Raw genomic sequence first — 72,089 nt, 5'->3', positions numbered from 1 at the left:
ACACCCCGCCCCGCCGGGTAGGAGAGAATCCCGCCCCAGGTGACTGCTTAACGTGATAATGACCCTCTCCGGGAGAGAACACCAGAAGTGATCACCTTCCTGGACGCAGAAAAGGCCTTCGACAGAGTCGAGTGGAAGTACCTCATCGAGGTACTAGAACAATTTGGGCTGGGGCTTGGGCTTGGGTGAAACACTTGTACAACACTCCATGGCGTGCGTACAAGCCAACATCACCAGCTCTGAATAATTCCAGCTGCATGGGGTACAAGGCAGGGATGCCTACTGTGGCAATCAAGCCATTGGCGATTGCCCTCAGATCGGCGAAAAACTGGAAGAGAATCGAAACAAAAAGCAGAGAGTCTCAGTCTATGCTGATTACCTGCTCCTCTACATCTTGGACCCTCAAAGCAGCGTTGAAGGGACCGTGAAGCTCTTGGAAGATTTGGAGCCTTCTCGGGCTATAAGCTCAACCTAAGCAAGAGTGGAGTCTTCCCTGTGAAGCTGATAGGGGGAGGGGCAGAGCTGGCAGGACTACCATTCTAGCAAGCCCAGTGCAAATTTCACTATCTGGGGATGCAGATTGCCCATAATTGAACACGGATCCACAAGTGGAACCTGGCCAGTCTGGCAGAGGAAGTCAAAAAGGACCTACAGAGATGGGACACACTTCCACTCTCCCTAGCGGGGAGGATGCAAACGATCAAGGTGAATGTGCTGCCCAGGTTCCTCTTCCTTTTCATATCCATACCGGTCTACATCACCAAGGCCATCTTTACCTTGATCAACAAAATGATTATGGTGTTCATGTGGGCAAGAAGAGCCCAAGGATCCCTAAAATAGTTCTGCAAAGAAAAACAAACATGGGGGCTCTCCAAAATCTACAGTACTACCACTTGCTAGCCACTGCCGAAAGAGTGAGGGGATGGATGAAAGAACCGGCAATGAAATGGGTGAGGATGGAGGTGAGCTCTTGTACAGGGACGACCCTCCGAGCCCTCGCCTCAGCAGCACCCGCATCCCGGCAACCACATCACTCAACAAGCCACACTCTGAACCTGGAATCCAATGAGGCAGCGCTTCGGCCAAACTAAAATGGCCACCATGGGACCCCATCTGCAGCAACCACAGGTTCGCACTAGCCATGCTAGACGCCATATTTAAGAGGCGGAGAGAGGACGAAGGGATGCAGACGTTTGGTGCGGGTGGCACTGTGGTTGGTACTGCTATCTCACAGCGCCAGGGACCCGGGTTCAATTCCATCCTTGGGAAACTGTTGTGTGGAGTTTGCACGCACCCCCTGTGTCTGCGTGGGATTCCTGCGGGTGCTCTGGTTTCCTCCCACAGTCCAAAGATGTGCAGGTGAGGTGGATTGGACATGATAAATTGCCCATCCTTAAGTGTCCCAAAGCTTAGTTCGGGTTACGGGGAGTGGGTGAGGGGCATGGGCCTAGGTGGGGTGCACTTTCAGAGGGTTGGTGCAGACCCGATGAGCTAAGTGGCTTTCTTCTGCACTGTCGGGATTCTATTCTATTCAAATCAAAGGAAAGATTGGAGAAATTGGATGTGTTCTCCTTGTAGCAGAGAAGATTAAGTGACGACCTTATTGAGGTGTTCAAAATTCTGAATACTTTTGACAGGATAAAGAACGATATTCTGTTTCCACAAGTTGGTATGTTAGTGACTAGGGACTCACAATTTCAAGATGGTCAGCAAGAGAGCTAGGAGTGAGATGAAGAGGAACCTCATAACTCAGAGAGTTGTTGGGGTTTGGAATGTGCTGCCTGGGAGAGTGGTAGAGGTTGATTCCATGGGAGGTTTCAAAAGAGAGCTGGATATATATTATAAAGGGACTAATTTAGAGGGCTACAGAGATAGGGCTGGAGAATAGGATGAGCTGAGTAGCTCTTTCGGGAGCTGGTGCAGACGCAATGGGCCGAATGGCCTTCACCTGTTCTGTAAATATACCTCGAATAAGTACCCTGCTGTGCGACTAACCACAATGTTTATAAGCACCTAACTGCAATCGATAGCTCCTGACCACCTCAAAAGCAGTAAAGTGCTCTCACGTCCTGTTTTTTTCTGCAGAAAGCATGGCAAGGGGTAGTGAACTGCCCCTGGATGCCCACGCGCAGCACAAGCACAAATCGGAGGTGATTCATCTCCTCCAGGAGAACACAGTCTCCCAAATGGAGAATTCAAGCCTATATTTCATATTTGTGGCAGTATTGTTATTAAAAATCCTATTTTCAAATACATATAGGCAGTATGTCTACTAAACCTATAATTAAGGAGTCAGAAAACATGTGGTAATGATTGGTTGTAACCATTTACTTGTTGACAGAAAAATGGCTAATGTGATATTGTTTGATTGCTGGAGATTCCCTGGAGAGTAGATAATTTATGAGGGATTGTATTTAGTCCTAGCTAAGCAGCTGATCGGACATCTTAGTATGATACAGATGATGTAATAATGGAATAAGCCAGGTCTGTGTGCAGTTTTGCCAAATGCTGTTAAGTTGAGCAGAAGGGTCTGACAAGTTAGAAGGATTTTCAGTTTGTTCCTGGAAAGGGACTCTCCAAAGATCTGCATAGATAAGAAAGCAATCTGTTTTAATAACTTTATCTATATGTGACATTTGAACTGTATTTATTGCTTACTTCGGATGCATGGCAGTTGTCGATAGTAAGTTGACGTTTTTCATTTTATTTAACAGCTGTTTAATTGACAATTGTAAAGCCATTTCTTTGATGTTAATGTGGTTAATTCTGTGTTTAAGTTAACATTTGTTTGAGCACAAAAGAAACCTATTGGTCAGAGTCATCACCCCTGGGGTGAGGTATCCTTTCCTCAGTTTTACAAATTGAGAACTTGCTTGGAGTTCTCGTCCAGTATTCTAACACAAGTTGGGTTTTGGTCCAAAGCCCAACAGTAGCCCTCATGGTAAAAGATGACATAAGAACAATCGTAAGGATGGACCTTAGTTCCAAACATCAGAAAATAGAATCAGCATGTTGGAGATTGGAAACAATAAACATCAGAAAATGCTGGTGGGGGTAAGTTATAGATGCCCAAAAAATGGTCATACCATTGGATTGAGCACAAAGCAACAAATCACTGGAGCGTGTATCAATCGCAATGTAATAACTATGGGGGAGTTTAATAGTCATATGGAAGTTTGTTTTGTATATTGCTTTCACAACTGCATTCACGAAGAATACATTGTACAACCAAATAGGGATAATGATATTTTAGATCTATTGTTGTGCAATGAGGCAGTGTTAATTAACCATCGATCCCCTGAGAAAAAGTGATTGTAATACAATTGAATTCCACATTACATTTGAAAGTGAAATCCTCAAGTTCAAAGCAAGAATCTTGTATTGTGGGCGTCATGGTGGTAAGTGGTTAGCACGGCTGCCTCACGGAGCCAAGGACGTGGGTTTGATCATGGCCCCGGGTCACTATCTGCGTGGAGTTTGCACGTTCTCCTCATGTCTGCGTGTGTCTCGCCCCCACAACCCAAAGATGTGCAGGGTGGGTGGATTGGCCATGCTAAATTTCCCATTAATTGGAATTTTTTTTTAAAAAAGGAATCTTAAACTCTATTTTATAGGTCTTACATAGGTCTGAGGGGAGAGCTGGTTAAAGCTAATTGGGTAAAGAAACTAAAAGATAAAGCAGTAAATCATTAGTGGAAAAACATTTAAAAACATATTCTGTTAAAAAACAGTCAATGAGAAATATACATCTGTGGCTTACTGGTAAATGAAGCATAGTATTGGATTAAAAAATGGCCACATGTATGCTTTAAAGAGTCCTAAGGATTGGAAGCATTGACCAAACTAGCAAATAAAAATTATACAGTTGATAAAAAGGGCATTGACTCCATCTTTGCAAGGGCTCCTCGGTGACATACTTGATCAAATGCTGCCTTGATGTCAAGGGCAGTCACTCTACCCTCACATTGGAGCTCTTTTGTCCATGTTTGAACCAAGGCTGTAATGAGTTTAGGAGCTGCATGACCCTGACTGAACCCAAATTGAGAAGCGAGCATGATATTGCTAGGTAAGTGCCGCTTGATAGCACTTTTGATGACCCCTTCCATTACTTCACTGATGATTGAGATTGGTAGGGCGGCAATTGGCAGGATTGGATTTGTCCTGCTTTTTGTGTCAGGTCAAACTGGGCCATGCTCCACATGGCTGGGTAGATACCAATGTTGTAGCTATACAGGAACAGCTTGGCTAGGGGACAGCACATTTTGGAGCTCATGTCTTCAGAACTGTTGGCAAAATATTGTCGGGGTCCATAGCCTTTGTCATATCCAGTGCATTCAGCCATTTCTTGATATCACTTGGGTGTATCGAATTAGCTGAAGACTGACATCTCTGATGCTGGAGAAGACCAAGATGGATCATCCACTCGTCACTTCTGGCTGAAGATTATCTCAAATTCTTCAACCTTGCCCTTTGCACTGATGTGCTGAGCCCCTTTATCATTGAGAACGTGGATATTTGTGGAGTCTCCCGCCACAATGAATTGTTTAATTGTCCACCACCATTCACCACTGGATGTGGGTTTGTGGATCGGTTGTGGGATTGCTTAACTCTGTCTATCACTTGCGGCTTATAGAACATAGAACAGTACAGCACAGTACAGGCCCTTCAGCCCATGATGTTGTGCCGACCGTTTATCCCAATCGAAGATCAACCTAACCTACACCACTTCAATTTACTGCTGCCCATGTGCCTGTCTAAGAGTTGCTTAAATGTCCCTAATGACTCTGACTCCACCGCCTCTGCTGGCAGTGCCTTCCACATACCCACCATTCTCTGTGTAAAGAACCTACCTCTGACATCTCCCCTATACCTTCCTGCAATCACCTTAAAATTATGTCCCCTCATGACAGCCATTTCCACCCTGGGGAAAAGTGTCTGGCTATCCATTCTATTCATGCCTCTCACCACCTTGTACACCTCTATCACGTCACCTCTCTGCCTTCTTCGCTCCAGTGAGACAAACCCTAGCTCCCTCAACCTTTCTTCATAAGGCATGCCCTCCAGTCCAGGCAGCATCCTGGTAAGTCTCCTCTGTACATTCTCCAAAGCATCCACATCCTTCCTGTAATGTGGCGATCAGAACTGGACACAATATTCCAAGTGTGGTCCAACTAGAGTTTTATAAAGCTGCAGCAAAACCTTGCGGCTCTTAAACTCAATCCTCTGTTAATGAAAGCCAACACAGCATACGCTTTTTAACAACCCTATCAACCTCAGTGGCACTTTGAGGGATCTATGTACGTGGACCCAAAGATCCCGCTGTTCCTCCACACTTCCAAGAATCCTGCCTTTAACCCTGTATTCAGCATTCAAATTCGACCTTCCAAAATTAATCACTTCACATTTATCAAGGTTGAACTCCATCTGCCACTTCTCAGCCCAGCTCTGCATCCTATCAATGTCCTGCTGTAACCTGCAACAACCCTCAACACTATCTGCCAGCTCCACGAACCTTCATGTCATCGGCAAACTTACTAACCCACCCTTCCACTTCCTCATCCAAGTCATTTATAAAAAACACAAAGAGCAGAGGTCCCAGAACAGAGCCCTGAGGGACATCACTGGTCACCGACCTCCAGGCGGAATACTTTCTATCCACTACCACTCGCTGTCTTCTTTCGGCCAGCCAATTCTGTATCCAGACAGCCAAATTTCCCTGTATCCCATGCCCCCTAACTTTCTGAATGAGCCTCCCATGGGGAACCTTATCAAATGCCTTACTGAAATCCATATACACCATGTCCACTGCCCGACCTTCATCAATGTGTCTCGTCACATCCTCAAAGAATTCAAAGAAGCTTTTGAGGCATGACCTGCCCCTCACAAAGCCATGCTGACTATCTTTAATCAAACTATGTTTTTCTAAATAATCATAAATCCTATCTCTCAGAATCCTTTCCAATATTTTGCTCACCACAGTCATAAGAATGTTGGGTCTGTAATTCCCAGGGAGTTCCCTATTCCCTTTCATGAATAGGGGAACAACATTCGCCTCCCTCCAATCATCCAATACTACTCCAGTGGAGAATGAGGACACAAAGATCATCGCCAACGTGCAGCAACCTCCTCCCTCGCTTCCTGTAGTAACCTTGGGTATATCCCGTCAGGCCCAGGGGACCTATCTAGCCTGATGCTTTCCAAAATTTCCAGCACATCCTCCTTCTTAATATCAACATGTTCGAGTCTATTAACCTGGTTCACACTGTTCTCATGGCCAGCAAAATCCCTCTCTCTTGTGAATACTGAAGCAAAGTATTCATTTAGGGCCTCCCCCATCTCTTCAGACTCTAGGCACAAGTTCCATCCACTATCTCTGATCGGCCCTACTCTCACTCTGATCATCCTCTTATTTCTCACACCAGTGTAGAACGCCTTGAGGTTTTCCCGAATCCTTCCTGCCAGGGCTTATTCATGCCCCCTTCGAGCTCTCCTCAGTCCATTTTTGAGTTCCTTCCTGGCTACCTTGTAACCCTCTAGAGCCGAGTCAGATCCTTGCTTCCTTAACCTTACGTAAGCTTCCTTCTTCGTCTTGACTAGAAGCTCCACCTCTAGTGTCATCCAAGGCTCCTTCACTGTACCATTCCTTCCTCATCTCAGTAGGACAAAACTATTAAGCACTCGCAGCAAGTGCAAGTTTGGCAAGTAGTCCTGTGTTGTAGCCTCACCAGATTGACACCTAATTTTTTGCTCTGCCTGGTGCTGCTCCTGACGTGCTCTCCTGCACTTTTCATTTAACCAGGATTTATCTCCTGCCATGGTGCTAATTGTAGAGTTGGGGATTTGCCAGGCCATGAGGTTACAGATTTGAGGCTATGAATACTAATGTTTTAATATTGGATTAAGTACTTGAAGAGATTTGAATGTATTGACTAAGCTTTTATCAATGAGAGTTTTTTATTGCACTGATATTTGTTGCAGGTACTTGGAACAATATTTAATGTAATCTCTGCATAGCTCTTGAGGTCTGCCCATGGTAAATACTGGATGAGTGGAGAGGAGGATGTAAGGGTGGTGAGTGGGAGTCATGGTTTGATGTGAGTTGGTATTAAGTTGACATAGTGACTTATTTCTCACACCAGTGTAGAACGCCATTGGGATAGGTAGAGGGGCATAGATTGGAATGGGTGGGCCATGGATGCGGGGAGAAGGACATGAGGAGCATTTGGGTGATGATGGGTTATGAGGAGTGAGGACTAGAGGGCTGAGTTTTGTTTTACTATATTTATTACAACTATGGCAAAGTCCAAGGGCACCTAAATGGGTCAGGCCAAACCGACGAGGTGCTCTCAACACACGAGAGCACCTAGCCCTTCTCAATTCTTGGTTTTGATAGAGCCGACTCCAGTTAGCAGCCACTTCCTCAATATTAAACTCCAGTCATTTGTGGTACTTTCTGCTGAATCAGCTTTGGACTCAGGAATTTTTCCAATTCTGCTCTACCGACTAACAGACAAAAACAATTAGACCTTCGTCCACCTTTGTGGGTGGCACGGTAGCACAGTGGTTAGCACTGTTCCTTCACAGCTCCAGGCTCTTAAGTTCGATTGGCGGCTTGGGTCACTGTCTGTGCGGAGTCTGCACGTTCCCCCCGGGTCTGAGTGGGTTTCTTCCGGATGCTCCGGTTTCCACCCACAGTCCAGGTTAGGTGGATTGGCCGTGCTGAAATTCCCCTTCGTGTCCACAAAGGACGCAAAATCTTGTGTGAGTCAGGAAACGAGATACTCCGAAGTGAGACCTTTTCACACCATTTTCCCCGCCCCTCGCTCGTTATGTAATGAAGTTCCCACCCACAAAGGGCAGGGTCTCATTTGCATGGAATTTTATAAGATTATTAACAGGCTTCCCCATCATGTGATACGCCCCTCACTAAATGTCCAAACCTCACTGATGTTATGTTTTGCACAGCTTCAGAAGAATGGGATTCAGCTGAGGGGCTCCCGCCGGGGGCTTCACGTTATGTATAGTCCCCGGGTGGGGGGGAGAGAGGGACATACCTGGACAGAGCACTGCTTACCTCTCAGGAGCCCCGGGGGGCTCTCCCATTATGTTTCGTGGGAGCGAGGGGAAAGGGGTAATGCCTTTGAATGGGAGAACTTGCCAGTGAAAGGGGACTTGCCAGTGAAGGGAAGAGTGCCCTTATGCTGCCGCTGTTGTGTGTGGGAGCAAGGGGGGGGGGGATGGAGGAGCTCCTGATACCTTCATGTTGAGGTGCGGGGGGATAGCCCCGATGCCTGTGGGCAGGAGCTCCTCCGTGTCTGTGAGGGGGGGGGGGGGGGTGGCTGATTGATTAGGGCACCCTTTAAAGATAGCGTTCCGAACTCTGTGGAGCTGGCCTTGCCGGCTCTAACAGGCCCCACCCCATTAGAGCGACCGCGTAAACCATGCCACCAAATTTATTTTTATTTATTTATTCAATAAATTTAGAGTACCCAACTTCAGTTTTTCCAATTAAGGGGTAATTTAGCGTGGCCAATCCACCTACGCTGCACATCTTTGGTTTGTGGGTGCGAAACCCACGCAAACACGGGGAGAATGTGTGTAAACTCCACACGGACAGTAACCCAGAGCCGGGATCGAACCTGGGACCTCAGCGCTGTGAAGCAGCAATGCTAACCACTGCACCACCGTGCTGCCCTCCAGATTTATTTTTCTGTGCATGGCCGAAGACTGGTCTGAAAACTCAACTGTGCACCTGGAGAGATACAGACCGGTTTGCAATCAGAGCCTGACACTGACAAATTATGGGGAAATTCTACTCCATGGTCTGATCAGGCCGATATTATCTCATTGCATTCTGGCTCTGTTATCTGTAACACAATTAGTTTCAGCCAGTTCAATTTGTCAGCAATTTGTGACTGGGCCGATAAATTTACTTTGGTTCGGACGTGTTTTAATTAATGAAGGCAAAAACAGGGGGCGGGATTCACTGATCCTGAGGCTAAGTGCTGACGCCGTCGTAAATGCTGTTGCATTTCACGACAATGTCAACAGGCCCTCAGGAGCAGCGATTCCGAACCCCTCAGTAGGCCAGCATGGCAATGCAGTGACCCACACCGCTCCAGCTGCCGATGCCGGTATCAAATGGGTGGCACGGATCTGCGCATGCGTACTGCGACAGGCGGCAATGCGCGCATGCGGGGTGGCTTCCTTCTCTGCACTGGCCCTGACGCAACATGGCGTAGGGCTACAGGGGCTGGCACAGAGCAAAAGAGGCCCCTAGCCCGAGAGGCCGGCCCGCCGATCGGTAGGCCCCGGTTAGCGGGCCAGGCCACAGGGGCGCCCCCCCCCCCCGGAATCGGAAACATCCCCCCCCCCCCCCCCCCCCTCCGCCAGGCCGCCCCTGTTGGATGCATGCCGAGGTCCCGCCCGGTAACACCACACGTGGATGTCGCCGGCGGGACTTTTTTTTTTACGGCTGCTCGGCCCATCCCGGGCGGATTATCGCTCTCCAGAGAATCGACGGACCGGCACGGAGCATCGTCGCGCAATTCCCTCCCGGCCCAGCAATACACCGGCCTGGCGTGGGCTGAGAGAATCCCGCCCCCCCCCCATCCTTGGATCATACATTTTAGGAAGTTTCTTAAAGAATACTGAACAATTCGAGACAATGCCAAGATTTTCCGCTCTGATAGTATCGGGTTTGTTCAGCGATGGGAGCGGAAAATATCATGAGAACTGCAAAGTCAAGTTTTATGCCGTGACGCGAGGTGCGATTTCCTCTCCCCCCCCCCCATTAGTGAAGAGGTACATTTCCCAAGATCAAACATCGGGAATATCATTTGAATATATCAGCATATAATTATCATGCCCCTAGACCGGAATTATCTCTCCGCCCCCAACCGTCAGAAAATCCATCCACGTTGGCATGACAGCGGAATGGCATTAATCACCACTGGTCGCTTAAGGCAAGCAGACCTGCCAGGGGAGCTTAGGTGTGTGCAGTTTTCAAGGGGGAGAGACTCATCCCCGGGCACCACACAGGTGATGTCCAGGGGCAATGCCAGGGAGCAGTGCCCAGGCAGTGCAAGGGGGGCAGTTCCCAGATAGTGCTGGGTGCAGTGGCTCGGCAGTGCCGGGGGGGGGGGGGGGGGGGGGGTGCAGATTCCAGCATGAATTCATTTGCTGTCTCTGCATTGTAGCAGCCTTTTGAAATGGCGCCCCCAATCATCGGCTGACTAAGGTACCGGCATGTGTTGTGGGACTCGCCCCTTGAAGTCTTTTTTCAAAGTCCGGGACTATACGGTGGAGAAAGCCGTCAATTTTGTCGACGACTTCAACATCCCTTTTCCCACCTGACGTTGGCCTTGGCCGCTTTCTGGGAAAATCTCACCCAATGACCTTTCAAACTTCTTCCGGGTGATCAGCTTGTTAAAACGTAACACTCACAAGAATTTGCCGCAAGCACAAACCCACCAGTGGAGATGAACACGTAGGGGCAGCAGGGTAGCATGGTGGTTAGCATAAATGCTTCACAGCTCCAGGGTCCCAGGTTCCAGGTTCCAGGTTCGATTCCCGGCTGGGTCACTGTCTGTGTGGAGTCTGCACGTCCTCCCCCTGTGTGCGTGGGTTTCCTCCGGGTGCTCCGGTTTCCTCCCACAGTCCAAAGATGTGCGGGTTAGGTGGATTGGCCATGCTAAATTGCCCGTAGTGTCCTAATAAAAAGTAAGGTTAAGGGGGGGGTTGTTGGGTTACGGGTATAGGGTGGATACGTGGGTTTGAGTAGGGTGATCATGGCTCGGCACAACATTGAGGGCCGAAGGGCCTGTTCTGTGCTATACTGTTCTATGTACCACGTGGCTCTTGCCTCAGGAGTCATCAGTACTTGGGTAGCAATGAAACTTTCTGGAACCTCAGCTTTAAATGAAAATCCATACTGACTAGCATGACTCTTAATTCAGTAATAATAACTCAATCAAGATAATCTATTTTGTGACTCATTACTTACTACCTGTTATAATCCGCATGCGATTTACGGGGTGGGAGCGATCACTATCCTCATGAGTCTTACCAAATACAAGCTCCTCCCAATAAGGGGGTGGTGAGCCAAGATTGGTCATGGTTAAGATCCATATAAAGTCTGCCAAGGATGGAATAGACAAGACAGGTTCGGCTGTATTCTGATGTATATTGTAAATATCTTTATGTTACAATAAACCAAGATAGCTTTGGTACAAATTTGGTTTTGCCTTCTTTGTGGTCCACAAAACTAGCTTAATATAGTAATTTTATTGATACATATTGGGGCAGCACGGTAGCACAGTTGCTTCACAGCTGCAGGGTCCCAGGTTCGATTCCGGCTTGAGTCACTGCCTGTACGTGACAGCGGAATCTGCAAGTTCTCCCCATGTCTGCGTGGATTTCCTCCCAGTGCTCTGGTTTCCTCCCACAGTCCAAAAATGTGCAGGTTAGATGGATTGGCCATGATAAATTGCCCTTAGTGTCCAAAAAGGTTAGGAGGGGTTATTGGGTTATGGGTATAGGGTGGAGGTGTAGGGTTAAGCGGGATGCTCTTTACAAGAGCCAGTGCAGACTTGATAGACTGAATGGCCTCCTTCTGCACTGTAAATTCTATGATTCTATGATATGCTCAATACTTGAGGCAATATTACATATTTAGCCATGTGTTAGTGTCAAAATGTCTTCCTTGACATTGTTAGTTATTATAGTGCCGACAACATTAGAATGATCAAGCTAAACTGAAATCTAAGTGCCCCGGCTTATACACAGGGCAACATAGTTTTACAAAAGATAGATCATGATTGACAAATTCATTTGAGTTTTTTGCGGACATAACTCACAGGGAAGATAAAGGAGAGTCAGTGGATGTAATATACCTGGATTTCCAAAAGGCATTTGATAAGGTGCTGCACAAAAGGTGAGCAAAGAAGCTAAGGACTTTTGGATTTTGGAGTAATTTATTGGCATGGATAGAAAATTGGCTGAAGGGCAGAGGGCAGAGGCTAGGATAAACAGGGCATTTTGAAGTTGACAGGTTATAACTTGTGGAGTATGGCAAGGATAATTGCTGCTGCTGTTAATTACAATCTATATTAATGGTTTGGACAAAGAGACAAAAAGTATTCAAATTTGTTGATGTTGTAAAGCTAGGCGGGAAGTAAGCTAGGTGGGAAGTAAGCTATCAGGGGACAATAAGAATCTTCAAAGAGATATGGAGAGATTAAGTGAGTGGGCAACAAGGTGACAGAGGTTAAATGTGGGGGAAATTTGGGTTTATTCACTTGAGTAATAAGGATAGAAAAACAGAAAATGTTTAAAAATGATGTGTGGAATTTCTGAATATTAATGTTATTGTATTTGCACAATGAGCACAGAACGTACAGCATGCAACTTGGAAATCAAATGAAACATCAGACTTTATTGAAAGGCAATTGGAATACAAGAATAAGAAATCCTTGTTCCAATTGTATATAACTTTGGTGAGACCTGACCTGAAGTACTGTTTGCGGTTCTGATATCTGGGATGACAGGTTTGTCGTAGAATGAGAGGCTGCATAAAATTGAGCCTTCACATTGACACATTCATTGTAAATAGAAGCAGGAGGAGGCCATTCAGCCCTTTGTTCCTGCTCCGCCATTCATTACGATCATGGCTGATGATCAAGTTCAATACCCTTTTCCTGCCTTTCCCCCATATTCCTTGATCCTTTTAGCCCCAAGAGCTGTATCTAACTCCTTGAAATTAGACAACGGTTTGGCCTCAACTACTTTCTGTGATAGTGAATTCAATAGATTCACCACTTGCTGGGTGAAGAAATTTCTCCTCATCTCAATCCTAAATGGTTTAGCCCTTATCCTCAAGCTATGACCCCCAGTACAGGACTCCCCCAACATCGGAACATTACTCTCCGGAGATTAGAAGAATCTCACTGAAACAAGCAAGATTTTGGAGGGGCCTGACTGGGTAAACACTGCGAGGCATTTCGCTCGGCTGAGGAATCTGGAACACAGTGGCACCGTATCAGGGAAAGGTGTTGATCATTTAAGGCTACGATGAGGAGAAAATTACTCGCTCAGTGTTGTGAAACTTTACATTTCTCAGTTCCGGAGGGTTCAGGATGCTCCATTACAGAGTATATCAAGGTTGAAAAAGACAAATCTTTGGTCTCTCGAGAAAATAAGGGAAATAGGGAAGAGGTGGGAATGTGAAATTAAGATAGAAGGTCAGCTGTAGTAGTATTGAATGACGAGGTGGCTCAAGGGGCAGTTTGGCCTGCGCCAACACCTATTTCTTACCTTCTTAGGGGTCTGTGCCACATGCTCCATTGATTTCAATGTGATACAAAATTGAACTATAAACTTAAAATAAGTATTGCTTCTTTTCCAAGTTGAAACCTCCAGACAAACATATAATATGCCACAGTAGTACCTCGCAGCAGTAATTTATCCAGTGCCAGCTGCTCAGATGCATCCGACATGATATATATTGTTGTCAGCTCCTAGTTAATCACCATATCGGATCGATACCCTCATTATCATTTTAACCATTTTTAATCTCGAAGAAATGTGGTGCTGCACTTTTCCAAGCACTTGTGAATTTTTAATCGGGTTTATTCATACATTAGCTACGCAAGACAAATGTTAAAAACCTTTACCTAATTGATTTTTTTTTCTTTATTGCATCATGTGTTTTTGTCCTGCAATGCAGCCTATTTGTCAATATATTCGAGTGTTTTGTTAAGCATTTTTACAGCCTTAAAGCTGTGGTCCATTTTACTGACGATCTCTAGAGAGAGATTGTACAAGGCGTTCGCACCTAAATACTTAGCTGAGCAATACTGGACATTACAACTGTTTTCAGAAAATTGCTCAGCAAAAGGTGAAGGCATCTTCACAGACGTCATGAAGATCCAGTGATCAGAAATGAATTCCTGCAGAAGTGAATTAGCAGCAAGAAACCTTCATTCTCCTTGAAAATTTCCAATGCTTGACTGGGCCAAGGAAATGTCGTTTTTTTTTAGCGCCCAGCAATGCTTTCTTCATCCGTATTAATTCAAGTAGGTACTTAAAACTGTGTCACAGAGGAATTACATCACAGGTATCACAATGACAATGTGGCAGTTCACTTAGCTGAGGTGAACTTATGATAGAAGCGTGTCTGAGGTAAGAAATTTCACCGGGGGCGCTGGGGAATAAGGCCGATTATTAATTCAAAACTGTGCGTTAGAGTTTTTATCATGCAACAATTTCCAACAGAGAGCCAGCATATTGTCAGCTTGAGAGAGGATTTCAAGCAAGGCACACATCTGAGTGAATTGAATCAATTGCAATGGAATGCAAAGTGACAATCGTTTCAATTATTATTATTCAAAAAGGTACCATTTTTAGAGTCAAAACATTCAGGATTTTTAAACTATTGCATTCAATATTTTCTTTAAACTGGATGACAACTGAATTTAACCATCTTCTTTTTAAAAATTGGAGAGTCCAGGAAAATGTAATATTCTAAGTTTAAATTCTAGCTGTATTATGCTCTATCATTAATTAGCAATTAAGCGCCGCTGTAATTTTAAAAATATAATCAGTAAGAGCATATAATTATAATTTACAAATCCTATTCTCGCCATATTATTGTAACCCACACTTTCTCTGTAACCTAAGATCCTCCTTATTTTCATTTATTTTCCTTCAGTTTTTCAGTCTTTTAGCACACCTTCCAATATTTCAGAGTTGCCCGTGCTTTGTCTGAAGTGGCTCATCACCGACCCTCCAGTTCGGGGTTTACCTCCTGCACGTTGAAGCTTCTCCTCCTGTAAGTCGTCCCTCACCTCCAGGCCCTGGCTCACAGCGAGTGAGAGAGGTGTGGAGTGGAAGGTTCGGCGAGAGGTAAGGGGTGCAGCGCTCATGAGGGCCGGCGCCAGCAGAGGCCGCACCCCAGAGGGTCGGCGACAGAAAGTGTCTGCAGTCACTGTAGGGTCATAGAACAGGGGATTCGGCAAACGGGAGCAAAGTCGAGCAGCAGAGGCAGCGAGAGGGAGGTAAGTAGAAAGCAAGCACCTTTATTTAATATTTTTACATTTATTTTACTTCATAAGGTATTTCCTTCATCAATGTAGAAATTTAGCAATCGAAAGCATTTCAATTTACAGGGCATAATGTTTTAAAAAAAAATTCTCATGCTGAAAGTCCTATGGAACCCACCTTCAACTTTGATGTTAGTTTTAATGGTTAAAATTGCCTCATTTAAAGTTGCACTTTTTAGAAGGACAACTGCAACTTTAAGTGAGAACTTATTGTACTTGCCGTTGCAATGGCCTTGACATTGGTGTTAATATAATTTTATATTTATGTTCAGCTTCTAGTTAGTCCAAATGCCTTAGTATCTTATATGTCAAGACACCTGAGAAACGTGCAAGAGGAAAATAACATTGCAGTAAGAATTGGGAGAGGTCACACCACAGAAAACTGAGAGAGAAATCAAACAACAGTAAAAGGACTTCATGGAGCAGCATGATGGTCAGCACTGCTGCCTTACAGCGCCAGAAACCCTGGTTCAATTCAGGCCTTGGGCGACTGTTTGTGTGCAGTTTGTACGTTCTCCACGTGTCTGCGTGGATTACCTCCGGGTGCTCCGGTTTCCTCTCACAGTCCAAGGATGTGCAGATTAGGTGGATTGCCGTGCTAAACTTGCCCTGCTGTACCCAAAGATGTACAGATCAGATGGTGTTACAGGGATAGGATGGGAGAGTGGGACAAGACAGGGCGCTCCTTCTGAGGGTCGGTGCAGACTCTATGAGACCAGTGGCCTACTTATGCACTGTAGGGATTCTATGAGTGATGGGGAGGGAGGGGAATACTCATGAATCTGCTTTGGGAAAATTATATAGCCATTTAAACATGCGTCTTACTAAAAGAAAAACAAATTTTCGCACAACAATGTTTCTGCTAATTTCTACCGACTTGCCACGTGGAACGGTCTGTAGATTTGAAGAAAATCCAGTCATCAAAGCAATCTGAGTCTCATTCTGATCAGAAAATTAAACCTGCCAGTGTGGTTTCACAGTAAAACCCACTGGAAATTAAAAGATTTATTGGGTGCACTGGCTTTCAGTTTCAAATAAAATGCAATGCTCTGAGTAATTAATGTACATATATGATAGGATCGAATTTGGTTATTCCTAACAACGTTTACATTTAGTTTGCTCAAGTAAGTTGATATTGGTGAAAAAGCAGCAGCAACTTTTGTAATTTTGTTAGCTGTCTTTGGGGTGGTGGGGGGGGGGGGGGGGGGGGGGGGGAGCCCCATCGTTGGAGAAAATAACGGCAAAGAAAAAATTGGCCCCACGTGGACTGCTGTGGTTGCAATGAACTGATGTTAAAATTATTTTATAGATGCGAAAATAACTCAGAAAGCGGAGCAAATATTTTCAGAGAATTAGAATTAGAATTAGAACAGTACAGCACAGAACAGGCCCTTCGGCCCTCGATGTTGTGCCGAGCCATGATCACCCTACTCAAACCCACGTATCCACGCTATACCCGTAACCCAACAACCCCTTAACCTTACTTTTTAGGACACTACGGGCAATTTAGCATGGCCAATCCACCTAACCCGCACATCTTTGGACTGTGGGAGGAAACCGGAGCACCCGGAGGAAACCCACGCACACACGGGGAGGACGTGCAGACTCCACACAGACAGTGACCCAGCCGGGAATTGAACCTGGGACCCTGGAGCTGTGAAGCATTTATGCTAACCACCATGCTACCGTGTTGCCCCTAGAAGGGGAGGAGAAAATCCGCTGCTAATGATTCTACAGTTTTGCATCGGCATTGTTCAGTAAAATGAATGTTTCTTTAAGTTCGTAACAGCAATAATTTATCACATTTGCGATTACCCTTCCCTTCTCCGACATTCTGCACTGGGATGAAAGGTATCCCTTACGTAATATCAATATTCAGAACTGAAGCTTCTGAATGATGACTGGATTTTTCCACATTTGAAGATGCAACTTTATTCTCAAATTACTGCTCAGAATGTAATTAACTTTGATAGATTGTGCGTAGTCAACTTTAAAGAGATAGTTGTTCTCTGTTTAAATATATTCAACACCATTTCAAGCTTGTGCTATTATTTTTTTAAGGTGCATTTCATTCTCAATGTGACTGTTTATGTATCAAACATTATCTCTGTGTCTTTCTGTCTTTTATGATAAATATTAGCATTTGATGTAAGCCCTGATCTATTATAGACTGCAAAGGGAATCTGGTAATCAACATAGTTAAGAACTAAATGTCTGTTTGTTGTCAGTATACAAAATACTTAATGACATGGCGAACAGCAGGAGTGAGATTAAAGAATGAATTAAACATCAGAAAACAAACTGAATTCTGACAGATTGTGCTTTTTACATCGAGGGCAAGAGAACATAATTTGATTCCAGGCTAATAATGCTAATTTGTATCATGACAAACATTATGAGGAGAAAGACTAAGTTGAAAAAAACCCACTATTTACGCATTAATCATATTGGCTGCAATATTTATCTTTTAAAGAAGACATGTTCCCGGGTTGCCAAAGACCCATTAACAATATTGGAAGGCACAGCTTCAGAAAGCCGAGATTTGGGAGCATAAGATCGTTGTGGTGATAATGACACGCATAACAAATCACGATGGATGCACAATGGAGACCCTTTCATTTTTTTTTATAAATTTGGAGCACCCAATTTATTTTTCCAATTAAGGGGCAATTTAAAGTGGCCAATCCACCTACCCTGCACATCTTTGGGTTATGGGGGCGAAACCCACGCAAACATGGGGCGAATGTGCAAACTCCACACGGACAGTGACCCAGAGTCGGGATCGAACCTGGGACCTCGGTGCCTTGAGGCTGCAGTGCTACCCACTGCGCCACCGTGCTGCCCCTTGGAGACCCTTTCATACTTTTTTATTGGCATTTTTAAAATTTTACAGTGTGAAACTTTTGTGTCTGTTATTTGCAATTGATGAAGTTTCTTATTTACATACATCTTTCTTGATATATATTCTGCCCCTCCCTATTACCCACTCCCTGCCCCCCCCCCCCTCCCCCCCTACTGTTCCTTCCTTGGTAAGCCCCTCTTCTGCCCTGGGTGTTTTATCGCTGAGCTCCTGTTCTTTTTTCTGCATTTTTTGCTGCAGGCCTTGTGGGTTGGGTGGGAGGGGGAGAGGCAGTGGGGCACTACCTGCCCCCTCTCCTCCCCGTTCCCACCTCACGACTCAGGACTTAAGGAAGGGTATAGATGCAAGGCATGGCAAGACTTTCACAGCCAAGTAGCAACATTTAAAACACATGATAAATGCAAGACGCACGTTGCAAACAAACTATCCAAAGTCACAATAATGGGTCCAAGGTATGATTAGGAATTAATTTCTAAGCGTTAAACTAGCGTGCTTGAAATTACAAAACATACGTGTTTTCTTTTCCTTGCCTTAGGGGGAGGAGCAATTTTATAAGTGGATGATATCCAGGTCAGGTGACTTTCCATTAATTTCTTGCCATGTTGAACGGTCAGTGAGATTTGAACAGACCCAGCATTAAAGTAACCTGGATCTCACTCTGGTCAGAGAATTACCTTGGCGGTGCGGTTGCGCATAAAAACCCACTGGAAGTTAAAAGCTTTGGTGTCGACAATTATACAGTACATATGTTGAGCAATTAATGAAAGTGAGCGGGATTTACCGCCACTCCGCCGCGTGCTTTTTTGCGGGGGAGGCAGCCCGCCAGTGGGATCTACCAGTCTCGCCAATGTCAACGGGATTTCCCATTGACAACACCCCTCGCTGCTGCGAAACTTGCCCAGTGTCATGGGACCAGAAATTCTCGCCGGTGTAAAGAGCCGGTAATAAATAAGAGTGATATAATCCATTTTGCTTTGCAGTACATATTTATGCCTGAATTCGAACCATTCAAAACCCACCCACTTGCACAGAAGAGAAAAGATCGACTTGCATTTGCACAGCATCTTCTCTTGATTACAAAACATCTCAAAACAGTTTACAGCCAACGAAATACGTTTGCAATTTAGTCACTGCTGGAACATCGGAAAGGTGACAACCAACATGCACACAGCAAATTCCCGCAAACAACATTGTGATAATAAGCAACAAAAATGTTTTTGTGATGCCAACTGAGGGAAAGATATTGTTCCGGGCAATAGGGGATTTCCCCTGCTCCTCTTTGACATCCACCTGAGGGGATAGATGGGGGCATTGGTTTAACACCACATTTACTAGATAGCACGAAACTTGGGCCCAATATTTTAATTCATTTAAAAAAAGCAATGAACATTCAAGCTGTGCCTGCTGAAGTATTATTTTGTGGCTAAACTAGTTTCTTTGAATAGTCGCAGCAACTGCAGGGACTCACTGGACTGAACACCCTGGTTGTAATTTCCTATCTAGTTTTATAAATCGAACATGAACAGTCTGAACTCTGTAATAGAATCACTCTCTGTTCAAAGTCAGAAGTATTTGTCAATCATACACCTAACCGAGCAAATCGCACACTGGACCACAATTACTCCGAGGGGTAATCAGCTTCAGATTGTCCCTCTGTACTCAATTACTTGGGTGGATTTTCTTCCATGTCTGCCTTGCCCAACCTTTCGACTCAGGCCAGATGAGATCCAGGCAATGCTGGTGTCCTCAAGGCGCAGAAATAAAGTCCAGCTCTATCGTATTGAAGAAGGACAGTGCCCCCTTTTCTTTTGCAGTACTAGCCCAAGGGAGGGCATTCAGGCATCTTGGGTGGGGGTGGGTTGGAGGGGGAGAATGGGGTTCAGTCATATTGGGGGAACCCCATGGTGAGTCGGGAACTGGTGGGAAAGACCTTGGAGGGGGTGGAGGGTTGGAGGGGTGGGGGTGCGGTGGGGGTCCCGTGGTGGGAGGTGGTAGTCAGGGGTTGGGGGGAGACCCCTGAGGTGCTGAAGATGTTGAGGGGGGAATGCCACAGGTGGGTCAGTGGGGTGCGGTGAGCCCCGTAAATGGGAGGCATGACGGGGGAGCAAGTCTAGTTGAGGACTTGGGGTGTCCTCTGGGGATTGGTGATGTGGGGAGGGGGGGGAAGTCCCATGGGGGGAGTTCAGTCAGGATCTTTACAATAGTTACCCAGAAGTTAGAAGAGGTTCTAATTTCTGTAACATTTTCTGGGTAACCTGACCAGAACCATCCGAAGTTTGCAACTTAACTCATTCTTGGATGGTTGCAAGCCCAGATGAAGTTTGTACTTCTGGACAATTACTGTGCAAATCTCTCGCTGGAAAATTCCAAGAGGGATGTCATCCCACTTCATAGACATAGACATAGAACAGTACAGCACAGAACAGGCCCTTCGGCCCTCGATGTTGTGCCGAGCAATGATCACCCTACTTAAACCCACGTAACCCGTATACCCGTAACCCAACAATCCCCCCATTAACCTTACACTACGGGCAATTTAGCATGGCCAATCCACCTAACCCGCACATCTTTGGACTGTGGGAGGAAACCGGAGCACCCGGAGGAAACCCACGCACACACGGGGAGGACGTGCAGACTCCACACAGACAGTGACCCAGCCGGGAATCGAACCTGGGACCCTGGAGCTGTGAAGCATTGATGCTAACCACCATGCTACCGTGAGGCCCCCAACCCCATTGGGGTACACCCAACAACCCAATGCTGCAGAGCTCGGACATTACGACTTAGTATGTTTTTTGTTTCAATGTGGCTTGCCCTCTTTCTCTAGAAGTAGCATCAGAGACAGTTGAATCAAATCCTGTATTAAACGTAGGACGTGATTTTAACAGCATTTAGCTATCACAATAAAATTAAACAAAATATTTTGGACACGATTCAACCAAAACATTTCTTCGGTCACGATCAAATGGCCATGCTGCACCTGAAAAACAGCATGGTCGATAAAATCTGGGAGACCCCACTCCCAGGATCTACCCAGCTCGCAATGCCTCGTGGGATCCAACGCGACCTCTTGAGAAGTTGCGATGTAAATCCCGCCCATTGTAGGCAGGATCACGTTTTGGTAAATCTGCATATTAAAGCATGACAACTAGTCTCACATGAATGTGAAGATTCCTGAGATACCTGACATCTTAGGATTCATCCCTTTTGTTTGGAGATTTTGAGCGAGCACCATTTAGCACTGGTCCCCACAAACGAAGACCTGAAGGAATAGCATCCATGGGGGTCTCCGAGGGGTTGAGGGAACCCCAGCCGCATGCCCGTAGGGCAGATTGGTGGCCTGGCACTGCTACTGCCATTTGGGTTCCCTGGTAGTGCCTGCCTGGTATTGCCAAGCTGGCAGGAGCACTGCCAGGGTGCCAGGATGAAACTGCGAAGGTGCCAAGCTAACATTTTTTGTGTGCCCATGATCGGGCCGGGTGTGCTCTGTGTGGGTGTTGGGGGGGGGGGGGGGGGGGAGGCAGGGATCCTCCCACAGTGCATTCAGGCTGGGGAGGGGGTCGCTTCGGAGATGGGGACGCCATTTACTGCACTGAGGCGTTCCGGCGGGCTTCTCAGTGTATAAAACAGGTATTAAGTGCGGGCTTGGCCTCGCGTTCCCCACTGAGGCCCCTAATTTGACGTGAGTGGAATTTTATAGCCATGTGTCATGTGTTTCTCAACACTGCGAGCGCCGGGAAACACACAGCGAAACGCGCTCGCTATGGAACTTTGTTTCCAATTAGTTGGATCGGGCACTTAGTCTCATCTTGGGTGAGTTTGGCGGGGTGTTTCCCACCGGCTTTTTGAGTGAAATCCGGACCTGGGGAGGGATTCTCCCGTACCCGGCGAGGCGGGGGGTCCTGGCGGGATAGAGTGGCGTGAACCACTGGGGCGTCGGCCCACCCCAAAGGTGCGGAATCCTCCGCACCTTCAGGGGCTAGGCCGGCGCCGGAGTGGTTTGTGTTCTGCCGGCTGGCGTGGAAGGCCTTTGGTGCCATGCAAGCTGGGGCCGAAGGGACTCCGCCAGGCGGTGCGGGTCCGCGCTTGCGCGGCAGCGTCAGCGGCTGCTGACGTCATCCCCGCGCATGCGCGGGGGGGTTCACCTACGCGTCGGCCATCACGGAGGCTGACACGGCCGACGCGGGGGAAAAGAGTGCCCCCACTGCACAGGCCCACCTTCGGATCGGCGGGCCAGGCCACCGTGGGGCCACCCCTTGGAGCTAGATCACCCTGCGCCCCCCCCAGGACCCTGGAGCCCGCCCACGCCGCCAGGTCCCGCCAGTAAGGCACCTAGTCTAATTTACGGCGGCGGGACTGGCAAAAAACCAGTGGAGCTTCGGCCCGTCACACCGTTAGAGAATCGCCGGGGGGGGGGGGGGGGGGGCGCTGCGAGTGGCCACCGACCGGCGCGGCACAATTCCCGCCGCTGCCAAATCTCCGGTGCCGGAAAATTCGGCCGATGGCAGGGGCGGGATTCACACCGCCTCCTGCCGATTCTCCAACCCGGTTGGGGGGGGGGGGGTCGGAGAATCCCACCCCTGGTTTCACCCACACTTAGTCATTTTTTGTGTCTTGTGGAGTTTCTCTCCGGTCTGTCGCATATGGGAATTATTTCCAGCCGTGGGGAGCTGAACCCGCCAGCGAGACCATCTCCTCAGTAATTGGGGTACCATTTTGAAGGAGTGCCTCAATTTCTCAGTGAGCTTGAGGGTGCCCTACACCTCTCCCCCAAGGGCAATTCCACATCCCGCAGACATGGATATTACTCTGCCCCCCCCACACCAAGTGCGGATACCAAGCTGTGGGGTGGCGGAAACCCCACTTTTCAGGACCTCCCAATGCCATTTTCAGACCCCTCCTTTCAAGACTCCCCTCTTCACTCTGCCAACATTTATGAGCCCCTTTAATACCCCATTCAGCACCCCGCTCACCCTTCATACTCTGCTCACACCCCTCTTTCATTTGCATGGTCCCCCTCAGGACTCAATCCTTAGCAGTGCCAACCTGGCACCCAGGAATCTTGGCACTGTCAGATGGCAGAGAGGGTGAGCCAGGTACTTCCCTGCCTTGCCCCCAACCACCCCGGGGGTTCCAATGGCCTTCGAGACCCCCGCGAGGCCATCATGACTGTTTTCCGCTTGTGGAGACCAGAACTAATCAGCACCTGGTTGAGGCCTTGCTCGTGCGGCCAGTGACTCCTGGGTGTCCATGAATGCGATATCAAGTGGGCTGCACATATTTAACTGAGACTAATATCATTATCTTGAACGCGCCCAGGGAGGACTTGATCCAGATCGCGCCGGACGCCTTGAGTCAGATGATTTGCGTGAGTTTTCATGCCCAGCGTGAGGCCAAATTTGGGCCTCTCCACTGACTCACCCATCACGCCCGGCACGGCAAATGTAGAAGCAGACAGCATGGTATTATTTAAAATATATGCTATCTGTACAAAATTCACATCTGGCAAGAAGTCAATAAGTAGCCACTTAATGAGAAGAGAAGTATCACTTTAAGTTAATGCATTTCAATGATGTACAAAGCAAAGCATATCCAAATCTAGTAAGATATGACATTGCTGTCTGTCCCGATTAAGGACCGGTTAGCATTGATAGTAAAGAAATAAATGCAACAACCACTGATCAGTATTAAAATACGTAGCAAAATGTGAAGATTGAAGTTGGTGGAAGAAGGTGATGATTTAAAAAATATTTGACACTGCACATTTGATTAAAATGCAGCAGCAGTGTGAATTTTGGTTCACAGAGCTGTATGCCGTGACACTATTCCAACATTGATTAAAGGGCAGTAAGGTTTAACTTTTATGACTCTTGAAGGATAAACTGCAGGATAGAGTAAAGTGCATGACTCAATGTGCATGAGAGTATGATACAGAAGTGACATTTGTGAAATGTTGCTGTTTTTATGCAAGAAAGTGCACAGACTAAAGTTGGTGGCATTCTTTCCACTTGAAAACCTTGACTGTGTGGGATATAAAGTATGCATGAAAGAACTTGCATTCATATAGATCCTTTCACAACTTCCGCACAACCCTCACAGATCATTGCAACTACTGTTGTGGACAATTTACACATAAGTTCCCACAAACAACAGTGATCTTTGTCAGTTTCAGGTTGAGGGCTAAATCTTGGCCAGGATATCAGTAAATTACTCTTCATTCAAGTGAAATTCAATCTTTTACACCCACTTGAGTAAACAATTTGGCCTCGGTTTAATGGCTCATACAAAAAAAAGAACTCTATTTTTGTACCGACTCAAATCATCTGCCCTCTTCATCAAACGAGGCTTGAATAATAATTCAGGATTCATTGACATGTACCTCAGGATTGATTATTGGTGTGCAAAGGGGTTTATGAATGTAGCAATAGTATCGAGCATCTTGGGAGAAGCCTTGAATCTGAAGATGCTCCTGGTTCCTCGAATAATGTTTATCTGGGTCGAAACTGAGATGCTGAAATTTACGGTAAAGGTGGCTTCTTTAAAAGATCTGTGCACCCAATGTAATGCCCCCATGTAATGATATGTAATAAGTTGTGATGTGGAGATGCTGGCGTTGGACTGGGGTGAGCACAGTAAGAAGTCTTACAACACCAGGTTAAAGTCCAACAGGTTTGTTTCAAACACGAGCTTTCGGAGCACTGCTCCTTCATTCACCTGAGAAAGGAGCTGTGCTCCGAAAGCTCGTGTTTGAAACAAAACTGTTGGACTTTAACCTGGTGTTGTAAGACTTCTTACTGTAATAAATTGATAGCAGATTAAGTTGAACGACAGCTGATTTTGTCCTGATATAATGCATGAGTGATGGCTTCCTTTCTGAACATGAACACGGCAATGTCTTTTTCTTCTGGGAGACAACATTAATGCAGAATGCTGGCTGTCCAGACAGTGTCTGGTGCGATTGTTATGCTTCTTACACTCTCAATGCAGCCACCTTCTGCTTCTCTTTCTCCTCTTCCTGCTACTGCAAGAATGAAAAAGATCTGAGTCCATTTGCTCCCATATTGTGAATCCACAAATGACAGAATAGCGTAAACTTTTAATTGTTACAATAGCAAGCACCCTTTCTTGAATGTTGTTCCGAGTAGTAAGAGGTCTGAGCTGCAACTCCAGGTGCTTTTTGTTTCACAAAAGGTACAAATGTTCTGGTTGTTTTAAAGGGTCATTTATAATTTTCAGGTCTCCCAATGTAAAGATCTGTGCATGGCCGAGTGTTGCACACTGGCACATTCCAGGGTCCAGGTCTATATGCTGAGGGATGCACTGAAGATGTGTGCAGTCACCATAAAGGCTCGATGGAGAAAGAACATAGTCTCTGGAAATGTAGGGCAATGTTTGTCAAACCTTTTTCCCTAGGACTCATGCCGGCTGACCTTGGCGACCCACCCGACCAGCCTTTGCGACACACAACATGTCCGCTTACCTTTAATGGGAAAGGGGAGCCTGCTTGGTCCTCACAATCTCACTTGAATCAGGTTCATAGGCGAAGAGGGAAATGCACATACCAGATGCAGATTTCAGCCAGTTCCTTTGTGCCGTCTTCATTTTGTGAAAACAATAAATCCAACCTCGCACATGTAGGTCATCATGAAGGGCAATAGCAATAGAATGTTTATTTCACTCAGCACTGGATACTCCTGCGAAATGCTACTCCAGAATGCTGATAGCCTCATGGGCTTTGAGTATGTTTTTAATGCGGTATTATAGGTCAACTACAACAGTTTATTCTTTTAATTTGGAATCAGCACTAAGCTAATAGCTGTTTCTGGGATTCAAAAGGAATTTTTCACCCACCTCATCCCTTTCAAAATCTGAAACTTTTCCTCTCATTTACCAGTATCTCCATACATATAACACACATGGTGGGCTTTGCATCCTTGACAATTGACAAAACCATACCTCGGGAAATCATCTTTGTACTGCTTTTTTCCAAAGTTAAGTTTCTTCTTTGTAGGCTGTTAACCAGAGGCCCTGGAGTTCTGCACAGAACTAACACTAGCACTGCTCTGTCCTGCTCCAGACTCTCCAGCAGGTTCTGTTGTGAGATCCTGCGCAATAGGTAAACTGTTTACTTGAGTCTCTGGTTGTCTCTTACTTTTAAGGGGCGGGATTCTCCGACCCCCCCCGGCCGGGTCAGAGAATCTCCGGGGACCTGCGTCAATCCCGCCCCCGCCATGTCCTGAATTCTCCGGCACCAGAGATTCGGTGGGGGCGCGAATCGTGCCGCGCCTGTCGGCGGGCTCCCCTGCCCAGGCGATTCTCCGGCCCGCGATGGGCCAAAGTCCCGCTGCTGTTATGCAGGTCCCGTCGGCGTGAATCAAACCACCTACCTTACCGGCGGGACCAAGTGGCGCTGGTGGGCTCCGGGGTCCTGGGGGGTCGCGGGGCGATGTGGCCCCGTGGGGTGCCCCCACGGTGGCCTGGCCCGCGATTAGGGCCCAACTGATCAGCGGGCGGGCCTGTGCCGTGGGGGCACTCTTTTCCTTCCGCCTTCACCAACGACTTCACGATGGCGGAGGCGGAAGTGACCCCCTCCCCTGCGCATGTGCGGGGATGACGCAGCAGCCGCTGACGTTCCGGCGCATGCGCGGACTTCCGCTGGCCGGCCAAGTCCCTTCGGCCCCAGCTGGCGTGGTGCCAAAGGCCGTTCCCGCCGACTGGCGGGGCGCCAACCACTCCGGCGCCTCAATGTTAGGACTTGGACCCTAAAGGTGCGGAGACTTCCGCACCTTTGGAGTGGCCCGACGCCGGAGTGGTTCACGCCACTCCATCCCGCCGGGACCTCCCGCTCCGCTGGGTAGGGGAGAATCCCACCCAAGAAAACCATTCATCTGCAAATAAATGAGATTGTGTGGCGTCTTCTGGCCAGAAGCGGCAGCAGAGAGCAGAGCTTGTGAACAGCGAGAAAATAGAAGCAACATTGCTCAGTGATTTGCGAAAAACAACGGGCGCGATTCTCCGCTGGCCACGACGGGTCGGAGAATAGCGGGAGGGCTTTCCCGACAATTTTCACGGCCTCCCACTATTCTCCCCCCCCCCCCCCCCCCCGGCTGCCCCCCGACACGAATCGCTGCTCGCCGTTTTTTACGGCGAGCAGCGATTCTCCGCAGGCCGATGGGCCGAATACCACGGAGTTTACGGCCGTTTTCACGGCCGCGATCACACCTGCTTTCAGCGTTCGTGAAAACGGCCGCAAAGAGCCCGTCCCGGGCAACCATGGCACCGATTGGCACGGCCGTGCCAAGGGTGGCATGGGCCTGCGATCGGTGGGCACCGATCGCCGGCAGCGGGTCCGTTACCCGCGCACTATTTGTTCTTCCGCCGCCCCGCAGGATCAGTCCGCGGGGCGGCTGAGGGCATGACGGCCCGTGTATTCGCGGGTTTGACGCATCTGCATGATGACGTCATCCGTGCATGCGCGGGTTGGAGCCGTCCAACCCGCGCATGCACGGCTGACGTCATCGTGCGCGTCAGTCGGCATGACGCTTGGCGCGCGGACTTAGCAACGGTCGCTAAGCCCGCAATGCCGTGCCTCACGGGGCCCCGCTACTAGCCCCGCCCGAGGGTGAGAATCAGGTCCCGGGAGGGGGCGCGGAGGCTGCCGTGAAACACGGCCAGTTTCACGCAACCTTTACGACTCGCCGCATTTGCGGAGAATCGCGCCCAACGGGCGAAATTCTCCGCCCCCCACGACGGGTGGGAGAATAGCGGGAGGGCCTTCCCGACATTTTTGCCGCCCTCCCGCTATTCTCCCACCCCCCCGCCGAAGTCCCGACCCGAATCGCTGCCGCCGTTTTTTAACGGCCGGCAGCGATTCTCAGCTGTTAGATGGGCCGAAGTCCCAGCCCTTTCCGCCGTTTTCACGAACGGCAAACACACCTGGTCTTGCCGTTCGTAAAAACGGCGTCACTAACTCGCTTTTTATAACCATGGCACCGATTGGCACGGCAGTACTACGGCCGTGCCAAGGGTGCCATGGGCCCGCGATCGGTGGGCACCGATCGCGGGCAGCGGGCCCGATACCCGCGCACTACTTGTCCTTCCGCCGCCCCGCAGTATCCATTCGCGGGGCGGCTGAGGGGCAACCCGGCCCGCGCATGCGCGGGTTTCGCGCAAAAACGCGATGACGTCACCCGCGCATGCGCGGGTTGGAGTCTTCCAAACTGCGCATGCACGGCTGACGTCATATGACGCGTCAGCCGGCGCTAACTCCGGTAAGCGGGTTTAACGATTTTCGTTAAGCCCGTCTTGCCGGAGCCTACGGCGTCGGGCTGCTAGCCCCGACCGGGGACCAGAATCGGTCCTCCGTCGGGAAGGGGCGCGCTGCCGTAAAACCCGCCCGGATTTTACGGCAGCTTTACGATTTCTCCCGTTTTGGGAGAATCTCGCCCAACATACCTGGGAGGTGCTTGACGTCAAGTGTGCATGCAAGGCGCATAACCTACTCTCTGCTGCCACTTCTGGCCACAATACTACACACAACCTCATCTATTTGCATTTAAAAGGCGGTAGCAGCCACCATTCGCAAAGTAAAATCTGGTAGCAGCCATTTGGGCTTCTTCGATGATCGTGACCATTGCCGGAATGGCACGACCGATATCTCCGTGACACTCCTGACACAAGCCCACGACCCACACTTTGAAAAGCCCTGGTCTAAGGTAGTACAGCAAGGGGTTGGAATCAAAGCCATGGAGAGAAATCAGGCACCGTGGTGCTTCCCTAGCCCAACGATCACATTCATATAATCATAGAATTCCTACAGTACAGAAGGAGGCTATTTGGCCCATTGAGTCTGCACCGACCCTCTGAAAGTGCACCCTACCTCGGCCCACTCCCCCACCCTATCCCCAAAAATCAATAACCCCAGCTAACCTACACATAAAGGGCCAATTTTGCATGACCAATCCTCCTGACCTGCACATCTTTAGACTGTGGGAGGAAACCAGAGGACCCGGAGGAAACCCACGCAGAAACGGCAAGAAAGTGCAAACTCCACACAGTCGCCCAATTGAACCCAGGTCGCTGGTGCTATGAGACAGCAGTGCTAACCTCTGTGCTACCATGCCACCCTTGTCATGTGCCACCTGATTTTGTTATGATGATTAACTTTAGGTAATGATTTTAAATTGTTGAACTTGCATATGGTTGACAAATCTGTTCTGTAATTTCAGTTCCTTTGCACACAATACAAATTTTATTCAGTTGAATATGCTATTATAATAAGTTATATACAATACATATAATTAAATGCCACTGATTGAATAATTAGCTCATCAAAACAACCTGCACCATATTCATTTTTATGCTCTGTCCATAAGTCTTTCTGGATTATCTGAACAGTTAAATAGTGCACTTCATGTCCTCGGACTCAGAGAATAGCACATGCCAGTCCATCTTTCACTTTCAGGATTTAACCGTTGTAATTTGGAGTCAAGGACTATCCTTCCACACAGGGAGCCACACGCCACAGGATTTAAAAAGTGGATAGGATAGGATAGGATATGATAGCACAGATAAAGGCCTTTCTGTCCATTGAATCTGGGCAGGCTATTTTAAAGAGCAAGCCAGCTAGTCCTACACTTTACCTACATCCTTGTCAATTTTTTTATCCTTCAAAATATTCTTCCAATTCCCTTTTGAATTGGTTTCCACCAGGCTATCAGGAAGAGCATTCCAGCCATTCATTGGGAAAAAAATATACTTTTCCTCATGTTGCCTCTCTTCTTTTGTCAATCACTTTAAACTTGTGTCTAATGGTTCTCGTCCATTCAGGTCGTGAAAGCAGATTTTCTTTATTTTCTCTATCTTAACCTTCCACGTTTTTAAATACATCTTTAAAAAATCTCCTCTTAGTCTTTAAGGAGAACAACCCCAGCTTCTGTAGCTGTAAATCATCATCCCTGCAAACATTCTAGCAAATCTCTACTAAGCCTCTGCAAAAGCTTCACATCCTACCTGAATTGTGGTGTCCAGTAGACTTAGAATAACTTCCTGACTTTTGCATTTGATTTGTTCCACTTCCATTAAACCACTGACCACTCAATTCCCTTTCCTGGTCCTTATTCTAGCTTCTAGGTTTCTAATGTTCACTATCCTTTTCACATTCAAAACTTCTCTCGGCAAGAAAACAATTCTCAATTTCTCTAACCTTGCAAACTACCACTCGAACTCCAACATCTCTTTTCTTTGTAGAGGTGACAGCCTCCATTCCCATCCTTCCTGCAGGTGCTTTCTTGAATTCTGCCTCAGGCACAACACTCAACCAGCTCTTACAATCGCAATGGCATGCTCCCTGACTATCACTAAGGTGCATTATTCAGCCAAGGCCTTCCTGAAGCTTTTGACACAGTACCATTGGTACATCCTCTCTCTAATTTGTTCTTTGCCTTCATCCAGCTCTGTGAGATTTCTCTCACTTCTTCCCAATTTTACCTTTTTGATTGTAGCCAGAGCCAAGGGGTTCTCTTTCACCCCTGTACAGGCTAACTTCCAGGTGGATGCTGCCCGTCTAGACTAAAATATTCTACACTTCCGGGGTGCATATCCCTCTATTCCCATCTTATTCATGTATTTGTCAAGACGCCCCTTAAATGTCACTGTCGTTTCTGCTTCCATCACCTACTCCAGCAGCGAGTTCCAGGCACTCACTACCCTCCGACGTTCCAACGAGAACAAACCGAGTTTATTCAACTTCTCCTCATAGCTAATGCCCTCCATACCAGGCAACATCTTGGTAAATCTCTTCTGCACCCTCTCCAAAGCCTCCACATCTTTCTGGTAGTGTGGCGACCAGAATTGAACACTATACTCCAAGTGTGGCCTAACTAATGTTCTATACATGACTTGCCAATTTTTAGACTCAATGCCCCGGCCAATGAAGGCAAGGTATTCTCTACCTGTATTAGACCTTCCAAAATGCATCACCTCACATTTGTCCGAATTAAACTCCATAATACACCTCCACTACCTCTGTATTGCCAGCCCCCTCATCCATGTCTTCAGTGAAGCAGCCCTGGACTGTCGACATTTGGAGAGAAGACTGCTTGTGGCTCATAGAATTAATTGAATCCCGACAATGCAGGAAGGCCACTCGAGTCTGCACCAAGCCTCCGAAAGAGCCCTTTACCGAGGCCCACTCCCCCGTCCTGTGCCCACCGAACCTTTTGACACCAAGGGGCAATTTAGCATGGCCAATCCACCTAACCTGTACATTTGTGGGAATTGTGGGAGAAAGTCAGAGCACCTGGACGAAACCCACAATGACACGGGAAAAACATACAAACTCCTCACATAACCCAAGGTCGGAATTGAATCCAGGTCCCCGTTGCTGTGAGGCAGCAGTGCCAACCACAGTGCCACCATGCCCTATAAAGTTTTTAAAACACCGCAGTGCAGAAGGAGGCCATTCGGTCCATCAAGTCTGCACCCCACCTACGGTCAGGCCCCCACCCTTTCCCCGTGACCCAGCAACCCCACCTAACTCTAACCTTCTGGACACTAAGGGGCCATTGATCATAGCCAATTCACCTAACCTGCACATCTTTCGGCTGCAGGAGGAAACCAGAGCATCTGGAGAAAACCCACACAGACATGGGGAGAAAGTGCAAACTCCACACAGTCACTCGAGATGAGAATTGGACCCGTATCCCTGGAGCTGTGAGGCAGCAGGCCTAACCACTGCACCACCTCTCCGCCCATGGCACCATATAGCGACCGGAGTGAGGAAGCTGTGAGCTGACGGCAGTGTGGGCCAATCAGAGGCTGCCCGCCAGCGACACAACGTGCTTAGAGAATGCTTGTAATTCATGACTGGGAAGTCTTCTCATCCAAGATCAAATTAACTACAATATCCTCCAGTTAAGTGTGTTAAAACAGCACCATTCCATCGCACTCCCTATTCATTGCCTCACGCTGGACCAAATTGCAGTCGCAGTGTCCTATTCAATGCTGAGCTGAGCTTTCTACCACAAAGTGCCTAATTGATACGATATCGTATAAATTATACATATGATAAATTTTCAGACTAACTGTAACACAGCTTCAAAGGGGAATGCAATGCACTTTTATTCATGAAACAATGGCCTGGGTTCTGCTGTTTGGGTTCTACAAAACTCTTCTGTAGCACAAACCATCCACATGAATAAGAGAACAGCAGCAATCACCCAAGACCAGTTATTTCCCTCCTTTAAAAAATAGAGCTGCTTTTATTTTGTCTTGGGGACCATTTCAGCTGGGCCTTTGAAATGTGAAATACCTAAATTAAAGGCCATACCATCATAATCAGCCATCACCTGCCAAGAAAATTGGGTATTCAGGATCACTTAAAATGCACAGTGCAGTGCTTTCTCATTGATATTTGAACAAAAAATGTTATCTCCAGATATAATTTGAATTACCAGGAATATGTTGGGTGCTGCACAAAGGTAACAGCAAGTTGCATTTTATAGGCCTAAATAAATGAGATATTTGAGAGGAAAGTTGGTGGGTGGGATTTTCCCCACATTTCATGACGTGTAGGAGCAGGTGTGAAAAGTTGCAGTGACGGGTTTGTGCGCCCTATTCCCCGCTCTCAAGCTAATTAATTAACTGCACACGCGAAGCACTCAGATTCACTGGCGGTGGAATGTGGCGACTAGGGGCTTTTCACAGTAACTTCATTGCAACGCTAATGTAAGCCTACTTGTGACAATAAAGATTATTATTATTATCCTTCACAGTGTGAGCCCGAAGTGAAACTATTCACTCTCACACATGGGTGAAATGAGAGGAATAGCAATGCTGGTGTTAATGCTGACCCTTGATGGAGGGCTGTTGTTCCAAGAGGGTGCTCACTATAACTCATCATCCTCCTGGTGGAATCTGGTGGTTTCAGGGACGTGGATATCTGCATCATCTGTTCTGTGCTACGGCCTCCTTCCCTGCAGCTTCAGCTTCCTAAAACCCAACACCGTCAATGCCTTCCAGGTTCCCCCATCAGAGGAGATGTGCACCTCAGGACTACCTTTTTAATTTGTTTCGCAGATTGTCTAATTCAATTTAATGGATTACAAGCAATGTGACGAGTAGGATCAATGAAACACACCTGTACCCACGGTGCCCATTGGGCACGGAAGATCTCGACGGTACCAGCAGATACCATGTGCCCCCTCTCCAGAGAGACTTGGCCGTGAATGCAGCCATGGTAACAATTAATTTCATACTTTCATCACCCAGATTGACTGTTTTCAGGATCAATCAAATCATATTTGTGATAGTTGAGGTGCTAAGCAATGCAAATTAGAGCTGAGCCCTGATCAAGTGACATAACTTCCCACCACTTGCAAGCCACTGCAGATGATTGGTAAATGTCACATTCTCGAGTAGGTGATAGTGGAAGATATTTAATTGTTAGAACAACACTATATGAATAAAAGGTCAATATGCCTGAGAGCTACGATTCAGTGACATTAAGCAATATCATTGTTAAGTGTGAATAATGAAGTGTGAGACTGATAGATGATATTAAAGCGAGGTTATAATGACAGAACTTCAAATGCAACATGAGCAAAGGGGAAATTTAAGTGAAGAAAAATCTATTTTCCTTAAAAAGTTGCTATGCAGGAATATATCACACAGAGATGACCTTCAGCGAGTTACATGTTAACTCGTACAATTGAGAGGACACTTCCGTGTGAGAAATAATTAATTTGCCCAGATCTTGCAGTTGTAATGACAATTAAATTTGCAGTGTTGATTGCCATTACTCGGTGATACTGAAACTCTTGGTACCCTCTGATGCATACTTAAGTAGGAAAATCTCAAAGTTACAATCAGTGATCTGCTGTTCATTCACAGGGTGTGTTGTTAAAGTATGCAAAGGTGGAAATCTTTAGACATCACTGGTTCGACTTGAATTTTTGCTTTTTACCCAATTACTTTAACTGTGAAAATATTTGAAAAAGTTACACTTGTTCAATGAAGCATAACTGGAAGCCGGATTTCGCGCTCCCCCATCAGCAGGTTTGAAGTCAGGTGTCTCGTTTAATTCAATGCGTGTCCTGCACATCACCTACCTACTGTCTCCACTGCAATTATATCAGTGGCGGGGGATGCTATCTTGCTGCCCCTCCACCTGTGCCCAATTGAGACCATTAAAGTGGGCCTCATCACCAGCGTTTAAACATTTCTAATGGAGGCCTATGCTAAGTGCCCAGCTAGATGTGTTTCCCTGCATGGGCGGGTGGTCGGTAGAGTGGGTGGGTGGGGTATCCTTAATGGGCCCATTGGAGGGAACCTCCAGAGGCTTTATTCCACTCCAGGTTGCTCTCTCTCCATGACTTCACAAACTGAAGCCCCTTCAGCCTTCTGTCCACTCATATGGCCTGTTAGCTTGCCAAGGCAAGGCAAGACCCCCCATCATATACTTATCCAACTCCCGATGCCATGTGCCTCTCTGCTCTAAGGTTCTGGTGAGCTATCAGTTTCTGATTGGCTGAAACCCCTCTGAGGTGGAACTTCCTGTTCCTATTGGGTGAAAATCCGTTAAATGGATGCAGTCAGCTAGTGTTCCCCTTGATGCCTCCGCCTCCTCCCATCACCTCATCCTTTTAGCCAGGGAGTATGTATAAAACAAGAATTATGTACTTCAGGTCTGGGTCTGAAAATTCATAATTACATTTTTTAACTTATTCGTCCATAATATGGGCGTCACTGGCTGGGCCAGCATTTATTGCCCATCCCTGGGGCATTTAAGAGGGTTTTTACGACAATCGTCAATGGTTTCATAATCATCATTACTTTTAATTCCAAATTTTTATTGTATTAGAATTCCACCATCTGCCCTGGTGGGATTTGAACCTAGGTCTACCAGAGCATTTCCCTGGATTACTAGTCGAGCGACAATACCACTATGCCAGACCCTCCCTGCTGAACAATAAAACTGATATTTAATTTTACACTCGTGGAATGTCAAATTTCTCCATTATGATAAAGCAAAAATCCACAGCTTTTAAAATAATAAAAGTTATATATTTTTCAGAAGTTTGTTTATGATGTTTCATCTCCTATGCATGCCCCAATCTTAAATTTGTTCACTGCAAATTGGTTAAAAAGTGAAGGATAATCATTGTTTTTTACTTCCTACTTTTCTGTCTGTGAGTTTCCTTTAATGTGATAGGCTGTGTAGCAATTGATGACCTCTCTGTTGCTTGACACCGGCGGTGATCCTTACAACTGATATTGGAATCAAATTAACAATATTCTGAAATTCTGAAATGCGAGATCCATAAAAAGGAGATCATTAGATCTCAGAGGACAACTTTTTTCAACTTAAGTAACAAGTGGTCACTATTATTCAAGACTCTGTACTCCCTCCTATGTGTCCTCACTTTTCCACATTTACTTTGCTTTCTCTTTCAGATTTTCCCATTTTCTACTGTCATACATGTACCACAATAAATTCCTACATCAGCCACTGGACCAAGTGGCTTTTTGTCCTTAGTAATTCTAACTTCCATCTCAAATCATCATATTCTCGGTTTCCTCTGCAGGTACTGCTCTCCTACGCTCCACTAACCTCTCCTCCTAAATAAACTCCCTGAACCATATTAAATAACACTCCTATTGTGTCACTCATAGATAAAGACATTTTTTGATTATTTCCCTTTTTATGATCTCCACACACATTTCTTTTCCCCCTCCCATACATGCTTCCTCTGATATCTACCCCAGAAAAAAATATCCCCAAGTCACTTACAACTATACTTTTAAATTCCTAACTATCTAATCTTTAGTTCACCATTAACCATGACGTATTTGGAGTTATTGGTTTGCTAAATCACATCTCCACCTTTGGTGCTCTAATTCCAGTAAATATTACTATTTGCCCTAACCCTGGTTATTTTCCCAGTATAATCCTCATCAACACAGCTGTCCAGCTGGGTGAGACTTTGCTTACCTGGTCCCATTTTTATCTATCCATTCATAGTAGGAAAAAAGCATTGAATGGTTTGTCTTCCCATTTCCGCACTGTCACGTCTGAAGACCTCTAAATCCCTAAAACTCAGTCCCATCCTATTTCTAATGTGCTTGATGTCACTTGGTGATGTTATCCAAAAACAGGTTACACATATACACTGATGACATCTATCTCGAATTCTCCACCACTTCTCTCTTAATCCCTCATGATAGTCAAACTGCTTGTCCAGCATCCACTGTACGGTGAGGGGAAGTCTCCTCCTCCAATTAGATATTGATCAGACTGAAACTATTATATCTGGCCACTGCCACAAACTCCGTTCCCTTGCAGACAACCCCATACCTTTTCCTGGCAACTGCCTAAGGCTGAACTTGGCTCTTAGCAATTTTGATGTTTAATTTACCGTGAAGTGAGCATCTAGTCACATATCTGTGTCATCACCAAGGCCAGCGACTTCCGCCTCCGAAACCTCATCCAACTCTGCCCTGCCTCAGTTGATCCGCAGTTGAAACCCTCATCTATGCCTTTGTTAATTCTAAATCTGAAAACCCCAATTGCTCTCGTGGCCAGCTTACCATCTTCAACTATCCACAAGCATGAGTTCATCCGAAACTCTGCAGCCAAAATCCAAAGTCACAATAAGCCGAGTTTATCCATTACCCCAGTCCTCGCTCATCCATTACTCCAGTCCTCGCTCAGTGTCCATATTTGTTTGATAACCTCCTGTGAAACAACTTGGGACATTTTTACTTCTTTAAAGGAGCTATATAAATGCAAATCTTTGTTCTTAATTAGTGAATGAAGGAAAGCATAATACAATATTAGAGTACACTATGAATTTGATGACTTGCCCTTTTGTGCATGTTTTTGGACATTGCATGGTAAGACAGAAGGGTCACGTGAAGTAATTAATATTTGTTACTCTAATATTCTTTTTTTCTATAAATTTAGAGTAACCAATTCATTTTTTTTTCTAATTAAGGGGCAATTTAACGTGGCCAATCCACCTTGCCGGCAAACACGGGGAGAATGTGCAAACTCCACACGGACAGTGACCAGAGCCGGGATTGAACCTGGGACCACAGCGCCATGAGGCAGGAGGTCTAACCCACTGCGCCACCGTCCTGCCCATTGTTAATTGCTCACAGAAATCATGGGACTGTATAAAACAGGCTTATACATTCCAGTAGACATAACTGCTTTTAAAAAAAACTATTTCAATCTGTAAATGGGATTACAGTAATTCTCTCAATTTACCTGACACATAAGTCATAACGCTTTTGCAATTTATGCTTTAGATACTAGAGCATTTGCATTTACTGAATTTTTTTAATACTTCTGAAATAGGGTTTATTGCTGACATCAATGAATCCATACCTAGTTGCCGTGGAAACAAAAAGAATAATGTTGTTGAGGATTTGGCAGGATTGTAGTTTGAAATCTGTGTCTCCAGCTGCAGGTTTAACAGAATGTATATTTAATTTCAACAATATGAGTCATTTTTTAAAAAACAATATCCTTACATATAAAGCAATGCACTTGGCAAATTCTGTTTGCCAAACACGCAGTTCTGGTTAATTTTATTTCCTACCACCTCTCTTCACAAGCTTTTTAGAGCACCATCTTCCTCAAGCTGGGACAAGAGGATTGTCTGTTAAACATAACTTGGTGAATATAGTGAGAGCGCTGATATTTCACAGCACTTTCAACAAATGCTTTGTGTTCTGCTTAGATTCACCGATTGGTTGCATTCCCCTCCTTTCCCGGTGGAGCACTCTGCCACCAAACAGTGCCAGCCACAGAAAGCTTACCCTGTGACACAGGCTCATGCAGAAGGTATTGTCAGTGCTGAGTTCTCAACACAATTTCTCCCTGCTCAGATCAGCGCTTATGTCTTATGTCGGAAAGATCAATGAAATTTGATCAACCTATTGTGCATTCTAATCGCACTCTCAATGTAGCAACCAAAATATTAAGTTATTCTCCAGATAAGAAATAAGAACTAGGAGCAGGAGTAGGCCATCTGGCCCCTCGAGCCTGCTCCGCTATTCAATGAGATCATGGCTGATCTTTTGTGGACTCAGCTCCACTTTCCGGCCCGAACACCATAACCCTTAATCCCTTTATTCTTCAAAAATCTATTTATCTTTATCTTAAAAACATTTAATGAAGGAGTCTCAACTGCTTCACTGGGCCAGGAATTCCAAATATTCACAACCCTTTGGGTGAAGTAGTTTCCTCCTGAGCACATCAAAATTTTGTAAATAGATTACATTCTATAAAGGTGCCTTCTTTACATAACTATGATTTATCTGCTATCACTTTCTGCCTGTAACCTCTTGCTGTTTGTTTGGACGCTGAGGACGTTTCCAATAATATTTCCTTGCATTTCTTCAGCTTACTGTAATTAGTCATGCCCGTCTTCTGAAATCCCTGAGGCTAAATTTTGAGGTAAGCAGCACAATAGTTTTGAGAATGGCACGATTTCATAAAATAATTACCAGTAACTACTAGCACATGTTTTGTCATCTTATCGTAAGCATTATCTGTGAGATGACGCCCTTATTGTAGCGTTCTTACACATTTAAAGATTATTTGCTGTGTATGTTTCATTTTTAATATACTCCCAGAATGTAAACCTCTCTGGCAAGACCAACATGTATTGCCCATCTTTAGTTATCCTTGAGAACGTGTTGGAGGGTGTGGTATTATCATAAATGTAAGAACTGCAATGGTTAATGAGGTGTCCAGAGTAGCCACCAGAGGGAGCTACAGTTAGATGTACATAAGGCATTGATGCTAGGCCTTGTGGGAGAAAATGTGCAGGATTTAGCTGGAGAGGGTCAGAAGTAGAGATAGTGTGAGTAAGAGCAGATCATAGTTTATATCAGTATAAAGATTAGTTGTAGATGAGTGTAGTTTATATGTTAATAAATAACTGTTTGAACCAATGATCAAGAAAGACTGGTGATGATGTATGGCCAAGTTTCATGGGGTTTAACTTGGCGGGATATGTGCAGATACTAGTGATGCTTTGCACCCCTTTTCAGAGGAGGTGGTGGCATAGTGGTATTGTCACTGGACTACAAATTCAGAGACCCACGGTAATGCTCTGGGGGCCTGGGTTCACATTCCACCAGGACAGATAGTGGAATTTAAATTCAATAAAAATATGGAATTAAAAGTCTAATGATGACCATGAAACCATTGTCAATTGTCAGAAAGCCCATCTGGTTCACTAATGTCCTTTCGGGAAGGAAATCTGCCATCCTTACCTGGTCTGGCCTATATTTGACTCCAGACACACAGAAAATATCATTGACTTTTAAATGCCCTCAGGGATGGGCAATAAATGCTGGCCTAACAACACCCACATCCCATGAATGAATTTTAAAAACATCTGGGTAGCAGTGGTGATCTGCCAAAGGCCAGCTCTTCTCCTTAGTTCTCCATGGATCAGTGGACTTGTGCTTTGCTCCTCCGTTGCTTGTCGGAAGCTCCCATTTTCATTTTTATTCCTTTTGAACTACATGCCTTGAGTCTTCCTTTAAGCACCTGTTCCAGCAACTTCTCATGCCATGTAATATGACCTATCCAATTTTGCTGTCTTTTCTTAATGATACTGACTAAAAATCTTCCCTCCTCCGCCAGCCTGAGAATTGCTTCATTGCCTCCCTTTTTCCTCCACTCTATCCTTATCCAGAACCACATTTCACAACGGACTAGTCTTTGGAGATCCACCTTTCTCAAGGTCCACTTTCAGAACTGTACAACATGACACTTACAATCACAATATTAGACCATAAGACCATAAGACATAGGAGTGGAAGTAAGGCCATTTGGCCCATCGAGTCCACTCCGCCATTCAATCATGGCTGATGGGCATTTCAACTCCACCTACCAGCATTCTCCCCGTAGCCCTTAATTCCTCGCGACATCAAGAATTTATCTATCTCTGCCTTGAAGCCATTTAGCGTCCCGGCCTCCACTGCACTCTGCGGCAATGAATTCCACAAGCCCACCACTCTCTGGCTGAAGAAATGTCTCCGCATTTCTGTTCTGAATTTACCCCCTCTAATTCTAAGGCTGTGCCCACGGGTCCTCGTCTCCTCGCCTAACGGAAACAGTTTCTTTGCATCCACCCTTTCTAAGCCATGTATTATCTTGTAAGTTTCTATTAGATCTCCCCTTAACCTTCTAAACTCCAATGAATACAATCCCAGGATCCTCAGCCGTTCATCATATGTTAGACCCGCCATTCCAGGGATCATCCGTGTGAATCTCCGCTGGACACGCTCCAGTGCCAGTATGTCCTTCCTGAGATGTGGGGCCCAAAACTGGACACAGTACTCCAAATGGGGCCTAACCAGAGCCTTATAAAGGCTCAGTAGCACATCGCTGCTTTTATATTCCAACCCTCTTGAGATAAATGACAACATTGCATTCGCTTTCTTAATCACAGATTCAACCTGCATGTTTACCTTTAGGGAATCCTCGACTAGCACTCCCAGATCCCTTTGTACTTTGGCATTATGAATTTTCTCACCGTTTAGAAAGTAGTATATGCTTGGATTCTTTTTTCCAAAGTGCAAGACCTCACATTTTCTCACGTTGAATTGCATCAGCCATTTCCTGCACCACTCTCCCAAACTGTCTAGATCCTTCTGCAGCCTCCCCACTTCCTCAGCACTACCTGCCTGACCACCTAACTTTGTATCATCGGCAAACTTCGCTAGAATTCCCCCAGTCCCTTCATCCAGATCATTAATATATATGGTGAACAGCTGCGGCCCCAACACTGAACCCTGTGGGACACCGCTGGTCACCGGCTGCCATTCCGAAAAAGAACCTTTTATCCCAACTCTCTGCCTTCTGTCAGACAGTCAATCCTCAACCCATGCCAGTAGCTCACCTCGAACACCATGGGCCCTCACCTTACTCAGCAGCGTCCTGTGTGGCACCTTATCAAAGGCCTTTTGGAAATCCAGATAGACCACATCCACTGGGTTTCCCTGGTCTAACCTACTTGTCACCTCCTCAAAGAATTCTAACAGGTTCGTCAGGCACGACCTCCCCTTACTAAATCCATGTTGGCTTGTTCTAATCCGTCCCTGCTCTTCCAAGAATTTAGAAATCTCATCCTTAACGATCGATTCTAGAATTTTACCAACAACCGAGGTTAGGCTAATTGGCCTATAATTTATAGGCCAATATTGATCATTCTTTAAAGATCTCTACTCTTTCCGATATTGAACGATTCTTTAGATCTGGAGAATGCATTATTTGCATCAATAAGAGGGGATGTGTACATTTATGTATCATTATATAGATATATGGTAGAGATCTTAGAATTCATAGAATGCCAGGCAGCACGGTGGCACAGTGGATAGCATTGCTGCCTCAGGTTCAATCGAGGCTCTGGGTCACTGTCCGTGTGGAGTTTGTACATTCTCCATGTGTGTGCATGGGTTTCATCCCCACAACCCAAAGATGTGCAGGGTAGGTGAATTGGCCACGCTAAATTGCCCCTTAATTGGAAAAAATGAATTGGGTATTCTAAATTTTTTTTAAATTCACAGAATGCAAACAGTGCAGAAGGAGGCCATTATGCCCATCGAGCCTGCACCAACCCTCTGAAAGAGCACACTGCCTTGGCCCACACCACTGTCCTATCCTTGTGACGCCACCTAAACGTTTGAATGCTAAGGGCCAATTCAGAATGGCCAATCCACCTAAAAGAGTATTTCCTCTTTCCCAAGGAGTCCACATAACAACTTCACTTCTCCATTGGTCGTACAATCCCCTTTCAGAAAATAATGGCGGACAGTCATATCCAGACATCTTTATTCTAGGTTCAGCCACGCACATATATATATATATTTTTTCCTCTCACTCATTCCTTGGTTGATGCTGAATTTTTTTTTTCTTCTGGAAAAGTTGTATCTTTCAACCCTTTATGTTTGCACATCTTCGGACTGTGGGTGGAAACCGGAGTACCCACGCAGACACTGGGAGAAAGTACAAAGTCCACACAGACAGCCACACAAGGCTCGAATTGAATCTGGGTCCCTGGCGCAATGAGGCAGCAGTGCTAACCACTGTGCCTTGTGCCACCCTCTTGTGTTGTAGTGAGTAGCATCCCTGTCTAATGGTCATGGAAGGTGTGTTCATATCATGGCCAGAGAGATTGAGTATCGATTTGAAAATCCTTCTAACATATGTTAATGGAAGGCCGTAAGAGCAGGAGAGGTTCTTGGTCAGTCACGTGATGGAAAGGAAATTGGACATCCTGCCATCACTGTCCATACTTCCAGGCTGCAGCATGCATGGAAAGTGCATATTGCCACAAGAAACTCAGGATGGGCAATAAACCCTGGTCCAGCCAGCAATGCCCACATCCCGTGAAAATGAATAGAAAGAAGTGCAACCAAGACTCCCTGAGTGAAAAGTAACACACCAGCACATAGCCATATATGTACATGCATGTTGTCTATTGGAGTATAATAATTTCAACAATCGTTTTGCAAATGTTTTACTGAAAATGAATCACCTCATATATGAGTTGGTTTGTTACATCAGCAAATTAGAAACATGGACTCCTGTCTAGATTTTTAATTTATTCAGCCGTCAGGATGCAACTAATACATTTATATGTATTTTAATTATTTTACTTACAAAATTAATTTAATCAAAGATGATCATTACTTGGATCACAATTTCACCTCTCCTGTTACTCATACCTTAATTCTTTGCTTCTTCCAATTTGAATTTCAATTCAAGTGCCTAAAGAATGAAGGCAAATCAACACCTCTTAAATATGGAAGTTAAATTGAAATGCACAAGAAAAGCATTGTCTCACCCTGCCAACTACATATTGTATATATTGGGTCTTAATTTCTCTCAGTAACAGTTCTCCTCCTGTTTAAACATGGTTCCAGCAGCACCAGATGGTGGGCACGATTTAACGGCCCTGTCGCGCCCGACTTGGTGTCGGTATGATGCCGTTGAATCTCGCAAGAGGCCTGTGCGCGAGATTCATGATGCTCGAAATTACTTGCGAGATTCAACCGAACCTTGCGAGACTTTGTTCTCTGGATCCAACCCTCGCTGGGCGAGATCCAGTTCAGCCTCAAGGCTCATTTAAATATTCCTTCTCCGAGTTCCTCCCGGCGGCCGTGACGTAACGCCTGCACTTGGGAGACCTTACCAGGATGTTAAGGAATGGGTTAAGAGTTATCCCAATGAGATCTCTCATTGATGTTAAGTATCCAATAATTGACACTGATATGTAAAGAGGTTTCAGGTGATCGTTGGGAGCATGTGATGTGGTGACAGAGTTTTGTACAGAGCTGTGTTCAAGGAAAATAAAGGTGTTTGTGAAAAGGAGCAGAACTCTTGAATCTTTACTCGACAGCAGCCGGAAGCCAACAATGTTAGCAGAGGATGGTTCCTGTGCAAATATAAAGGGTAGAAAGGTACAACGTTTCCAAAAGGAAAAAAAAAATTTCTGCATCAACCAAGGAATGAGAGAGAATGAAAATATATATATATAGATATTATGTGTGGCTGAACCTAGAATAAAGATGTCTGGATATGACTGTCCGCCATTATTTTCTGAAAGGGGATCGTACGACCAATGGAGAAGTGAAGTTGGGAAAGAGGAAACAAGGTATGGCATTGGCTCTTTCTCTACCTTATGAGAGTAAAATACGAAACAAAGTTTTTTTCTGGCCTGGAATTGGAAGAGTTAGACTCAGAAGAAGGTCGAGAGATTCTGTTGCGTTTTATGGATAAGATTTATCAAAAGGATGACTTGCAAGTGCGTATCAAGCCTGGTCAGAATTTGATAGATTCCGGGAAACAGAGGATATCTCTATTGAGGACTATATAATGGAATTTAGCAGACTATACAGAAGGCTGCACAAACACCATCTGGAATTTCCAGTCTGTGCTGGTATTTAAGTTACTGAACTGTTTTGGAATGACCAATTTGGATAGGTTCCTAGTTTTGACAGGAGTTAAATTTGCAGATAATGATACCTTATTCGATCAGGGGCGGGATTCTCTGACCTCCCGCCGGGTCGGAGAATCGCCGGGGGCCGGCGTCAATCCCGCCCCCGCCGTCTCCCAAAGTCTCCGGCACCAGAGATTCGGCGGGGGTGGAATCGCGCCGCGTTAGTCGGCGCCACACACCCCCTCCGGCGATTCTCCAGCCCGTGATGGGCCAAAGTCCCGCCGCTGTCATGCCTCTCCTGCCGGCGTGGATCAAACCACCTACCTTAACGGCGGGACCAGGCGGTGCAGGCGGGCTGCGGGGTCCTGGGGGGGTATGGGGCGATCTGGCCCCGGGGGGTGCCGCCATGGTGGTCTGGCCCGCGATCATGGCCCACCGATTGGTGGGCGGGCCTGTGCCGTGGGGGCACTCTTTTCCTTCCGCCATCGCCATAGTCTTCACCATGGCGGAGTCGGAAGTGACCCCCTCCCCTGCGCATGCGCGGGGATGACGTCAGCAGCCGCTGACGTTCTGGCGCATACGCAGACTTCCGCTTGCCGGCGAAGCCCCTTTGGCCCCGGCTGGCGTGGCGCCAAAGGCCATTCCCGCCGACTGGCGGGGCGCCAATCACTCTGGCGCAGGCCTAGCCCCTCAATGTTAGGGCTTGGCCCCTAAAGGTGCGGAGACATCCCCGCCTTTGGGGCGGGCCGACGCCGGAGTGGTTCACGCCACTCCATTCCGCCGGGACCCCCCGCCCCACTGGGTAGGGCAGAATCCCGCCCCAGATGATAGAAGCCTTACAGAAGTTTCTGGGGAAACATTCAATTCTCATGGCTCTTATGACAAAAGCGGGTCAGTCATCAATAAAGCAAACTCTGGAAGATGCACCACTGACAGGATAGTGAGATCGTACATCTACAAAAAGGTTACGTGAATATGGAAGGAGTTCGGAGCCTGGAGGTTATGAGGACAGAACTGTCATAATATACATCAGTGGATCATGGTGCAGACACACACTGATAGACACACACAGGGACCAATCAACATGTATAAACACCGCAGCCAATCATCAGTTAGAATACACACACTATTAAGGCAGAGGGCACAACAGTTCCCGCTCATCCTGGGTGCTGCCTCTCAGTGTAACAATAACTCATCCAGCCCAGCACAGACTCACACCACGTGCTGAGATAATCAACTGGTTCGGACACGGCTTAGGTCTCTAGTTTAAGTTAGCATCATTTAGACCCACAGTCATCGTGTGTTAGTTAGTTAGATGCAGTTAATAAAATTGAGTTGAACCATCATCAGTGTTGGAAGTGTCTGTTCATCTCTCAAGTCTACACTAGCCAACACTTCAAGAACCCCATTTAAAACCTAAAACAGGAGAAGGAACATGGAGAATGGTAATAGGAAATTGAACCTCAGAAATGCCTGGGGTATGGTAAATCGATGTTTATGATGTGACTCTCAATACCATGATGCTTTCAGCTGTCCAACAAATTATAATAGAGTGTTTGAAGCTACACATGACACGGAAGAGTCAGAAGAGGAGAAAAATAGTGACCAGAAAGATGGCATTTTCCTATGAACGAGCAGTTTTATTCCGGTAATGAGAGCTTTGATTCCTAGGACGTGGAGTCTGCACGTCCTCCCCCTGTGTGCGTGGGTTTCCTCCGGGTGCTCCGGTTTCCTCCCACAGTCCAAAGATGTGCGGGTTAGGTGGATTGGCCATGCTAAATTGCCCGTAGTGTCCTAATAAAAGTAAGGTTAAGGGGGGGTTGTTGGGTTACGGGTATAGGGTGGATACGTGGGTTTGAGTGGGGTGATCATGGCTCGGCACAACATTGAGGGCCGAAGGGCCTGTTCTGTGCTGTACTGTTCTATGTTCTATGTTCTATGTTCTAGGTGTGCACGTCACCAACAACCTGTCCACCCATGTCAACCCTACGATTTAGAAAGCTCAACAGCACCTATACTTCGTTGGGAAACTAAGGAAATTTGGTATGTCCACATTGACTCTTACCAACTTTTACATCCTATATAGTTGCATCACATCCTGGTAATGCAACTGCTCAGCCCAAGACTGTAAAAACTACAGAGAGTTGTGAACACAGTCCAGTCTATCACGCCGAACCGCCTCCGATCCATTGACTGCCAACATCTCCCGCTGCCTTGGGAAAGCGAGCAGCATAATCAAAGATCCCTCCCACCCGGATATTCTCTCTTCCAACCTCTTCCATCGGGCAGGAGATACAAAAATCTGAGAACACACACTAACAGGTTCAAAATCAGATTCTTCCCTGCTGTTACAAGATACCAAAATGACCCTCCTATGGACTGAACTGATCTCTCCACACATCTTCTCTACTGAGTATTACTCTGTATGCTTCACCCGATATCTATGTCTATGTATTTACATTGTGTATTTATTGTATGTCAAGATCAACCATGATCTCATTGAATGATGGAGCAGGCTCGAAGGGCGAGATGGCCTACTCCTGCTCCGAGTTCTTATGTTCTGGTCTCCTATGATTTTTCATGTATGGATCGATCTGTCTGTTCTGTACGCAGAACAATACTTTTCACTGTACCTCGTTACACGTGACAATAAATCCAAATCCAATCCAAATCCAAAAAGGTTTTTAATAAGTATCTTAAAAGGAGTTGAGTGGGGTAGAGAGGCAGAGAAGTGTACTGAGGGAATTTCAGAGCTTGAGCCCAAACAGCTTGAGGAAAAGGTACTACTGGTGGAACAATTATGATTGGGAATTTGAAGAGGCCAGAACCAGAGGAGCACATATACCTCAGAGGGTTATGTAGTTGGAGGCGATTCCAGAGATAGGGAGGGACAAGGCCGTGGAAGTTGAAAACAACAATGAGAAATTTAAAATAAAGATGTTGCTTAGCATGGATGCAATGTTGGTCAATGAGCACAGGGATCATAGGGAAACAAGACTTCCTGCGATTTCAGACATGTAGCCATGTTTGGATATTTACAGAGGGCGGAATGTGAAAGATCAACGAGAAGTGCATTGAGATAATAGAGTCTGGAGGTAACAATGACATGAATGAGGGTTTTCAGCAGCAGATACACTGAGACAGGGGTGAAGGCAAGTGATGTTATAGATGTAAAAATAGGAATGAGGTCAGAAGCTCATCTCAGGATGAAATATAACACCAACATGGCAAAGAGACAGGTCTAACCACAGGCTGGTGCCAGGAAGAGGGATCGAGTCGATAATAAAAACAAAAAATCTGGAAAAATCCAGCAGCATCTGGGGAGAGAAACAAAGTTAACGTTTCAGGTCGATGACCTTTCATCAAAACGGAGTCGACAGTGTTTGGATCGGGGACTGAAAACAGTGGCTTCACTCATCCCAGTATTTAATTGGAGGGAATTTCAGTTCATCCAGTAATGGATAACGGATAAGCAATCTGATGATTTAGCAACAGTCAAAGAGTGGAGGGAGGTGGTGGTGAGGTCGAGCTGGGTGTCTGTATGTCTGAACAGATACAACACGCTGCTTTTGGCAGCATCTAGATGAGAAATAGAAGGGGGCCAGAGTAGACCCTTGGGGTATACAAAGGTTAACCATGCAGGAATAGGAGGAGAAGCCATCAGACGGTCACCCAAGGTCATAATCGAATCTCGGCCCCTGGCTGTGTAAGGCAGCAGTACTGACCTCTGTGCTACCGTGCCGCCCAGTAGACAGGCAGAGCCAATCGCTAAAGGTTGTGCAGCAGCATAGCAACAGGATTTTAAAAAGGCAAACCAAGCAGTAGTCTTTATTTCTGGAGAGATAGAATTCAAAAGTATGAAGGTGAGGTTTAACATATATTGAAGTTTGGTGAGGCTACTCTTCGAGCACTATGTGCCATTCTGGTCACCATTGTACGAAAGCTAGAGAGGTGCTGGAGAGAGTGTTGAGAATATTTACAAGAATTATTCCAGAGATGTGTGATTATATATATCAGGCAAGGATTGACAGGCTGGGTCCCATGTCTCCTGAGGTAAAGATGATGGATGTGTGATCTGATAGCGGTAATTAAAATAACAAAATATTTTGATTGAATGTACAGCTGGAGAATTTTTCCTCTTGTGAGGAAGAACATAACTGGAGGCCATCAATATATGGTAGTTACCAACAGATCCAATGAAGAATTAAGAAGATGGGAGGATACTTGGGTGGTGCATAAACACCAGCCTGGTCTGGTCTGATTGGGTCAAATGGGCTGTTTCTGTGCTGTATCCCCTGAGTAATCCTATGGAGCAGGAATTGCGAGCGAGTCGTAGACGTAAGAGCTCCGGCTAACTTTTTCCCTCTTGAACCCAGTTACAATGAAGTCCATGTGAATCCCTTAACTGCTGACCTGGCTGAGGTTGGTTAACTTGTCATGTGGGTTATTCACTGGATTCTTCACCAAACCATTGAGGGGGAAAAAATAGCTTTCAAAATTTAATCCAAACTCCAGCAGTGAAATGCTCTAAATACACAGACTTTATATTATGAGCATGGCGAAGGGAAATGGCACTTTTGTTCTGGGTGTGACATTATGTAGAATGTCTGGAACTAGAGGGTTAATGTAATATCATTATTGGCCACTACATGGAGCTAGAGGCTGAATTATATAAAGCACTGACTCTCAGGCTTCTGGAGAGCACGGGAGAGAGTGCAGAGAGGTCTAGAGAGTGCAGAGGATAGTTATAGATAGAGCGTATTAGTATTAGTAGAGTGTAACTAGTATTAGTAACTAGTATTAGTAGAGTGTAGGTTGTAGATTATTAGAGTATTGCTTGCTATAGGAGTAAGTGGTCGAGTAAGTTTAATAAATGTTAGCTTTCTTATTGAACTCAGCTTCTATGGTCTTTCTGAACACTGCGACATCCTAATAATTAGAATCACAATGAAAACCACATTGGGGATTGAGGATAAATATTGCCAAGGCACAGGGAGATTAAACATTGCAACTGGCATCATTATTTTTAACCTGGGGTAGCATGAGGCAAACTCTATCAGAGGAACACTGACGTTCCAAAGGGTGTTTAAATTTAACTATTTTCATCAGCTCAAGTTCAGAGAAGCAGAAGAAGAACCGAGTGACAGTCACAACATCAGGCACATCACACAGATTATCTTCTATCTGCTCTTGATATGCTAAATCAGATGATGGACAAATAGTAACTTAAAGTTTTGACCATTTTATAGTCATGGCCGACAGTTATTAAATAGTACTGGAAGACAGAGAAGACCGAATATGCGGGGTTTAAAAAACAAATAAGCATGAGTCAAGCGATTCGTTCTTGTGCGCATTGCTACTTCTCATCAGCAGATGCCACAGTTCTGGATGTTTTTTTCAGGCGTCATTTATTAGGATCAATGAACTATCATTGTAAATCTAAAATTGCTCAGAGTTGTTCTGCTGGGTAGCATCAGACAGTGTATCCGGCCCACACAGTTGCGTTAGGCAGTGTTGTCATGCAGCATTCAGTAATGATCAACGCAATAAGCTTCTAAATGCAAGCCTCCAGCACCTTGCCTTCATCTTTTCTATTTTCAGCCTGTTTGTGAGCAAAAAGATTTCCAGCATTCTAATGGCGACACTGACTCCTTTTGATATATTAATAACCACGCTGTACAACATAGCGTAAGGGGCCATTTTACCGATGATGAATAATAATTTGTGTCAACTATCTCACTCACCCTAATGGAAACATTTCTCTTCGGTGCCTGGAACTATTTTATGAGATCCTGATTAAGACTGGAGTCAGAACTTGGAGTTAATGTTGCATGGTGCACTCAGAATATTTGGTTTAGTTCTTCATTTCCATGGAAATATTGCTGATAAGAGGTGTATATAAAACAGCCAGCTATCTGAACACACGTGCTACACCTCAAATATTGTTGTTTTACCTTGAGTTGGCTGTGACATCTTTTGTTGAATACAGATGGTTTTTGCAGGGGAAGGACACATTATAAAATAGCAACTAAGACAAGCATCAGATCATATAGTGCCGCTCCGCTCTCTCGCATTGAGACAAGGATAATATACATTCAAACTCCACCCACAATGGGACAACTGATGTTCTTTTTAATGGCCTTTGAATGGAGTTGAGAGAATGTATTACCGAATTAATTCAATACCTGTCTAATGCTCAGCAGAATTGTATTCAATAATTGAAATATTACAGGCAAAGTATGCAGAGACAGATATATAAGGCACTTCAGCAGAAAATGGCCCCAGCCTCATTTAATCCTGCAAAAGTACCGAGAAATCAAAATTCTTCTCAATCCCTGCTGTAACAAACTTTCATTATTTCCATAGATGCAGAATGTAATGAAATCCATTGATTAAATAACCATTCTGTCTCATTAGACATTTTTATGTTCAAAGAATGCAGCCAACTGCAAAGGCATAGTGGTTCTCCCATCGGCTGCACTTTATTGTGCAGCTGAATATTTTAAACCCACTGTCACGAAGCAGCTGATGTTATCTGCGAGGGTATTCCAATGTGCAACATCGGTCTGTGGGGATGTATCGTTTTATTTTGTTTTGGTGTGAGGAGACGAGTGAAATCCCAGTGAGAATAAGAAGTCCAGTCATTGTGTAACAATTATTAAAGACTATTTATTAAAGCAAAGACCAAAACACACAGACAGGACTACTCTACTCTAAGACAATTAAGGTATATGAATTACTAAATACACCCACAGTTTATGTGGAACATACCCCTAGATTCAAAATCTATCGATAATCCTTTAACTCCTTTTTGTTTCCCCAAAAAACATTCAAAGAAAATTAATCTATAAGATTAAACCAGTTGACAGTTACCGCACAATATAGGGATGATAATACAAGACCATGGATGTACTTCTGAGGCTGTATAATATGGAACAGTACATCACAGAACAGGCCCTTCGGCCCTCTATGTTGTGCCGAGTGTTGTCCGAAGCCAAGATCAAGCTATCTCACTCCCTGTCATTCTGGTGTGCTCTCTGGTTAAACCCCACTTGGAGTATTGGGAGCAGTTTTGGGCCCCATATCTAAGGAAGGATGTACTGGCCTTGGAAAGGGTCCAGAGGAGGTTCACAAGAATGATCCCTGGAATGAAGAGCTTCTCATATGAGGAACGGTTGAGGACTCTGGATCTGAACTCGTTGGAGTTCAGAAGGATGAGGGGGGATCTTATTGAAACTTACAGGATACTGCGAGGCCTTGATAAAGTGGACATATGGAGTGTGTTTCCACTTGTGGGAAAAACTAGAACCAGAGGACACAATCTCAGACTAAAGGGACAACGATCTTTTAAAACGGAGTTGAGGAGGAATTTCTTAAGCCAGAGGGTGGTGAATCTGTGCAACTCTTTGCTGCAGAAGGCTGTGGTGGCCAAATCACTGCGTGGTTTTAAGACAGAGATAGATAGATTCTCGATTAATAAGGGGATGGGGTTATGGGGAGAAGGCAGGAGAATGGGGATGAGAAAAATATCAGCCATGATTGAATGGCGGAGAAGACTTGATGGGCCGAGTGGCCTAATTCTGCTCCTATGTCTTATGGTCTTATGGATAAAGTCTGGCAAACGTCTTATCCTGGTCCAGCGAAGATATTTAAACTGCCCTTACAAAGGTTTTCTGCACTGCCTTGGCTCTAAGACTTTGAGGCTGCTAGATGTACAATTTGTGCTTCAGGCTTGGTCGCTGTAAGCTGGCATGTCTGCTTCTACCTGCTAGTTGTTCACTGGCCTATCTCGCTTCTGGAAGAAACCTGGCAGGTCATCTTGCTCAGGTCTTGGGCAAGAAGGGGATAAGGTGCCTCCATCAAAGGCCTCCTTTCAATATTGGACACCCCTCCTCTGCCCTCTCCCTCCCGTGCAACATGGTTTTCCCCTGCGGGTGCTTCCACCTTTCCCAAGCTCTAGCAACATCCGATCAGCTCTCTGCCCTGTCGCGCTAACAATTATACTCAAAGCCGAGAGACTGGTACAATAGAGGCTTTATTGTTGTACGGTGCTGTCCCTCCATCTGCAACTGTAGACTAAAGGTCTGAGTGGCTCACATGCATATTTATACACAAGCTCCCTGTGGGCGGAGCTAGCCGGCAGGGGCTTACCGGAGGAACCTGTATTACAGGTACAGGCATACATCCCCCTACTGCAAGTATGCATAACTACAGTGGTTATCTCACCACTGGTGAACCCCTGTAAAAAATGAGTCCGGCGGGGGTGACATGTAACTCTAACACAAAGGATGCTATTTACAAGAGAGTCCAACAAGGAAAATCAAGAGTCCATCCGGTTAGCAGGTTACAGGTTGAGCCGAAACGGTGGTCGAACGTTCCGCTGTGATCGGCGTAGCTGTGGTGGTGACGTCGGCACAGGCGGTGATGGCAACGATGGTGCAGGTGTTGGCGGTGTTGGTGCTGGCTGCTGGCGGGATGACTCCGAGAGCAAGCCGAAATCTTCCGTGTCCTCCGGGGTGGGCAGGGGGATGAGGGATGGACCTGGTGGGGACGAATAGGGGGGCGCCGGGGTTGGCGCGGGAAGAGAAAGGGGCATGGGCATGGGATCGGCACCTGAGGGAGCCAGGTCCCGGAGCGAGACTGTGTCCTGGCGGGCGTCGGGGAACTCCACATAGGCATTCTGAGGGTTGGCGTGTAGGAGGCGTACGTTGTCCACCAGGGGTTCCGCCTTGTGGTGCCATACATGCCTACGGAGAAGGACTGGGCCCGGAGTCGTGAGCCACGTCGGGAGCGACACCCCGGATGTGGACTTCCTAGGGGAGGCAAAAACACGTTCATGGCGTGTACTGTTAGTTGCGCGGCATAGTAGCGACTGAATGGAATGGAGCGCATCAGGGAGGACCTGCTGCCAGTGAGCGGCTGGGACGTTCCTGGACCGTAGGGCCAGCTGGACGGCAGGTCCTCCCTGTTGCACAGGCATACACCCCCCTACTGCAATACGCATAACTACAGTGGTTATCTCACCACATGCCCACTCTTCCGTGTCTCACCTTCCTTCCTCTCCCAGACACTCTTGCAGTTGCATAATCCTGGACTACTGGATTTCAACTCTGGGGTCTGCCCATAGTCCACGTCCTGTCCACTGTAACATTGAATGCTATGGATTGGCCAGCAGTTCTCTGAATCAGGGCTTCTTCCCAACAGATGTGTGGAAGTCCCCTCTCCATCGTTGTGTGGCGAGCCAGGAAACTTCACCACTTGAAAAACCCTAGCCATAGAGCTTGGCGACAATCATTTGAAATAGCAGCAGAAAGACTTACCAATGACAAACATAGACTGTGTTAAACAGACCAGATTGCCACATTGATAACTTGAGTTCCAATATCTTCTGCAGCAATTACTGAATACTACCCTGAGTGATCAACATATTCTTCTGACTCTCAAGCTTGCGGCAACCCTCCCAGCCATGTCCACAGACAGGCAAAATTGTGTAGAAAATAGAAGACTTCGGCCGGAATTCTCTGATCCGAGTTCACCCCGCCACCCCTGCCAAAGAGGACGGAGAATTTGGTGCTCAGGCAAAACTCCATTCACTACAGCAGGTCCAGAGAATCCTACAAGCATGATCGGATGGAGAATTTGTGCCGTACAGTGATCTAGGAATTGCGGTTTGGAGCATATTGCACTGCACCCCCTCACTTACTGAAGAAGCAAAATTGTCCCACAAGACTCTGATGGCCTTGATGACTGCTTCAATGGAAGCATTATCATTACTTTAACACTTTTCCACTGGTGATTTGATACTGATCATGACCACTATCTTAGAAAGCAGGTGATATGCCTTGTCATCCACAAGTCAACTCTCAGACGGTTAATTATGGAAGAGTTACCAAGTGTTGACATGGAGAATTCTTTGCCATACAGAATCAGGACATTTTAGTTCAGGGATATGAAGGGGTTAACTATAGGAGCTTGCAAATTTAGATTGGCATTATCTATTGTGTCTTGCAGTTTGGAGATAGCATTGGACATAGCAAAACCATAAAAATACCTGGCTCCAACATGAAGTTATTTTTTTTAAACATTTAGAGTACCCAAGTTTTTTTCCCCAATTATGGGGCAATTTAGCGTGGCCAATCCACCTAAGCTGCATATCTTTAGGTTGTGGGGCTGAAACCCACGCAGACACGAGGAGAATGTGCAAACCCCACATGGACAGTGACCCAGGGTCGGGATTCGAACCCGGGTCCTCAGCACTGTAGGTAGCAGTGATAAGCACTCTGCCACGTGCCACCCTATGAAGTTCCTTTAATGCGATGCAAAATTACCTCTCTCAAAGTGTTAGAGCGCAATTAAACAGAAAAATTTCCAAGGGTGTTGGCAGGGTGTTTCTCGATGACCGCGTTGGCGAGATTGCAGCTCATATTTGATGGCACTTCGGGCCGGAAATGAGCCCCCATGCGATTCTCGCCATTATTAGCTGTCTCGCCATCTGATTCGCCAGGCTCATGCCTCAGGGTCTCGCCACTAACAAGGGGGAGCATCTTTTAAATGTTCCCTCACCACTCACTCCAGTCAACACACAAGCATAGCAGCGCCCAAACCTGCTCCTTGCTTTGGCGATGCCGACCTGGCCAGGTACCTGGACGCTGTGGAGATGGGACAAATCATTCTGTTCCACCAATGGGATTGGAGGACCAGAAGCAGGGCCACCAATACCACCTGGGAAGCAGTGGCAGCGGCTGTCAATGTGGCAGCATGACCAGGAGGACCAGTGTACAATGTCAGAAGAAGACCAATAACCTTCACTGAGCTGCAAGGGCAAGTTACCATCTCTCTCCTGGCATCAGTCCCGCTTGCCACCCCATAAATTTCCAATTCTCCCTGCACAAATCACTGGCTAACACCTTGCACCCACATTCGATCTTCATGCTTGTCCCTCAGCAATCCTGGCACCCGCTAGCACTACCCCTTCATGTCAAGTTATGGTTCTCACACATGCCACCTGCCATAAACTCCCCACCTCCGCCACTGATCCATCAAGCATGCGCCTCACAAAGCCCTCTCTTATGTGCAGGAGGAGATAGCCCATAATAAGTGGGAAAGGGCCGAGAAAGGGTGCGGTGTACCAGAGATCAGAGTCCTCAGCCCCTTTGAGGAATAGGCCCTGGAGATTGCGGGATTGACCAAGGAGAGAGCAGTCATCGACAGTGAGATTGGTATGCGCCGCAGAGGTGAGGATCCATTCCCCTTCACCCAGATGACCTATCTCAAGTGCGTCGGGGCAATATCTGTAGCTGTAAATGAATGTAGCTAAAGGTAAATGCCAAATGTTCACTATTAAAATATGTTATAACTGATAAATACGTCGCATTAATCTTCACAGCTTGCCTCCACCCCCAGCCCCTGTTGGGCTCCACTCCCCCCAGCCACTGTACCCCGGGCACAGTGGCACAAGATCAAATACCCCAATGCAGACCCCATTGAGAGGATGGGTCAGAGTCTGCTGCCAGCAGAAAGACTTTGGCATAAACTGAGGAGCACCGGAGCTTACCACACAGTGAGTGATCATCAGCCTTGAGTATTGACCCGCTGACAGTGCCAACACAGGCCCATCACCCTGGAGTCATGTGACACAGACTCTAAGAGGGGGGAATATGGTGCTGGGGGGTTGGGGAGATTGAGAGGATTGGACAGAGAGACAGACAAAGCCTCGTCCTTTGAGTGGTGGGTGAGGATGAGCACCTCTTTGGTTCTCAGGGCATGCCGAAACCTTGCCGCCGCCTGTCGTCCATCCTCTAGCTCCTCCTGCGGGTCCTCCCCGAACTCAACAATCTTCCCCTCATGCTCCGCCATCTCCTTCTCCTCCTCGGAAGAAACCACATGTCCCTCCTCCTCCACCTCCAGCATGTCACCCTGATGCAGTGCCAGGTTATGGAGGGCACTGCAGAGAAACACAGATTTGGACACCCTCTGGGGGGTGTATTGCAAGGCTCCACCAGTGTGGTCCAAGCATCAGAAACACATTTTGAGCAGTCAGATGCATGGCTCAATGAAACCACAGGTGGCAATGTGGGCCTTGTGATATTGGATCTCCACCTCAGTCTCCAGCCTCCGTACTGGTGTCATCAGCCAGGATCTCAGTGGGGTTCCCCTAATCCCCCAAGAGCCAACCAATCATCCTTAGGGTGGTCCTCGAAGATGCAGGGTATCTCCGAGTGTCCCAGGATGTAGCTGTCATGCACGGTCCCTGGGAAGCATGCGCACACGAGCATGATCCAGAGGTGGTGGTCGCACGGATGTTGAACATTCAGGGACTATAAACCATTCCTGTTAATGAAGGGCACTCCCTGATGCCCTGGTGCACACCAGGTGACATGTGTCATGTGAGAGTACCTTTAAGAAATGGATGTTTATCAAATAGCTGCAGTGATGTCAGTGTGTGGGGGGAGCTGAGCTGTATCGAAAGTAAAACTCTACTTTACTTTCGCTTTGAGCAAAAAGCTGGCATGTGTCTGTGTAATTTAGTTTTGTTTTCAGAGTAGAGAGCTGCAGTGAAAGGAAGCAGATGTGTATCGATATCTCTACAAGCTAAAGAATGTTCATTTGGGTAATTTCAAAGTAACACCTGTTTCTCTGGAGAATTTAAACCTGTTGTCTTTCTATAAAAAGGGTCTTTTGCACTCATGGATGTTGTTCGGAAAGTTATGAAGGGTTACTTGTGGAATATTGTATCTGTGGGGATTATTGTTAAGATGCTTACTGTGGGTTTATAAAATGTTAACTGGATTCATAAATAAACATAATTTTGTTTTAAAAGTATTTTAGATCTCTGTTACATCACACCTGTAAAGTAGGCCCTCGTGATCCCCATAACCTCAATCTATTAAAAGTTGTGGGTCAGGTGAACTCCATGATATACTTTGGAGTTCTCTAAAACCTGGCCAATAACACATGCATGCCATATATTACCCCTGGACCTGGGGCATCCGGGCGATGGCGGGAAATCCTGGAGCCCGGGCACCTTGGTGGGCTTGATTCAACTTAAAAAGTTGATATAGTCTGCTGTCCGGGCATACAGGGCATCCATTACCTCATGGATGCACTTGTGGACTGCAGCCTGTAAAATGCTGCTTGAGCCCCCACTTGGCCCCTGTAATGATACAGTGGCACAGACGTTCAGGGCTGCAGTTACTTTCCCAGCCAACGGGTCCAAGCCAATTGCCCCCTCCACAGGGTCCCAAGTCCACGCAGACATGGCACAGTTGCTGCACTGTCTCTTTATTGAGGCAGAGTCTCTTGATGCAATGCTGTTCGTCATCTCTTCGGAAGACCAACGGCGCCTGTATACCTTGGGCCATCACTGGCATCCCCCTCTGGGTTTCTCCTCAGCCTGATGGGAGACTGGCTCTTCAGGGTGTGCAGCGGCCCACTGCACATGGGGTTCTGTCTCTAACCTGCGTCAACGCAGCTGCCTTCTCCGGCATCTGGCCTCCTGGGCTGCCACCAGCACTGCGAGGGCATCCTCTGGGGGATTTACACCACCATCCATTTTGGTATCTGTAAGGAATTGGAAAAGGAGACAGATCAACAATCAGTTCGGGTTTCCACTCTGGGATACTCAAATCCTCCAAGCCTCCCCCACCCTCACATGCCCCGCCTTCTCTCAGAGTGTCACCCAACGAGCCAGTCATGCTGGATAACCTCATTCTGCACACTCAACCCCAAGCCCCTAGACCCCAGACCCCTGCCATGAACATTATGCAGACTGTGCTCAGGTGCCCTCACCTGATCCCCACACTCACCCTTTGGTCATGAGAATTTCCCAGTACTGAAGTCCAGTTGCTGAGTGTTTGACTATTGGTTGCTGCCTCTATGGTGCTGACTAGAGGTCAAGGGTAAACTGTTCAGGCTGCAAAGTTTGACTGAAATGCAATGCAATAATCATCATCTGAGACCTGGCATGCATATTCACGTGATACCACTTGAGAATATTTTGTTTATTAAAAGGTCAACAGTACCTTTATACAAAGAGATGAAAACCAACTATTTAACAGTCCATACATCACTCTAACCATTAATTAACAAAGAAAAGGTACCGTGTCATATACAGACACAAGTACCTTTCTGCTGTAAGATATCGGCAGAAACACAAAGCTACAACAGTTAATTTGTACAAAGAAAACCAAATACACTGTATCACCCCTCGCTGGGCCTCAATAGAATGGAGGCTCCTTGCTGTGCGGTTGTCTTACATTTCAGTCTCTGTCCATGAGCCCCTGTTGTACAGGGCTTCCCCTAAATCCTATTTTCACTGAACCAAAGCTCAGTGCCCACGGGCGGGATTCTCTGACCCCCCGCCGGGTCGGAGAATCGCCGGAGGCCGACGTCAATCCTGCCCCCGCCGTGTCCCGAAGTCTCCGGCACCAGAGATTCGGTGGGGGTGTGAATCTCGCCCCGGCGATTCTCCAGCCCGTGATTGGCCAAAGTCCCGCCACTGTCATGCCTCTCCCGCCGGCGTGGATCAAACCACCCACCTTGCCGGCGGGACCAGGCGGCGCGGGCGGGCTCCGGGGTCCTGGGGGGGGGGGGGCGCAGGGCGATCTGACCCCAGGGGGTGCCCAACGGTGGCCTGGCCCGCGATCGGGGCCCACCGATCGGCGGGTGGGCCTGTGCCGTGGGGGTACTCTTTTCCTTCCGTCTTCGCCATAGTCTTCACCATGGCGGAGGCGGAAGTGACCCCCTCCCCTGCGCATACGCGGGGATGATGTCAGCAGCCGCTGACGCTCCGGCGCATGCATGGACTTCCGCCGGCCGACAAAGTCCCTTTGGCCCCGGCCGGCATGGCGCCAAAGGTCGTTCCCGCCAACCGGCGGGGCGCCAACCACTCCGGCGTGAGCCTAGCCCCTCAATTTTAGGGCTTGGCCCCTAAAGGTGCAGAGACATCCGCACCTTTGGGGAGGCCCGAGGCCAAAGTGGTTCATGCCACTCCATCACGCCGGGACCCAACACCTCGCTGGGTAGGGGAGAATCCCGGCCGACATGTTACATGGCGTTTAAGGCGCAGTTAAACAGCCTCAAAGTCCAGCATGTTTCACTCGTGATGATGTGCTCATCGACATGCAGCACTCACCACATACGCAGTAAAATCATCAGCAATCTGCAAAAGCTTTTCTTCAACACGGTCATCAAGTTGCTCATTCTGATCCATCCGTCTCTCTCTCTCCCTCCTGCAGCTCCCAGCAGTAGACTCCCCAGCAGTGGAAAATCACATCGACCCAGAGCACAACAGAAGAGAGAAAATGAGTCCCCCTTTCCCTTCTTCAGCCCAAGCAGCAGGCCTCCTTACCACGCTCCCTTTCCTTACTGCAGACCACAAAATCAAAGAGGCAGCAGCAAACAAACGCACAGCTTCTAGGCAGCTAAAGCTGCAAGAAACAACAAATAGCAAACACCGCTTATTCGGATCAATCCACTTTTCTCTCTCCCTCTTGCAGCTCCCAGCAGTAGACTCCTCAATAGTGGAAAGTCGCACTGACCCAGAGCACACCAGAAGAGAGAAGGAGCTCACCTCCTCATCTCCAGCCCAGCCAGCTGGTCATCTTCCCATCCTCCCTTTCTTACACCAGGCCACAAAAGCAAAGGGGTGGCAGGAAACAAACACACATCTTCCAGGCATTAGGTATTAAAAATCAACCGTACAATAAAATGACCAGCAATCTATACAGCATTTCTTCAACACCTTCATCAAGTTGCTCATTGAGGTCAATCTGCCTCTCGCTGTCCCTCCTGCAACTCTTGACAGTACATTCCTCAGTAGGGGAAAATCACACCAATGCAGAACACACCAGAAGAGAGAAAGAGGTCCCTTTCCCTTTCTCCAGTGCTGGCAGCAGGTCATCTTACATCCTCCCTTTCTTTACTTGTGCCCACAAAAGCAAAGGGGCTGTCCGTGTGGAGTTTGCACATTCCCCCCATGTTGTTATTGGTCTAACCCCCAGAACTCAAAGATGTGCAGGGTAGGTTGATTGGCCGCTAAATTGTCCCTTAATTGGAAAGAAAAATAATTGGGTACTCTAAATTAATTAAAAAAAGAAAAGTGGCAGTAGGAAACAAACACACAGCCTCTAGGCAGCTGCAGCTGCAATTGGATCAATCTGCGTCTCTGTCCCCGCCTCGTGCAGCTCCCAGCAATAGACTCCTCAACAGTGGAAAATCACATCAGCCCAGAGCATGCCAGAAGAGAGAAAAAGCTCCCATTCTCCTTCTCCAGCATGGCAGCAAGCATGTCCTGTTACATCCTCCATTTCCTTACTCCAGCCCACAGAAGCAAAAGATGTGGCAGCAAATAAACAACAGCCTTCAGGCATTTGTAGCTACCAGCAGAAGCAATCAGCAAACACAACCCACAGCACCACCTGAGAGCTGGGAAGTGCACTCACTACTAACAAGGTAAATTCCTTATTAGCAATAGGATTCAGCTGTGAAACTAGCAGCTGCTCACATACAAAGCGGGTTAAAGTGACCATCAGCATATAACCAAGAACAGGGCGCTGCCCTGGAGGTCTTTGGTTGGACAGACAGGCAGCAGCTGTGGTTGGCCCTGCTGTGGGTATCCACAATATTTAAAGATGACTTGAAGGCCTCACAGCCAAAAATCCACTGAACGCCACTCCTCCTCTCCAGGGGAGATTTGTGACCTGAAACACTACTCCAGTCCTGACCAAACCCAACCCCTCCCACCCCCAACCACCGCCCCTCTTCCCCCCTTCCCCCCCTTCCCCCCCGCCCCTCACCTCCCCCCCCCCTTCCCCGAAGGGTCCCGCTCCAACCTCCATGAGGTCTGTGGAAGCAGCTCCAGTGCCCATAAGCTCTATGCCGGAAAAGGAAAATGACTACTCACTTCCTCACTTCCCTTCAGTAGCCATTGCACCAGCTTCATGTTTTTAAAAAGGACTACTGAGCGACACCCACGAGATTTCTCGCTGGGGGGGACGGCTCATCCCTGGGAGGCCATTAAATTTGACTTCAATTGTGCTAATGAGATGGAATTGATGCAAATTGGGTTCAATTATATTATTGCCATATTTGGATGTGATCGGGAATTTACCATCGGGAGTAGGCTGTTTAGATGGCAAATTGATTCTCACCCCTGCGCGAATCTTGATTTTGACCTTTCCTGTAATTTACCTGGCGTGTCCAGATCTGCACCGGGCACAAGGCGGTGGTTAAATCGCACCCTTCGTGACACCATGAATTAATGCCAATGTAATCCTGGACATGGTATTCCACACATCCCAAATGACTACCTGAATGTGCATGCAATGGCAGAGCTTTGCAAAAGGATAACCTTAGTTGCAGGTCATCAAGTAATACCTGGCACAGTCCTCTTATCATCTATTTTGTGAAATGTAATCTTCTAACATAGATCACCTAAAGATCATCATAGGATTTATATGGCCTGTATATTCTGAGAGCGTGTATCATCTTAAAGGACCAACTGACCTCATATGCTAATTCACTCTCCTTTCCTCCATCCTTGCTTCCAATACAATCACAAAAATGAGAATCAGAATATCTACCGCTCAGAGCCTGTGTCTCTGGATGACATTGTTCCATAGTTCTGTCTGAAGTTGTTCAAATGAGAATATAAATTAAACACTCAAAAAACCCCTTCAGAGCTGCAGGGCATGAAAAGGTCTAACTTAATTAACGCTTTCTCCATTACCCCGAGTGCATTGTGAGGTTTATTTTTGATCAAGCAATGATATGGGTCCTCATTTTGATATCTATTAACAATCACTTTGGGAACCTAGAGCAAAGAATTGTGGTGTGGAGCGACACGGAAAAAAATGGAAAACCAGGCAAGAAACCTGCATAAATGGCTGCCTTCCCAATCTGTAGGCTTTCAAATCTGGTTGCACAAATTCAACACTGCAGAAATTCCAACAGTGGTAAGGCCTTGCAGGAATATTGTGCTGAAAAAGATGGCTGGTTGGCTAGAATGTGGCGCAGTGGTTAGCACTGGGACTACGGCGCTGAGGACATGGGTTCGAATCCCAGCCCTGGATCACTGTCCATGCGGAGTTTGCACATTTTCCCCATGTTTGCTTGGGTTACACCCCCACAACCCAAGGATGTGCAGGTTAGGTGGATTGGCCATGCTAAATTGCCCCTTAATTGGAAAAAAAATAATTGGGTACTCTAAATTAATTAAAAAAAGAAAAGTGGCAGTAGGAAACAAACACACAGCCTCTAGGCAGCTGCAGCTGCAATTGGATCAATCTGCGTCTCTCTCTCCGCCTCGTGCATCTCCCAGCAATAGACTCCTCAACAGTACCCAATTTATTTAAAAAAGGTAGCTGGAAATTTCCAGCTATAATCTTAGGAATGTAAGAATATTTGAAAAGAGGAGACAACTTTATTACATTTATATTATGTTGTCTAATGGTCACTATAGTGCACAAATTCGTATATGATATGAAAACATTCATAGAATCATAGAATCTACAGTGCAGAAGGAGGCCATTTGGCCCATTGAGTTTGCATTGGCCCTGGGAAAGAGCACCCTACTTAAACCATGCGTCCACCCTATCCCCGTAATCAGTAACCCCGCCTCACCTTTTTGACACTGAGGGGCAATTTATCATGGCCAATCCACCCAACCTGCCCATGTTTGTACCGTGGGAGGAAACCGGAGCACCGGGAGGAAACCCACGCAGACACGGGGAGGAAGTGCAAACTCCACACAGACAGTCACCCAAGGCCAGAATTGAACTTGGGACCCTGGAGCTGTGAGGCAGCAGTGCTAACCACTGCGCCACCGTGCCGCCCTAAAGATTCTTCAAGATAAATCCATGCACCCTGCAGCCATGTAAAATAGAAAAACTTTCAGTGAGGATTTAGTTAGTTTCATGGGCTCACTAATGTCATGCTTGTCTTCCCAGTGACAGACAGATGACAGGCAGATGAAGCTTTATACCCTATATTCTATGATGCCTCGCCACCCATGCTTAAGAATGCACTCAGCTATTTAATGCAGTATGCCAGTAACAAAGCTGGAGTATTTGTTGCAGATAAACTAAAGGACTGAGATTGATTGTGGAGATATTTGGTCATACCTTGACTTATCCTAGGGTTTTGCTCAAATGTTTTCACTGCAATATTCAGAAATCATTACCCTAATATACATTTATCAACATTCTGGGGTTACCTTTGACCAAAAACTGAATTGGATGAGCCATTTAAAATAAGTGGCTACAAAAAGGGTCCCAGGTTCGATTCCCGGCTGGGTCACTGTCTGTGCGGAGTCTGCACGTCCTCCCCGTGTGTGCGTGGGTTTCCTCCGGGTGCTCCGGTTTCCTCCCACAGTCCAAAGATGTGCGGGTTAGGTGGATTGGCCGTGATAAATTGCCCGTAGTGTCCTAAAAGTAAGGTTAGGGGGGTAGGGGGTATTGGGTTACGGGTATAGGGTGGATACGTGGGTTTGAGTAGGGTGATCATGGCTCGGCACAACATCGAGGGCCGAAGGGCCTGTTCTGTGCTGTACTGTTCTATGTTCTATGTTCTAAAAGCAAGTCAGAGGCGAGGAATCCTACAGTGAGTAACTCACCTCCGACTCCCTAAAGCCTCTCCATCATCTACAAGACACAGGCCAGGAGTGCGAAGCAATATACTCCATTTGCCTGGATGAATGTAGCTCCAACAGCACTGAAGAAGCTCAACACCGTCCAGGAAAAAGCAGCCCACTTGATTGATACCCCTTCCTTCCACAAACATCCAATCTCTGCATCACCAATGAACAGTGGCAGCAGTGTGAACCATCAAGAAGATGGAGTACAGAAACTTATCAAGGCTCCTCAGGCAGAACCTTCCAAACCAATGTCCATTATCATCAAGAAGGACAAGGGCAGCAGAGACACAGAAACAGCCCCCTTAGCAGCACTGTTAGTGTACCTCAACCACACAGACTGCAGGGGTTCAAAAAGGCAGCTCACTATCACATTCTCAAGGGATGGACAACAAATGTTGGCCTAGTCAGCGACACCCAGATCCCGTAAATGAATTTTTAAAAAAAACGTATTTCAAGAGAAACAGAAGCCAGGAGCTGAAAGTACTGGGCATCCGATCGGAATCCCAGTTTACCTGACATATATACTAGAGGATGAAAGGCAGCAGATTTCTGTAACAGAAAAATGAATGAATCAGGCTGCTGCTGAAGAGTTCCCACTTAAAGCCAGTTACAGCCACAATCACCAGCTTTGTGTGAATCATCTGCCCACTTCCTCATTTGAAGAGGAAATGAAGAGTTGAGCTCCAACAGAATATTTCTGATTTGAGTTTCTTTGAGGCATTCTGAGACCTCCAACCTTCACTGCAGTGCAGTAATTAATCCCGCAGGAGAAGAAATGCCTTCTTTCATTGGGAATGGTTACATCGGGAGCCAAAGAGTGGAAAAAATAATAATTTTTATCAGCTCATTTGAAGGGTGAATTAGCTGAGACTGAGTCATCTGCCACTGGAGCAACCTTGTAGGTCACAACCATGTAAACAATCTGAGGTCTTCACCTTCTCAAGGGTAATTGGAGATTCACAATAAATGCTAGACTCACCAGTGATGCCCACATCCCATCAAATCATTTCAAAAGCGCTGGCCAAGTGTGTAGTGGTGTCTCCCAGGAATATTCTGACATATGAATGATTAGGCCTGACTGTGATGTGAAAGAGGGAGTAAGATGAGCAGATCAGCACAGGTCTCCTATTACACTGGTTTCTCTGATATTTAACTGTGGAATCATTTGATTGGCAATTGTTTCCTTTATCTTTTCGTAACAATTCGCTTCGCTCTTAAGAAAATCTGAAGCTCCCAAGGAAACATTTCTTAATCAGGTTAAGTTCACTTATTTTACTTTAGACCAGCATATAAATCAAATAAAACATGAAATATATAGTTTGCTGTTGATACAGCTATTATAGTCACAAAAAGACCGTGTGACATCAGTCTCTTGTGGAGTTAAATACTTTTCCTTCAAGATAACACATAATCAGACACTGATGCCTCCCTTGCCTTGGATTGCTGTGCTGGACTTTTCAGTATCTCCAATGACATGATAAATGGATTAAGTCATTCATAGTTTGACAAATAATTATCTCTTCAGGCAGCAAGAGCTAATAGCTACTTTTATGACTAAGATGAGATGGATGTGGAAAGCTCATACTGCAACTCTTTATCATTACAACTCAGGTAATTCAAATGCTGCTAGTAATTATTCTGGCACTCAATCCAGGAGTGGTTCTTTAGATTAGTCAATTAATTTCAATGGTCAGGCATTGACGTATCAGTAGGATATGGATAACGGATTGATACGTTAATCATTTTGTCACTCCATGGATTTGGTGCTTTCCACATTTTTCTTGGAATTGTTTTAAGTTTGTTTTTGATTGTTGGTTTTATTTGCTGATAATAATCACCATCTGAAATATTAACTAATCTTTCCTCTTTAAGCAGTCATTGTATATCCAGCATGTTTAGTTTTTATTCCTGCCCTTCACAGATCAGGTGAGACCATGTGTAATGTGCAGATAGACTGGATATTACGACTGATTCATATTGTCATTTGAACTCTGAATGCATTTGTACTAAATTTCTCCCTCTCTCCTATTTTACTGCAAGCCATTTGTTTCAAATGGGCTAATACCACCATGAAAATTAAAATTAAGGGCTCGTGAAAGGAAATCGAATGACATGGGATAAAAGTTCATGCAATAGGATCGCTCATAGCGCTTCATCTTATCCAGGTGTTTGCATGTGGAATAAGGGAAAAAGTTGCTCTTGGTTGCATTAGCGACAGTGGAATCAATGTTTCTCAGGAGAACCTCCTCTCAGTGTTTATGATAAGAGCACATGGCAACCAGATAACAACTTCCAGACAACTTGTTAATTTATATTGTTAGAAGTTCACCTACTTCAATCAGCATTTTTTAATTTATTTATTTAGATTACCCAATTATTTTTTCCATTTAAGGGGCAATTTAGCGTGGCCAATCCACCTACTCTGCACATTTTTGGGTTGTGGGGGTGAAACCCACGCAGACACGGGGAGAATGTGCAAACTCCACACTGACAGTGACCCGGAGCCGGGATCGAACCTGGGACCTCAGCGCCGTGAGGCAGCTGTGCTAACCACTAGGCCACCGTGCTACCCCCAATCAGCATTTTGATATGAGTCTTGTTGACTCAGGCGTGGATTCTGAATTCACCCTAACTTTTTTTGATGGGACCTACCCTTTTGAACAATGACATATGCTGCCCCATTTGTATACTTCAGTTTAACATTTGCTTATCTGAAGTTATGTTTCCAATACAGTCAATATTAGAGAAATATTTTGTGCATCATAGATTAAATTCTTAATGTACTGCTCATTTCAACCATCTGACATTTCTTTGTGGAGAATCATAAAGAAGGATATGAATTTTTGATGGTGTGATTCACTGTAATCAATGTGAGTCAAAAGAGACTCAGGCAAAATAGAAAGGTGAGGCTTGTGAATCACCCTACCACCTTCCACGCAATATCCATGATCTATCGCTCAGGCCTGAGTTCAATAAGGCTTCAGGCAAAGGATGGAATAAGACAACTTGAATAAATGAAACTGAAGTTCACAACAACTTCCTCCCCATTTCAAATTGCGAAAGCTTTAACATTAACTTACTGGAAACCTGATTCAAGTGAAGAAGCAACCTGAAATTGTGCTTTCCAATCGGATGCCTGGTCAGCTCTCAACAGTGGCTAAGAGACTTGACCGGTTTTAAGATGGGTGGAAAGATGGACTCGATCCAGGAGTGATAATATAAGAAACAGGGCTTGGCTATTTTATAAAACAAACTTTATTAAAACAAAATAAAATAAACAATATTTATACTTCAACTCTAACACTAACTAATTACATGTGGTTCCTGAATCTTAAAACACAATTCCCTCTAACAGCACATTACAAGAACATGCAGCTCTCATGTTACTTACACAGAAGGGCAAAGGCAATACTTGCATTTTCCAGACAATTTTCTTCTGGTGGGGACATTCGTTCTGAATGCTTTTCCAAACCCTTCGCCTGAACCTGCGCGGCATGGTAGCACAATGGTTAGCACTGTTGCTTCACAGCACCAGGGTCTCAGGTTCGATTCCCAGCTTAGTTCACTGTCTGTGCGGAATCTGCATGTTCTCCCTGTGTCTGTGTGGGCTTCCTCTGGATGCTCCGGTTTCATAGAACAGTACAGCACAGAACAGGCCCTTCGCCCCTCGATGTTGTGCCGAGATGTTGTTCCTCCCAAAAGTCTTGAAAGATGCGCTGTTAGGTAATTTGGACATTCTGATTTCTCCCTCTGTGTACCAGAACAAGCGCCGGAATGTGGTGACGAGGGGCTTTTCGCCGTAATTTCATTGTAATGTAAGCCTACTTGTGACAATAAAGATTTCACAAAAATATATATATATGCATATACGTGCACATATGTATATATAGCTTTTTTCCTTCATGTCTTCTGATCATGACAATATCTATTGGAGTCCCATTAATTGGGAAAGGCCATTAGTTCCATTATTTCATGACAGCATATTAGCCTTTATAAGAAGAATAGGTCAAGGGCCCATGTGATGGTGTTATTTGGACAGAACATAAGAACATAAGAACTAGGAGCAGGAGTAGGCCATCTGGCCCCTCGGGCCTGCGCCACCATTCAACAAGATCATGGCTGATCTTTTGTGGACTCAGCTCCACTTTCCGGCACGAACACCATCACCCTTAATCCCTTTATTCTTCAAAAAACTATCTATCTTTACCTTAAAAACATTTAATGAAGGAGACTCAACTGCTTCACTGGGCAAGGAATTCCGTAGATTCACAACCCTTTGGGTGAAGAAGTTCCTCCTAAACTCAGTCATAAATCTACTTCCCCTTATTTTGAGGCTATGCCCCCTAGTTCTGCTTTCACCCGCCAGTGGAAACAACCTGCCCGCATCTATCCTATCTATTCCCTTCATAATTTTATATGTTTCTATAAGATCCCCCCGCATCCTTCTAAATTCCAACGAGTACAGTCCCAGTCTAAACAACCTCTCCTCGTAATCCAACCCCTTCAGCTCGGGGATTAACCTCGTGAATCTCCTCTGCACACCCTCCAGTGCCAGTATGTCCTTTCTCGAGTAAGGAGTCCAAGACTGAACACAATACTTCAGGTATGGCTTCACTAACACCTTATACAATTGCAGCATAACCTCCCTAGTCTTAAACTCCATCCCTCTAGCAATGAAGGACAACATTCCATTTGCCTTCTTAATCACCTGTTGCACCTGTAAACCAACTTTCTGTGACTCATGCACTAGCACACCCAGGTCTCTCTGCACAGCAGCATGCTTTAATATTTTATCATTTAAATAATAATCCCGTTTGCTGTTATTCTGACCAAAATGGATAACCTCACATTTGTCAACATTGTATTCCATCTGCCAGACCCTGGCCCATTCACTTAACCTATCCAAATCCCTATGCAGACTTCCAGTATCTTCTGCACTTTTCGCTTTACCACTTATCTTAGTGTCATCTGCAAACTTGGACACATTGCCCTTGGTCCCCAACTCCAAATCATCTATGTAAATTGTGAACAATTGTGGGCCCAACACGGATCCCTGAGTGACACCACTAGCTACTGATTGCCAACCAGAGAAACACCCATTAATCCCCACTCTTTGCTACTACTTTACTCTTAATACCATGCATCTTTATCTTATGCAGCAAACTTTTGTTTGGCACCTTGTCAAAGGCTTTCTGGAAATCCAGATATAAAACATCCGTTGGCTCCCCGTTATCTACTGCACTGGTAATGTCCTCAAAAAATTCCACTAAATTAGTTAGGCATGACCTGCCCTTTATGAACCCATGCTGCGTCTGCCCAATGGGACAATTTCTATCCAGATGTCTCGCTATTTCTTTCTTGATGATAGATTCCAGCATCTTACTTACTACTGAAGTTAAGCTCACTGGCCTATAATTTCCTGCTTTCTGCCTACCTCCTTTTTTAAACAGTGGTGTCATATTTGCTAATTTCCAATCCACCGGGACCACCCCAGAGTCTCGTGAATTTTGGTAAATTTTCAATAGTGCATTTGCAATTTCCCTAGCCATCTCTTTTAGCACTCTGGGATGCATTCCATCAGGGCCAGGAGACTTGTCCACCTTTAGCCCCATTAGCTTTCCCATCACTACCTCCGAAGTGATAACAATCCTCTCAAGGTCCTCTCCTGTCATAGCCTCATTTCTATCAGTCACTGGCATGTTATTTGTGTCTTCCACTGTGAAGACTGAACCAAAAAACCTATTCAGTTCCTCAGCCATTTCCTCATCTCCCATTATTAAAACTCCCTTCTCATCCTCGAAAGGACCAATATTTACCTTAGCCACTCTTTTTTGTTTTATGTATTTGTAGAAACTTTTACTGTCTGTTTTTATATTCTGAGCAAGTTTACTCTCATAGTCTATAGATCATAGAATTTACAGTACAGAAGGAGGCCATTCGGCCCATCGAGTCTGCACTGGCTCCTGGAAAGAGCACCCTACCCAAGGTTAACACCTCCACCCTATCCCCACCCAACACTAAGGGCAATTTTGGCCACTAAGGGCAATTTACCATGGCCAATCCACCTAACCTGCACATCTTTGGACTGTGGGAGGAAACCGGAGCACCCGGAGGAAACCCACGCACACACGGGGAGGATGTGCAGACTCCACACAGACAGTGACCCAAGCCAGAATCAAACCTGGGACCCTGGAGCTGTGAAGCGATTGTGCTATTCACAATGCTACCGTGCTGCCCAAAAAAATGTGGATTCCCATACCTGGAGTCGAACCCGGGCCGCCTGGGTGAAAACCAGGAATCCTAAACTCTAGACCATATGGGAAATCTTACTCTTACTCTTCTTTATAGCTTTTGTAGTAGCTTTCTGTTGCCCCCTAAAGATTTCCTAGTCCTCTAGTCTCCCACTAATCTTTGCCACTTTGTATGCTTTTTCCTTCAATTCTGTCCCTTATTTCCTTAGATATCCACGGTCGATTTTCCCTCTTTCTACCGTACAGGTATAAGAACAGTGCAGAAACATAGCATCCAGTTACTAAAGATGGGGGAAGCTTTCCATTGTTGTTGACATCACATCAAACAGGTTTGTCAAGGGAATTTCTTGGCCTGATATCTTGCTCTTTCTGTTAGTTCAAGTGTTGTTATTGGTGGCACAGTACCTTGACCTGGATGGAGCTCCCGACAGACTTCCCATCCACTTCTACATAGCTAAACAAACAAGCAAGCACATGATCTGTGCGCGTTTGGAAATAATTTGTCACTATCCCTATCCATCTGTGCTGGTATATTCTGGTGATTGCTTCTGTACCAAGGAAACCAATTAGAAAATCAACCGATGCAGGCGTCAGGAACAAAACTGTGATATTTGTGCAATCAAGATCTTTGCGCAATGATGTAGCAGCGTGTTGAAATTTTATATCAAGTTTGTAGCAGGCTTCACATTCTGAAAATTGTACAATAGAAGGTGCAGTAGTAGGTGGTGAGAAAATTGATCACTCATGGGAGTGTTTACAGTACTTTGCAGCCAGAAGTCAGCGTAGGCTGCTGGAGGCAATGTGCTTTGACTGGCTTTGGCATTTCTGAGATTGCAACTAATTGCCACAAAAAATGAAATTTTACAACAATAGTGCAAGGTCACTGTAATTATGAATTACAGAGATTGTAAGAAAGGATTTTAAATGCCTTTTAAAGCACATAGGAGACCAATAATAGGCAATGTACAATTTTACTAGTTTGGGAGACAAGACAGGTAATGGATAAAAGAAAGTGAGGGTATGACCTGCAATGAATCTCATTACATTGTAGAGCAGGGTAAAATCATCAATTGCTAATCGTAGAATTTCTTATAGGAGAAGGTAGGTATAATTATTTAAATAGGAAGGAGAAATTACACAGGACCATGAGGATAAAAATGGTAATGCTCTTCAAATATGTTGCATGTGTGATATGTTGGTATTTATGCCATAAAACATTTACTTCTGCAACTTTCTTTGAGTGGAGTCTTTACTCTTTCATATTGAGAAGTATGTATTTGCTTTGCAACATAAAATTATTTCCTTCATGTATCACAAATATAAAATCCTATTTTGGGATTTTCAGTATTCTTCTTTTACCCAACATAAATTTCAGGACAGAGTGCACCCTCAAATATTAATATAACATGAAGATATGAAGGTTCCCCGTTACCTAAACTCACCAATCTACTGCTTTCATTGAAGTGAGTAATGTGATCCTTCTATACAATACAAAGATGAGAAAACTTGAATGGTGCACAGTAAATTTAATTCTACACAGAAAGGGCATTCATATCTCAAATACACAACCTGGGCTAAATTCAAAACTGACAATGTTAATCTCAAACATACCAGCACAATGGCCAGGATTTTCCGCTCCAGTTAACGTTGGGTGAGTTCAGCGATGGGAGCGGAAAGTATCGTGAGAAGACCATAGTCGGCGTGACATCTTGCCACAATCGGCTCCCCTTCCCTCCCCACCCCCATCAGTGGTGGGCCACGTTTCCCATCATTCAAAGTCGGGAACCTTCATTATTATACTTTATTATTATGCATCTGGTTATCAGGCCCTTACGCAGGACTCATACCCCATCACAGAATCCATCCATGGCAGCGTGATGTCAGAATGTCACGAATCACGGCCTGGTTTCTCCAAAGATGGGGCTATGACCCCCACGCCAGTGTAAGAATGCTGGAGTTTCACTCTTGACTTTCCTTTAAGAATTCTTGAGCGATTCTCCTACCTGTAGGGGGTTGGCAGGACCCCGGAGTGCTTCTCGCAGCTCTGGCTACGGACACATGCCTCTGCACTTCCGGTCGGGAGTCAACGCATGCGCACTGCGGCAGCCTGCAGCTGCCGTGCTGTGCGCCATGGCGGACTCGGACCGCGGACCGACATTGACAATGTAGGCCCCCCCCTCCGAGATGGCGCCCACGGATCTGAGCCGCCCGATCACTGCACCGGCCGCCCAAGAGGCCCCCCCAATGCTCGATCCCCCCTGCCCCAACTAGGGCGGC

Source organism: Scyliorhinus canicula, chromosome 14 (assembly GCF_902713615.1).
Source record: "Scyliorhinus canicula chromosome 14, sScyCan1.1, whole genome shotgun sequence".
NCBI lineage: Eukaryota > Metazoa > Chordata > Chondrichthyes > Carcharhiniformes > Scyliorhinidae > Scyliorhinus > Scyliorhinus canicula.
The sequence above is the reverse complement of the archived record's forward strand: the minus strand, read 5'-3'. Positions refer to the sequence as shown.